At 41.4% G+C, this 72089-nt stretch overlaps 1 protein-coding gene across 1 annotated transcript; it reads left to right on the forward strand.

Annotated features, from left to right (window-relative positions):
* The first annotated feature begins 9235 nt into the window (after nt 1-9235).
* LOC147896774 (beta-glucuronosyltransferase GlcAT14B-like) lies at nt 9236-20352 on the forward strand. Its single transcript, XM_087381301.1, has 4 exons — nt 9236-10592; nt 18130-18205; nt 18369-18484; nt 19838-20352. Exons 1-4 carry the CDS (start codon nt 10010-10012, stop codon nt 20350-20352), a joined length of 1290 nt encoding a protein of 429 aa, XP_087237427.1. The 5' UTR covers nt 9236-10009.
* The last annotated feature ends 51737 nt before the right edge of the window (nt 20353-72089 follow it).

Raw genomic sequence — 72089 nt, forward strand, 5'->3', positions numbered from 1 at the left:
ATATCAAGAGAAATCTCTTTGTGACTTCATTGGATATTTGAGGCACCAATCACGAATACACACCACTATCAATTGTAGGATGGTAATGATAAAGGGAGATCCATGGTAATAAAAGGCCATCCACTGATATATAGTCACTGTTGTAGGTAAGCTAGTGGTGGATGTTGTTGATTGAAGCAACATTATCCTTGATGTTTTTGGGAGCCACAAGTGTCAGCAGAGAGGAAGCTCTATAACATAGCCATAAGTTTGTCATATAGCACATAATAAAGCTCAATAGCAAAACGTAGTTTTGCAAGTGTGCACCAAGAACCTTAGCTTTACTTGGTCTTGCATCACTTTGTTCACTCAACTCCAGTCGCAACGGCTTTGCAAGCTCGGATCCACTCAAACTTCCAACAGACGTCTCATGTTGCTTCTTCCATAGTTACATCTTCAACCGCCGATCTTTTTCCTTATCCATCGGCCACTATAATGGATGCGGTTTAGACCAATCCAATGGCTGATGCTCCTCAAGCCACTGCTCAAGAGGAAGTACCTTTTCAATCTAGGCACCCCTCAGCAATTGTGTAGCTGGGCACTCTATTACAATTGGTTCATAAGAAGGAGGATCAGGCAGACCAGGAAAACGAGTGTGCTTATTATAAAACTCATGCAGAAACTGATCTACTTCTTTCCACCAAGGAGGGCGAGGAGGCAAGGACATGCTAAAGGAGTGGGCACACAGCTCCAACCAAAAACATAGGGAATGCCTTGGCCACTTCCAAACCTGTACTTTCTTACCTGGCAAGCAACAAATTCCACAATGTCTTGAGCCAATTCTTCATACTTTGCATGCCAATCTTCTTTAGTAGGTGCTGACACGCAACCATCCCCTTTCCCTTGTTCGCATTAATACCCCCATCTGCAAAAGCGCTCAAACCCTTAGGACTAGAGACTGTCTGCACCTGAGGACCACTAACCCTGCATCAACCCTGCATCGGCACCCGCATTTGGTTGGTGTTGGTGCAGAACAACAGCCTGACATGTCGGCAGAGCCATTGCCTCCCATGAGCATGTGATCCGTCCACTCCACTCGCACATCTCCTTACAAAGCCTCAAGGATAGAATCCATCTGCTCCATGTTGACGCTGATTGGAACTTGCAAATATTCAGCCAACGGTAGTATGGCATTGCAACAACTCATCATGAATACCCACAATGTACTCCGCATGCAACTACTGTGTGACCCCTGAGTGAGCTCCATCTACATGCACTTGGGCTTCTAGGACTGCAACCCATTCCTCCAGTTGTTGCATCCTCGCATTCTGACTTCGCAGTACCTCATTCTCATAGTGTAGCTAAAAACTTCAGTCTCTATTGACATTACTCTCGCGAGGGATCGTCGATCCCTGTAGAACACTACGTTGCCAGACGAGCTAGGAGCTATGTACAAAACTGGAGCTGCACATGCGTTAATTGGCAGCTACAAAGACAATACAATCGAGGGTGTTAGAGAGACCACCCTAGGCTCACAAACTATAATGACCTCCTCTGAGCTGTAGTAACCCCCCGCAACACCTCTGTCACTACTACTACCATAGTGGATGTTGCCCCCATGGTTGTTGTTGTGCGTTGAGCTACACTAGCCATCTTTGAGTAAGAGAACTGCCAACCACAGGATTCCCTAATGAAGAACCTACCACACTCATCATTGTGCAGCTGCCACTGAACCAGCCACTCGCTCAAAAGTCATCGGTGGGGGAAGTGGAGGCACCACACTGAGCCGCGTCGACGATAGCCGACTGCTCAGCAAGCTCACAAGCACCCCTATTGATGCCATAACTGCATGGGAAGGAGTAAGGTGAGCAATAGGAGGAAGCGATGTCACCGCTGTACTCTCTACGTATCACGAGGACCTTGATGCCTCTACTTAGACTCTCGAGACTGGACGGGCCTTCATCCACGTCCTGCAAAGGACCTTCCGACTCCAGGGTAAAAAATAGTGCCGTATTCCTTTGAGGAATAGTAGAGTCAAGTTGTAAGGGAAACACGACTTCCAAAACCTACCCAATCTTTGAATTTTCAACTTACTTCTTCTCTATTGCCGTCGCCACCCTCTGTGCCTCTGCATAGATTCTCTCCTTCAAAATTCGTGCCCAAGGCACTGGTCTTTGCTCCACTACCGCGATCATCCCACAAGACCTGGGAGTAATCGTATAGGTCTTTGCTTACAAACGCATTGACTTCAGAATCCATCAATAGAGATCACGAACTTGAACATCCTTGCAAGCGCTTAGCTTATACTCACCTCGAGCTGGGTTGCCAAACTTTGCCACCATCTCCTTAGCCAAACACGATGGTTGCATCATCAGCTCCCCATCCATAGGCAAGAATAGCCGCTCATAGATCAATTGAGTTGTGAGCAATCGATTTTCATCCAAAAACTCTACAGCTGATCTGACTACAAATTGCTGACAAAGCACCAAAGTCGTCGGTTGAATGTTCACCTTCATCGAATCGATGCTAGTGAAGCTTCTAATCCTCAGCCTTTGTAAACGCGCATTGAACGACTGAGAATCGATATACACTAGTGGTATGAAGGGATGAAATTGTGCAAGTGCCATTACCATATCGATAAGAAGGAGTTGTGAGCAAAGAGAGCAAGGAAGGCGAAGGAAGCTAAAAGAACTGATAGTGTGACAAAGAAGACGAGGAATGCTATAGGTACACATAAAAAAGTGAAAAAAGATTCCATTTTTGATTGCCAATACCCCTCCTCCTTAACGATAGGGTGTTGCATGGCAGCTGGGACAAGACCTCAGAGAACACTTTTGTCAATGCATCTTACCACACTGCCACATGTCCTCTTGTGATTGCAATGTTGCCTCCACTTGGATCTATGTGTCATTAGATACTGGAAATGGGCACTAAAGACTCCTGTCATGATGATAAGGGTGCAGTCGAAAGCCATCAACTGGAAGTGGAAGAATGCGACCTTGCAAATTTGCAAGATAGAACGAAGTAGACCCGCACTCATGATATATCTAGAAAGGTCCTGACCATCACAACTTCAACTTCCTCGGCATTTGCCCTAAATGGCTGTTGAATAGCAACACCAATTGTCCACATTCGAATAGCTTTTTTTCCAAAGCCAAATCCACTCTCCGTTTTCGCCTTGCTTGGACCTCTAGGGTAAGATAGTAGCTTTCCATCCATATATCATCCAACTAATCTAGCACATCCAGACGGAACACCATAGACTCATATAGAAGAAGCCTATCCTCCACCACAATCCGCAAGCTTGGAACTACGTGCCCAATCACTTTGAGACATTAAAATAATGAACTTCTCCCTCATTTGCAAGTGGTTGCCAAGTTTATCCAGGAGCGACACCCCGTGGGTGAAAATTGTGAAATTTTTCATTGAATAAGGGTAGGGCCAAGGAGTTGGGATTTGGCCACAACCAAGGGCTAGTTGGGAGATCAATGTGTGTGTTTAGATTTACTATCCCATCAATAAATGAACCATATAATCGATTCAATCATAGAATAGCTAAACAACATTGACTATAAATAATTCAGATATGGAGAATAAATACTTTAAGAACTCAAATTAAGTTTAATTTCAAATGTATTGTTACAACCAAACCCCAGTAGGGTTACAAAAAAATGAGTGAATAGGTGTTGAATCCATTAGGTAGCCCAAGGTTAGGGTCCACTTAGCTGCCACCATCCAAATAAACCAAATGTTAGAATAGTATAGCTTAATTTGGGTAGACAGGTAATCCTTGTTTCCCTTGGCTTGTTATTGCTTTACCTAGGAATAAGAGCATCCCTCCAGATTCTAGCATATAAAAGCATAATGATTTCACAAAGAAAATCACTAATAAATAATGCATTAACTTAGTTTTAAAGGAAATGTACCAATAGACTAAAGTTGCATTTAAAGAAGGAGTAAATTAATTAAAGAAGAAATTAACTAAAGAATAAATTAATTAAAAAAGTTTTTGTGTAACTCTGTGTGTGTGTGTCTACGGTTTTTATTGATCAAAATTTGTGTATGTGTGTGTGCGTGTGCGTGCACGCACGTGTGCATGTGCACGTGCTTGTGCATGTATGCATGCAAGTGGGTGTGTGTGTGTATGTGTGTAACCAATGCATATTTCAAGGTGCTCCTAAAGTGAACCAACCAACTACAAAGCAAATTATCAAGTCACAAACTTATAACTAAAATGAATAAAGAAATCTAGGACTTTTGACTCATCTTAATCACTCAAAAGTGTGGCAATGGTCAGCATCCCGCAAGAGTCCACCAAATGTTCTCATTCAAGATGGCATCACCCCTCAATTCCTTGCACCATATCCACACAGAGTTCCAAATGCATAGCTTCTAGGCATCCATTAATCCGAAGATCAAATCCAGCCCCACTATGTGGAGGGGAAATTCTGCGAAAAGCTTATCATACCAGGTTAATCCTAGGCTAATACCATACAATCGATTTTCAGTTTAGTAATGGCTACTCTTTCCTTTGATTTCTAACTATTGGTTTCTTCTGCAAAAACACAAGATCCAACCTCTTGTGAATTTGGAGTACACAACTACTTATAAAAACACTTTTCACACTTATCATACTTATCCATTTTTACTGTATAGAAGTCACTTAGCATTCTATTAGGTGGGGAGTAAGTTCCACATGGTGGGCTTACTCCCCACCATGTGGTCTTACCCTCTGGGTTGGGGGTGGGCCACACACACACACACACACACAAAAAAACACACATTTTGATATGTAAAAACTCACACACACACTTACACAAAAGCTTTTTAAATTAATTTCTTCTTTAATTAATTTACTCCTCCTTTAAATGCAACTTTTGTCTATTGGTACATTTCCTTTAAAACTCTGTTAATGCATTATTTATTAGTGATTTCCATTGTAAAATCATTTTACTTTTATATGCTAGAATTTGGAGGGATGTTCTTATTCCTAGGTAAAGCAATAACAAGCTAGGGGAAACAAGGATTACCTGTCTACCCAAATTAAGCTATACTATTCTAACATATGGTTTATTTAGATGGTGGCAGGTAAGTGGACCCTAACCTTGAAGCTTGGACTACTTGATGGATTTGAAATTAAACTTAATTTGAGTTCTTAAAGTATTTAGTCTCCATATTTGAATTATCTATAGTTAATGTTGTTCAGCTATTCTATGACTGAATTGATTGTATGGTTCATTTATTAATGGGATTATTAAATCTACACACACACACACACACACACACACACACACACACACACACATACACACACACACACACATGCATGCATGCACGTGAATATGCACGCACACATAGAGGCTATTTTATGCTAGGCACAAACTTTAGTGATGTGATAAGTAGCAAAAAATGGAGCTACACTTTTGAAGGATCCATAAAAGATTTAACCTTTAAGTTAGTTGTTTTTAAACAAAAAAGATCATTTTCTTGAAGAGCTAAAGTATACATAGTATAAGGAATGTCTATGCCATATGCACTAGGTAAATTTTCCAAATTAAGCTGTTCACGTTTACTTTATATTAAAGCAAATTTCAAATGATTGCAATATGAATTGTCTTTTTGTCGTGTGACAAATTGCTCTTTGCTTAGGCCTCTAGGTAATGAATTATGAAATAATTTAATTATATTTAGTACGATGTATTGCAACAACCACATTCTTTGTAAAAGAGTTGTGTTAAAGGGATCCTTTTAAGAAAGCACGAGTGTAGAGAAAGAAAAATCTTGAAGCATGATGGGGTATTAAAGATAATTGTCACAAAAAAGTTCGTATGAATATATACTTTAAGTAATTGAGCTAGGGAGAATGACACATCAAAGCCATCATGATGGCTCTCCTCAAAGGCATGATGAGGGCTCTCCTCAAGGGTTGAGTGCTAATGTGGAAAAGCCAATAAGCAAAACAAGGGGGCAAGATACAAGTGAGAAGGGTATTGTGGATGTGTTTTGCTATGACTCAGGGAGTGACATGCAAGTTATGGTTGTGACCACTTTATTCTACACAATATTCTTGTGTAGAACGACTTCTACTGGAATGGAGCTTCATGTACAATGCAATGTTGTTGCAGCAACTTTGCAACTGTCATGTTAGTTTGCCATATGATTTATTGAATATCATGTACGTGCAATTCTTACTCGTGTCTAGGGATGGTGTTCTTAAAAAAGCTTAGAGAGTGGCTTCATCTTTAGAAATATGTCATGTAATAGATTGCTTCTACTTGTATTTCTTTAGCACTAAACTAAAAGTCATGTGACTTGACACCTCAGCTCCTTCTTTTTGTTTGCGGATGATGGGAAGAAATAGAAGTGCTCTTTGTGTTGGAAGTTTCTAGGTACAATAGGAATGTGAATAATATTGTACCAATAATTTCTTTTATGCAATCTTATAGGAGGGAGACGTTAGGTCCTTTCCAACCATACTTTTCGAATCAAAGCTTTCACAAATATTATTTCACTTATCCACATCCTCCTTCACAAAACTTAATATCTGTATATTGCATCCTAGCCCCCCATCTCTTTAGAACCCACCTCGCCCCTAAGTGTACTCAAAGGTGATTTGTTGGGTGACCATTGATGGATGTGTGATTTCCATCTTAAAGGCATGCTTTTGCATTGGGTAACCATGCTAGAAGTTAAAGTTGACCTGTGCATGTCATTTAAGGATATTGAAATGGGTAGGCCAAATGTCTCACTCGCTGCCCATGTGTGTTCTAGTGCCAATGGGAATGCTAATATGTGCACATGTGTGCCTTTTCTTGAAATGTAACTTGCAAAATGTATTTGGTATTGTTAGCTACTTGTTTGGACTTTGACGAAGCTTCTTTTTTTTAAGTTTGACCAAGCCTAGTGATGGTGATGGCATTCGTTATTTCAAAGTTTGATTGCTCTCAAACTCTTCAGATTCAAGCAATAGCACATCTATTAAATGTAATTTCACAAGGTTGCACAATTTAATTGCAACTCCACACCCAACCACCATAACAACATCCTCTTCACCAATTGCACTCATCAGAGGATGTCCTTTTTCTTCTTTTCCTTCTATTGTGCCTCACCTTTGCCCTTCCTTGTTTTTTGAACTTCTTGTTTTATTAGTAAAGTGCATGACACCATGAAGGTGGCTATGCCTAATGTTAGGGGACTAACTTTTGTAAATGTTACATTTGAGTTGGGATAGCAATAAACTAAGTGAGAAGGGACATTGCATATTCTTCTATGTTTAAGGAGTAGTACTTATGGGGTTGTTCCATAGCTACCTATAATAATAAGAGTGAGAAGGGACATTGCTTGTTCTTGTTGGTTTAAGGAGAAGCACTTATGGGGTTGTTTCATCGCAATGGCAACAACCTATGGTGGTGGCTATTGGGGTTGTCTTTCCAAAACATAACCTTATGGAAGGCACATGTTGATTATATTGTAGGGTTGCTAATCAACCTTTGCATCATGTGAATGCATGCTTTCTACATGCATCTAAAGGTGATGGCACTCCATGTTTGGTAGACTTGTCACAAAATTGATGATATCCATCATGAAAGCAATACCTTTCTTTTGGATGAAGAAGAGGGCCTCACATGAATGCATGCTTTCTACGTGCATCTAAGGATCTCAAAAAGGTGATGGCACTCCATGTTTGGTAGGCTTGTCACAAAATTGATGATATCCATCATGAAAGCAATACCTTTCTTTTGGATGAAGAAGAGGGCTTGCTACTTCCCATGTTGTAGCTTTAACTTGGGCTCAATACTGTAGGTCACACTTTAATGTGGGCTCAAGACTACTTGTCAAACTTTGAAATGTTACGATGTGGGTAGCTCCTTGTTCACCAAAAAAAAAAAGGCATGCACCTCTCTCATGCTTGTTTTTTTAAAATAAATAAATAAATATGCTAGATATTATTAAAAAGGGGTGGTTAGACCCAAAAGACCCAATACAAAATGATGGCCAAAGAAAAAGGGGCAGGGCCTTAGGCCTACGCTATGCTCGCCACAAAATCTGCTTTAGGAGAGTGAGATCCCAATATCTAGAAGATATTGGTTGACCAGAGAGTGGGAGAGTTCCACAGCTTTAGCGGTATCCAAAATGGCAGCTTTATTTAGCTTCATTCTGTGGAAGATCGCCAACTAATGTGCTATCTGGGAATGATATTGAGCACATCGGTCACTTATTCTAGAGATGCCCTGTGTTTCGTATCAACGAAAGCTGGAAGCTAACATTGCTAGGAGATGCTGTTGGTTCGACCTTCTAGGCCTACTGGTATTCGTGATAACCCAGGGTCCGGAAGTAGAGAGATTCTGGTCTCACACACTTGTTGTTGCATTAATACTACTTGAAACAAGCTCCTTGTTGTGTTAACACTACCTGAAGTAAGCTCGAGTCCTACTTATAAATCATGGATAAAATGGTGAAGTGAAACCGCCGTCTATTGTTCTTGACAAGGGTTACGGGGGCTAGGAGATTCTAGGGAAATTGTTGAGATTTGAAAATTTGATGGTTGAGAACTAAGAATTTCACAATAGAGAATAATTGAAAAAAGAAGGGGTTGCGAAGGTTTTCCAAATTGTACGTTAAAGCAATTCTCGAACTTTGACTCTTGATCTAATACAATTTTAGTTCTCACGAAAAAAAAGAAAGTAATGTAAAGCCGATTGTATGTTGAGAGAGAGAGAAAGTGATGTAGGGCTGAAAAAAGGCAGTTGTAAGAAAGGCTTTGGAAGAGTGCATAAATTTGTCACTGGTTTCTTGCCCCTGAAGCCGCTCACATTTGATTTTCTTGTCCTACATCAGCCGTGATATGCTGCCAACAATCACGAGCTGGTGACAAGCAACCGTCTACTTTTTTGCAGACAGGGTTTTTGTTGGCTTAAATAACAAGAAGACGAAGAAGAAGCTCAAAAAGAATCTAGACGTGTTGTGCAAAAAGAGAGAGAGAGAGAGACAGAGACACACACACAAAGACTTTCCAATTGTTTGGAGCTTCCAAAACCTGTTGGGTTGTCCAATGCTTGGTTTGCTCGGCCTCTGCAGTTGCCTCTCTTCTTTCTCAAGCAGCTTCTTTTCCATTATCTCTGCAGAAGAATTGGCTCTTGGGCACATCTGAACTCCAAAGACAAATCGTTTGGAGAGGTTGGCGATGAATGCCCAAAAGCCCAAGCAGCAAAGCAAGCAGCGAAAAAGGTTGCAAAAACACAAGCTCTAAAGAAGATGCAGCAGCGACTCCAATTCTACAGAGCTCTGCTGTTGCTCTGAGTTGCAATTGTGAAAATCTGCGGAGCTTACTGTCGTCTCCTGCACGCTCCTCATCACGGATCATCACACCGTCTTCGAGCTTGTCCTCGAGCTTCGCATTCGAGCTAGTCATTATCGCCTTCTTCCCAAGTACTTGTCCTCTGTTGCCACGTCTCTCTTGTCAACATTAGCCTCGCCTTTTCCACCCATTCTCCAGTCATTAATCCTTTACTCCAGCCACCGCTATTTCTCTTTGCAGTTCTGTCTACTCCCACGACACGTTAACACCTCCCCAGGTGCAGCTCTTCTCTCCCACATCCCCATTCCCTTTTGCATCCCTTCTCGTCCAGCCTCTTCCCGACTCACGCCTCCCCAGTTCCCTCCCTGACACCCCAGTTCCATCATCTTGCCCGTCGGGTCCTTTCTGACCCTTTCTCCTCGCTCGTAAGAACCCCCGTAGTACGATTTCCTTGCTTCCAGTGCACTCCCTTTTCCGCAGGTTTCCCCCTCCCTCCTTCACCTTCCCAACACCTCCCCCCACCCCGTAACCTCGTCTTCCTTCTCGTCCTCAATCCCTGATAGTTTCGGTTTCTCATGGTTCCTCACAGGGGTTCCGCAATGTCACAGCCCCTCTCCCCAGCGGTTCGAACGTCAGCATTCAGACCCAGCTTCATAGGATCTGCGAACACACGCTGGCAGCGCACTTGAGGCGTGCCTGACGTGAGGCCAGCGGATCATACAAGACCGAGATATGAGAAGGCTGCTGCAAGGCTTCATTGGACTGGCGACAATGGATAGGAAATGGTTGATCCCACTTATTGTGAGCTCACTCTTGTCGCTCATCCTCCTCCTTATCGTAACCATTACCCTTGGCGGTTCTTCTCAGAATGCCATTTCATCAGTTCTCTTCTTTCTTCCCTTTCGAGAATCCAATGATTTGTTTGTAGAATCCAAATTGATTTCGACGCCACCGTCAACTTTTCCCGCTCCTCCGAGGTTGGCCTACGTCATATCCGGATCTAAGGGCGATGGCATGAGAATGAGAAGAACTCTTCAAGCTTTGTATCATCCTAGAAACCAATATGTCTTGCATTTGGATCGAGAGTCTCCACCTAGGGAGAGAGTAGAGTTAACCAGGTATGTGAAGCTGGATCCGACGTTTGTGGGGGTAGGAAATGTGCATGTGATTACGAAGGCAAACCTTGTGACCTACAAGGGTCCTACGATGGTTGCCTGTACACTTCACGCAGCTGCGATCCTGTTGAAGAAGAGCAAGGACTGGGATTGGTTCATCAACTTAAGCAGTTCCGATTATCCACTCGTTACTCAAGATGGTCAGTCTCTCTCTCTCTCTCTCTCTCTCTCTTAAAGAATGAAAAAACAGACAATTAGATACATGCCGAGCCAAATTTTCACAGGGTCTTGAGCATGTGTTATGCGTTATCGCAAAGGAACTTTGTTGCTACTTACGGGGTATGTGTCTCCCTGAATTAATTTTGTGTTTTGATCTTTGGTGGATATTATGAGAGCCAATTCACTACTACATATCCAAATAATAATTATTCCTTCTCTTTCATTTAGTGCTTTTCAGGACTGGCGTTATGTGCCATATTTCGTCTCCTTCCCATCAATTCAAGAGAACTAAAGAGAAGAGAAAGGATTAAGTAGGTTAGTATATATTGAAAAGGCAGATCAGCATGCTGATTACGAACGGAATTTAACTCAAATCGGTTCTTTCTGACGCCTGTATGTCGTGTGCACGTGGTGGTCGTGCATGTATGCAATCCGTGTATAAATGAATATGAGAGAGAGAGAGAGAGAGCTTGTAGCTGTGCTTAAATTGGAGCCGGAACGATTGTGTTGCAAGCCTCTAACCTGCACAATTCCATTTTCTGACCAGCCTGGTCTTACATTATAGGGCTGTTCGTGAGGAATTAGTTTCTTGTCTGGGTGGATTTTACTCAAACGTAGAGGAAATGAATAGAGAACCGACCTCTTTTTTTTTTTGGGAACCTGGTTGTTTTATTATAATTTTTACTTCAGCTAAGAGAGTGACGTTTTCTTTGGGGGAAGGAGTATGACCAAGTTTTGGCTATAGGGGGAGTGGAGAGAAGGGAAACTAAGTGTTGCATCATACTAGAGAAATAAATTTTGAAATGTGCAATTATGCAGGTGGGTCGTAATGAGAATTTCTCTACCACGGAATGTCTCTCACAAGATCTAAACTTTAGGGGGCTACAGAAAGGACGATGAAAAGGATGGGGAAGAACTCCCATACGTGATTAGAATGGGATTAAAAGGGCAAATAAGGAAGTATGTGGAGACAAGATTTGGGAAGGAGGAAAGAGGCTTTGAATTGAGATAAACAGGCAGAAGAACCAAAGATTTTAGGAACCTGTCTTAAAGGTCAGGAGATGTTGCAACGTGAATTAGTATATAAATCTTTATTAGACAGCCCTTGTAGGTACGAATGCTGAACCTCTTATTAGTTTGTAGAAGCCCCTTCCTTTTTTGCCCTTTCTCTCTCCTTCCATCACCCAAACCTCCTCTCTTTCTCTCTCCCCCGCCCCCCCCCCTCTCTTCCGGTGCCCTGCCTTTCACCTTAGTGTCTCCTTTCCTCCCTTAGTGTCTCCTTAGCGATAATTCCAGTTTTTTGGAAGATTTTGTTTCTTGACTTGCTTGTTTATTTTTGCTTAGTCACCTTCTTCCTTTCTTCTTGTTTTCTTGTTTTCTTTCTCTTTTGTTTATTTTGACGTATTTTAGTAAGCATTGGGTTTGCCCAAGAGACTCCACGGGTCTTTAGAAACCCAGTATAGCTGCTTATGCTTGGGCACTGATGACGACATAAGTGTTGCTTTGCGTGCTAAGTATGTCTTTCTTTTGTTTTTCATAAAAGTTTTTGTTTACCTCTTTTTTCTTCTCTTTCATTTTCTCTTTTATTTTGTGTGTAGATTTTTGGTCTTTAGAACAACAAAAAATCTAAATTTGTATGATTAATCTTACAAAGGTATATCTCCTTCCCTCCCTTTATGATAACTTTTTGATTGTCACTATCTCCTGTTTTCTTTACTAGAAGCAGAACCCAAGTTGGGAATACTTCGCAAGACATTTCCCTACCTTGAGCCCTCTTTCAGGATAAGGATTTTGAGCTTTGGACACACTTATGCAGCAGAATTGGTAGACGATTGGTGTCAGAATTTCAAGTGCTAAAGCTTGCACCTGTGCACACTGGATAACGAAGACCAAGTCTCTCCAAACACACTCAAAATACCCTGAATATGAACCAACATATAACAATGATTTGCAGAAGATAGAACATCAATTAAGAACCTTGAAAAAAGACTCTGTATCGTCATCCACGTATGTGGGAAGGCAGAGTTCCAAACAGAACTCAGAAGTACAGGAAAGGGCTGGACAAAACTCGAGCAAAACTCAGAGATAGAGAGGGGCTGATACTGTTCAATATTCAATCCTGCATCCTATAGATCTACTTCCCCTAGTCCTCCTCATTGGGGGCTCACAGCTGGGGTCAGTGATCTCTAACAGTTGGTTCATAGAGTAGAGACACTCTTTGCTTTGATATTCTCAAAGCTTCCATAGTAAGAGGGGCATGATGTTCCATTGTGTTTTCGGTGTGGAGAAAATCCAGAAGCTAAAAGTGGGAGTTCTAGTTTGATCTTGGAGGAATCAAGAGATCCAATTGGCAGGAGGGATAAAGAGCATCATCGATTTGTTAGAAAATACCCAACAGAGGGTACACGCAACGGAAGACTTATAGTAATGCCCAGGAGCTCACACAGTGTGCGGTGTGGGTGTGGAATCACAAACTTCTTTACTTATGTGCATTCAATAGGTGTGCAGACTCATCAATAGACAATGAACCAAACCAGATAGAGAAACCACCAAATAATATATTTCCGTCCACAACTATGGACACAATACAAAAGAGACAGATCCAGAGTCCCACCAATGGTGTGGTCCTCTGATCTTACCACAAAGTCCTTCTCCTATCTGCTGGCTATCTCTAGACTCGAGCCCGCGTGCTCCACCTCGAGCGTAAGTAGACTTTCTGTCTAGAATGATCCTCTCCACCTTGCTGTCTGTAAACCAGCCTAGGTGGGCAGCCTCCTGCAAGCTAAGTCTGCAGCACAAGGTACTGCTTTCTCCTCCTGACTGTAGGCCCAAAGGTAGCCCTGCTGCTGCTCCGACCCAGCAGCCCTAGAAAGGGCCGACTGCTGGTCGGTTCAGCCCCCTGCCCCTGGCCGACCAAAACCGACCCCACAGCTCCCCATTTATGGGACTGTGGGCTGCCCTTTTGGGGCTCTCATTACAAGGGCCCTTGGCCCACCTTTCAAGGGCCGATGCCCTACTATATATACAGGGTCCAGCCCAGCCTCTGCTCCCCCGCCTTGCCACGTGGCCCTGCGCCACTGTTTGCCTCCATGTGAGGCCTGTTCCAGCCTGCTGTGCTGGCCTGCTGTCATTGCGCCTTGTCCAGGGCTTGCTGCAGGTCGAGATCCTGCCTGCAACCCTTGCCATCCGGGTCGCCTATTTCGTGACTGCATCCTGCCATGGTTGGAGCAATTTTAAACAGATGTACATTTTTGAATTAGATTCATTAAAAAACTTTGTCTATAGATGATGTGGCTGATTTTGGTAGTTGTCAGCATGGATTTCAATGGCATTTAGTATGCATATTTGGATTTTCATGAAGCAGCAATGCCATTTACCATTTTTGCCATGTAATCCTGCCGTTTCTAGAGGCTTTGAAGGTTCTAGATTAGAGGTTTTTAAAAAGGGGGTAGAAATTCATGTTGGGTCCAAAAGGAGCACATGTGCCAACTTTGAGTATGTGTCCATGGGGGCCACCCAGCTTGTAGCGGGAGATAGACTGACTCACTCTTTCTCCTGCTCAACACTGACTGAACTGCTAGAATGATGCACTCAATACACAAGTGATGCTGTGGATGTGAGTGAGAGAATCAGAGGGCTGAGTGATGCACTCAATACACAAGTGATGCCTCCGAAGAGGGAAAAGAATATATAAACAATGTCTGGCCCAGAGGGCTGAACGCAATTGTATGAAGGGAAGAATCCCTCATTGGCAGACTGCCACCGACCTCCTGTTCTGCACGTGGCTGCTGACATCATCGCTGATGTGGTGCCGCTATGCTGATGTCATCTGTTGCTGACTGGACTGTCTGCTGCTTGCGTGGCAGTCTGCGCTGATGTGGCTGCTAGCGTGGCAGCTGCTGCACTGGCTGTCCAGCATGTCCAGGGGCTTGTGGATGCCCGTGACATCCCCTTTTGTTGAAACTCGGACTAGGGTAGGGAAAAAGCGGAGGTCTGGATAATCTGTGAAAAAATCCTCTTCCACCCATGGTGCCTGGTGGGAGCCCCTGTGCTTGAACTTGATTGCATACAAGCGTTGTCGATTGCCTGTCCCTCTTTTGAACCGACGAAGTAAGATCTGCTTAGGTTCAACGACCTTGGCTTCATCAACGATTTCAGGCTGCTCCACAACTGAAACTGCTGTAATAGCCGGGACCACATACAGCTTGGGCCATGACACATGAAAAATTGGATGCATGGTCCATGTCGAAGGTACTTGCAACTTTTTGGCCACATCATTCATGACTTTGACTGTTGGAAAGGGGCCAAAGCTTGAATGAGAGAGCTCAGGCACTTCCTCCCCCTCCCAATCTGCTTAAGGAGTTTCTTCATGATCCGAAGATAGACACACTGCCCTTCCTTGTAACTCACGTCACGCCTGTGCTTGTTGGCCTGTGTTTGGTAGGTCTCTTGGGCTTTGGCAATGCTCATAGGTCTCTGTGATACGATCGGCTTTGTATACCTTCTCGGATGTCTTGGTGAGAAGGGACTTGAATTTCTTGCCAAAAGTTGCTTCATAGGGAGTTGGACCCATGCTGGAAAAATGGGTGTCCTTTAGGATCCCTTGAACTAGTGGTAAATACTGCTCCCAACGAGACTGAGCATCTGCAACATAGCAATTCAGAATGTTGAACGATAATTGCTTGTAGACTTTTGTCTCGCTCTTTGATTGCGGATGAAAGTTGCTAGAGAAACTAAGTTTGGTACGAAAGTTGTAGAACAGGGCTCTCCAAAAGTGACCAGTGAATTTGGAGTCCCTGTCGGATACAATGATACGGGGGATGCCACACATGGGATTCCACCATCTGAGAAAAAGACGACCTGTGTCCTGTGCGTCGTTGGTACCTTTGTATGGAATAAGAATGACAAATTTGCTAAACTTGTCCACAATGGTGAGGCACATGGTGTTCCCGGTACCAATAGCGGGTGGAAGGTCCGTAACAAAGTCCATGCTAATCTACTCAAAAGGCTGATCTGGAATCTCAAGGGGTTGGACTAATCCTGGTAGCTTTCCATTGGATACCTTCACCTACTGGCACACCTAGCAATGAGAGACATACTGATGAACATCACTGCGTAAATGTGGCCAGGAAAATTTGTGCTCAATCTTCTCGAGAGTGCCTGCAACCCCTCTGTGTCCGTCGGCTGGACAAGCGTGCATATCATACGGGATGGTAGCATGGTTTGGGGGCAATATTCAAAAGCATCCTTTGAAGAACAACCAGCCATCATGTAGAGCATAGTTGCCGGGTCATGCGTCCAGCATGGATTTGTATCAATGTGTTTGGAAATTTGGATCCGTTTGGGGTACTGGCTGCGCATCTCTGCTAGAGAAGACTCCTGCACTATGGAGATAGAGGTGACTATTCCTCGTCTGCTAACAGCATCTACCACAACATTCTCTGATCTTGGCTCTGCTGGTATCAACTTGTGTCCCTCAAATGCGACTGGGTGAGCGTTCTGCTTCGAAACTACTCCAATGGCATAATCACTGGCATCGGTTCGTACATTGAAGGGTTGATCCCATTGTGCCAATGCTAGGCACGGTGCTGTGGTGACTGCCTCCTTTAGCTAGGCGAAGATTGAAAGAGCTGCTGGAGTAAAGGTGATAGGCTGCTTCCTGGCTTTTACTCCCTGTAAAAAGTGGGTGATGGGAAGTGTAATTCTGGCCGAGTCCTTGATATGCTTCGTGTATGCTTGCAAACGCCCATTCGAACCTCCTGAGTTGTGGTAGGCACCTCCCACTCCACTATATTCTTCACCTTGGCTGGGTCCAAGTGAACAACTGTCAGAGTGACGATGTACCCCAAGTAATGTACTTCCTACAAGAAGAAACTGCTTTTCTTGGAGTTGATGTACAACTGGTTGTCCTTTAGAAGTTGAAGAACCTGCTGGACATGCCTCACATGCTGTGCTGGATCCTTTGAGAAAATCGAAATGTCATCTAAAAACACAAAGACACTCTTACCGATTAAAGGTTTGAAGATCTAGAGCATCATACGGTTGAAGGACGTGGGTGCCCTTGTGAGACCGAAAGGCATCATCACAAACTCATGGGCTTTCTCCGTGCGGAAGGCCATCTTTTTTTTATCTGGATCGAGGGTACCCACTCTTCATAACAATCTTTGATAACATCTTGGCTCCGTTCAGGCGCTCCAAGATGTAGTCGATCCTCATGATGGGGAACGTGCTCTTGACGATCAGCTTGTTCAGTCCACGGTAATCCATAGCCTAGCAGATGTACTTACTGCTCCTGCTACATCTCAGCAAGGAGGTAGTGCACGTGATAGGTAGCATGTGTCGGATGAAACATTTCTGCTAGAATTGTTTTGTGTCATTTTTTGGTCACTATGCTAAGTGCATACTACATTCCCTCTTCTATATAATGACAAGCAGAAAGACTTGGGAAAGGTGAAGGTTGTAGGCCTGAGTTGGGACTATACAAGCGTCAACTTGCGTAGTCCCTGCCTCTAAGTGCAGTAAGAATACACACCTAGCAAGGATAGTGCTAAACCCCTCTAATCCTAGCTGATTCTTCCCCTTCATTCAAGGACTCAACCCGGGACAATTGAGGCCCGAGGGCTGCACAAGTGAGGGCACTAATTTAAGTTGGGAGTTTGAGTGATGACTCAGCTTTCCTTCATAGAATCTAATAAAGGTTGTAGGTACAAGAAGAACATACTGCTTTTGCACTTTCAGGGCTAACTTTCAGAATACAGTACTTATGTATGTTGGATAGTGTCTTTTCCCAAGTGGCATACGGCAACTTGCCATTGCATATGAGATAATTTCGCTGAAGTGCTGCCTGGCACCTCTAAAATCTTAATAACTCCACCAAGATCTACCAATATATACATATGAAAGGCAATCCTGACTAATGCAGTGAAGCCCAACCAAAGAAAATGCTAATTGTAGTGGATAACCTTTGTTACAGCTTAGACATCTTAAAGCTGCAATGTAAATACTAGTTGCTAAAGTCTTCGGCATGCATGTATTGATTATTTTTATGATGTTAATTATTCTGCAACTGGGCATAGACCACAGTATCATGTAGTTTGCGTATCCCTTGCATGTTACTTCTTGGTTTTGAAGATATTACTTTTGGCTACCTCAGCCAGAAGATAGAGCTATATCTAGATCACTTAAAAAAGCATTTATTGAGAAATTCGATATCTTTGCAAAGTGAGCTTTCCCTGCTTTTTTCAGTGAGATGTATGAATATGTAATTCAGCCACTTGCTTTTCGTGCTATTGTAGGAAATAAGTGATTATAAAGTTTTGATATTTTTTGTCAGAAGCTTAGAACTTGACATGGCAAGATAATGAAGTGGCAAGTGCAAATGCCACTTTCTTTTTGATCAAATGTTTCATCATGATTTAAGTGTAGTATGATTACATTATATTGAATGTTGTTTGTGTGTCATCTGAGCACAATTTTCCTGGCGCCCATATTCACTGATGATGGAATTGTTTGTTCCAGACTTGCTTCATGTACTTTCGTATCTACCAAGGGATCTGAATTTTCTTGACCACACAAGTGCGCTTGGCTGGAAAGAGTAGGCACTTATATACCCTCTCTTAATGAATTTGGTAATTTCATCTTATCTTCAAACCGTGTCCTTATTTCATGTCATAGCTATGGTCTTAATACCATTTTAAAAAATGTTGAAATCTGTTTTAGTCTATCAAAAATTTCTAAATATTGGTGTACTGTGATAGGCATCAAAGAGCCAGGCCCATCATTATTGATCCAGGACTGTATATGTCCAAGAAGTCTGATATATTTTGGGCTACACAGAGGCGTCCAGTGCCATCTGCCTACAAGCTGTTCACAGGTACACTTGAAGATATGTAGGGACTAGTAAAAGTTTCTCAGAAGCATGTATTCGAATAGTTCTTTAAAGCAAATTCTTGTTTTTTAGCAAGGTCATACTTACTTCCATTTGTTGCTAGCATCTATTTTTGCATCTTGCCCTGAACAGAAATGTTGCATAATGATGGCTGGATACTTATTATCTGTATGAATTTGTAAAGTGCTGCTGAAAGATTGCAAGAACGCATTCTTTTCTTGGAAGTTTCACATCTTCCTGGATAATTTCTGTAACCGAGCTGCCTGTTTTTGGTTAGTTTTGGGCTTTCATTTCAAACCCCAACTCCCATCCCCTGCAATACTTGTGCTTGCAGAACACACAGCCTTTTTGAACAAGACAGTGCAAGAGTCCTTTCAATGTCCTGCAGGTTTGTACATGAGAATTCTAGTGTAATTTGAACTGTCTTATTGGATTACACTGTACTGTTATCCACATTGACCGACGTGTTTTTTTGGAGCTTTGACATGAGGCCTTCATGTTATTTCAAGTATCGGGTTTTGTGTCATGTCTTGTCGGCCAACAAATAACACTTTCTTCACATTATCAGATTTGTTAGGGCACTGGGTATTTAGGAAGGTGTTCTATGATGTGCTTCTGTTTGATTACCCATCTCTTTTTGTCACAGCTGCCATGTCCTTCACCTCTGAATTGCTAACAGAAAATCATACGGAGATCCTTTGTATCAATGGGTGTGGTATGTGTGAAAGTACTATACTGTACACTCGCTGTTGGGAATTGATGACATTAGTAGGGCTGGAGTTTGTGGTTTTTGACCCTGTGGGTGACTGTGATGAGGTCAGCGGTTTTCCTCTTAGAGGATGAATTTGGGCATGTGTTTCGATTCATCTAGATGATCACAAATCTTTATGATGAATTGTTCATTTTCACTTTATGGCTGCACCTGTTTAGCATGATTTCTTTTGGGGGATTTGTTGGGAGTTCTGTTGGTCATTGGGAACATGGATGATATTTTTTGAGGGATGTTAAGGGCTGTGGGAGTTATCATACGAAAACCTGTCCATCTAGCGCATTGCAATTACATGAACTGTCAGGATACCAGGTTATTGTTGCTAAGTTTAATCCAATACCAGGATTATTTCACAGATACTTTTATGCTTTCATGGAACAGCTGTGTTGAACTACAACACACTGTTGCTTGTCAGATTTATTTGTCAAGTTAGCAGAGTTAGGCGGATTATACAAGACTGCCTAGAATTTTTTTTCGCAACTATAGTGTATTGGTCCTATGGCGTCTTGTATATAGCTGCATTTGTTTGAGTTTGAATGGTGGCTGAGCTGAGATTTACTGGAATGCAGGATCTGCTTGGATTATTTTGACTCGATCTTTTGTGGAGTACTGCATATGGGGTTGGGACAATTTACCACGCATCATGCTTATGTATTATACAAACTTTGTGTCATCACCAGAGGGTTACTTTCATACCATCATTTGCAACACGAAGGAATTCAGCAACACTACAGTCAATCATGACATGCATTATCTTAAATGGGATAATCCTCCAAAACAACACCCGCTCTTTCTTACCCTCGATCACTTCACTGCTATGAACGATAGTGGTGCCCCTTTTGCAAGGAAGTTTGCTACGGATGATCCTGTTCTTGATAAGATCGATAATGAGCTACTTGGTCGAAAAAAAGATTTTTTTACACCTGGGGGATGGTGTAGTGGAACGGGTAAAGAGGAAACAGATCCATGTTCTGGTGTCGGTGATTCATCTGTCATCAAGCCAGGACCAGGTGCAAAGAGACTTGAGCAATTAGTTTTGAACTTATTATCGGAGAAAAATTTTCGTCCAAATCAATGCAAGTAGAGAAGGTAAAACGTCATGCGTGTTTATTTGGAATGGCCCATCTCTTTGCTTGTGTGTGTGTGTGAGAGAGAGAGAGAGAGAGAGAGACTTTTTTGTTCAGTGCAAAGCTCATGCACTTGTTTGCAGAGAGAGAGAGAGAGAGAGAGAGAGAGAGAGAGAGAGAGAGGTTTGTTCAGTGTAACACTCCATAAGATGTTTCACGCTTATTTGGTGTGTGTGTGTGTGTGTGTGGGGGGGGGGGGGTAGCGGAAAGCTTCATAAATTTCTAAACATGCTCATACACTTTAGAGAGTGCCAATGGAAGTGGAATCACCTAGTCAGCCTATACTTTTTTCTACGACAGACTCCTCTGTGGTATAGTAGAATGATAGTGTGAAATTGCAGTGAATTTTGTCATGCTGCCAAGTCTTCAAAATAAGTCAGAATGTTGTAGATGAGGCCTCGTTTTAAGAACTTTTCTGGATAGTGTCCTTGTTCGAACTTATCATATTTTAGTTGTCCATGAGCTGACTACTTTCTATATCTATAATTTAATCAATTTTCGTCCAAATTCTTCTAAGCAGCTTAAGATGAGAAGCCATGCAAGGGTTGCAAGTAATTCCTGTGTGTTAACATTTCATTCTTGTCTACCATAATAAGGTGTGATTGTAATTGGAACTTGCAACATACTCTCTCCATGGTTTGTCCAACTCCTCTACTAGCTCTTTGTAATATCTGTAAAATCCATTCCAGCATAGGGTACAATCACTTGCTTATGTTTGAGATTGCGAACTTGCATCACTTTTGTACCTATAATGTAGGATAATGTTACATTTGAACTTAAAAGTACAAATTCGAAGGACTCATTGAAATCTATCTTCCGGAAAGTGCTACGAGATAAAGGGATGGACAAATCAAGCAGCTAATTCAGAGATGTTGCTAAACCAATGAAAGTAGGAAAGACTTGGGGACAGATCAAGCAGCCAATCCAAAGAGGTTGCTAAATCAATGAAAGTAGGTAAGACTTGATAAGCATATAAATTGAGTGACACCTCAAAGCCTTTGCCATATAAGGAAAGAGTATAGCCTCCATTGCATGATAACTCAGGGGGGAGAGGGATTCATGAAGTTACAATTAAGTGGAGAGAGTTTGATGTCAAGGTTAGCTTATTTCAGAATAATGTTAATGATGATAGAAGGCCATTGCCTCCAAATCAACGCAAGAGCATGAGCAAGGTGTGTCAATTAACTAGGTAGTTCAATAGTTAGTAGAACTCACAACTCTGAACGCCTAGTAGCAAAACTATTGCAAGGAAAACTAACAAAGCTATTACAATGTGCATGGATAAGTATGTATTTGAGAGAACAATGTTAGTGATGATAGAAATGGCCGTTGCCTCCAAATCAATGCAAGAGCATGAACAAGGTGTCAATTAACTAGGTAGTTAAATAGTTAGTAAAACTCACAAGAAGAGGGAACAACCTCTAAGCGCCTAGTAGCAACTCTACTACAAGAAAAACACAACAAAGCTATTATAGTGTGCATGGATAAGTATGTATTTGAGGACATGTTAAAGTTTGTGTGCACGGTTTCTAACCTAGGTTCACCATCCCATTATCTTCATGTTCCTAAACAGCCATGCATGGATAGGGCCTTTCAATTTTGAGGTTGCGAAGAATCTATTATGCTTGGAAGATGTATATGTTAGCGAAAGCTTTGATACAATAGTTATCTTGCAAAAGATTACTTAAGTTTTAGAGTATACTAGCTCTCATGTAGGCAAGAGCTTCTAGAGGGGAGCTTGTGGTGCCAGTGCAAATATAAAATGTAACTTGAATAACCTTGTGATGAATGCTTTATTAAAATGTAACTTGAATAATCTTGTGATGAATGCTTTATTTGGTAGGAATGTAGAGCTTTTAAAAAATGAGATGGTGCATGCATGTACTAGAAAAGGCTTTGAATCATACCAAAGGCAAGTATGTTTTGTAATTGACCCCATCTAAATCTGTGCACCAATTCCTTTTGATATATTGGATAATTTTATTTCTGTCACGTAAAACCATAGCCTTATTCATGCTACTAATGGTAAGAGCGGGGGGTTGTGAAAACCAAAGGCAAGTAGTATGTCTCGTAATTTTTCATAAATAAAATCATGCACTAAATTCTTTTGATGTGTTAGATTAGTTGTAAATTCTTTTGATTAAGTGTCACAAGTGTGTGTATTAGCATCTCGTTGTGTCTAAAGAATGTCATGTTTTTTGCAAATTTAATGTTAAAATATTTGTGGGAGTGGATGAACTGTGTGATACTTTTGTATGCATCACGTAATCCGACAAATATATTACATGCTAACAAGGTTTACTATGAGTAGCTTCATTTGTGATGGATGCCTTAACAAATTTATCAAATTTAGCACGGATTGAATTTTTTTTTAAAATATGCATTGAAATTATGATGCTTAAATTTATGTTATAGTGTGAAGATGATGATATATTCAAACATGAAATGAAGATTTCCAACGATGCTAATAGATGGCTTTGTCACTTTTCGTTATTGATAGCATTGTCAAGTGTTGTCATATGTGTGTTGCACCTTCTTTTTCAAAATCTAAAGGAGAGTGAAAATCGTCCTATGATTTAAATTGCTTGTAGTGTTAAGCGAGTTATAGCAGATGAGAAAAAAAGCAAGTGCAAGTGGACACTTGATAATGTAGCTATTGTTTACATATGGATTTAGGGTAGGGACCACTAAGACTACTAATACCAAATGATAGTCACATGTGTTTCCTAATTGGTAAAAGAGAACTTAGGTGACGACTTGATCATATACTCCCAATGTGTGATAGCATAACCTAGCCAACTAGTTGAATATCTTAGATAGCTTTTGCTAGTAGGATTTTAAATAGCTGCCAAGCTATAATTATCATGAGCTTGAAATTCAATGCTAGATACAACACAAGTTGTCAGGTCAAAAATTTCGTTGCCTTGAAAAAGTAGGGATGCCTACTGGTTCTAAACACAATAGACATGTTATTTACATGATTTTATTAGCGTCTATTAGGTGCTATGCTTGTATGGTCAATGCTACTTACATTATTTCTAAACACAATAGACATGTTATTTACATGATTTAATTAGTTTCTCCTAGGTGCTATGCTTGTACAGGCAATGCTACTTAAATTAGGCAAGATTTGGGGTCTCAAAACGGCCTCCTAACTCTGAAGATAGTGGGAGAGAAGGAAGGAGTCTCACTTGCAGCTTTCTCACATACACAATGGGGGAATACACATAAAGGTGGAGGCTGAAAACAGTTTTCCTCTTCTTAGTTGTGTAAGCCAAAAGAACTCTAGTACAAAGAAATAGGAGAACCCTATATGTGGGTCTCAAACCAAACTCAGCTAACTAAGGTGGCATACTAACTGAGCCACAAACTAGAGTACATAAGGATAGCTGTCATCCAGCTATTATTCATGGGCAGTGTACCAACCGCATATGCAGCTAACAAGTCGGTGACATAAATGCACAACGGTCACCCTGGCATATCACGAGTGGAGGTCGATATCTCAACACTCCCCCTCGAGCTCAATCCCAATTCCTGTATACCAAGCAGGTCTCTGAGCTTACGCAGCTTCTATGCGCCCAATGCCTTCGTGAATATGTCAGCTACTTGATCCTCTGTGCTGACATAAACTAGATCAATAAGACCTAGTAAAACCTTCTCCCGCACATAGTGATAATGCACCCCAATGTGCTTTGTTCTAGCATGATAGACGGGGTTATTTGCCAACTGTATACTGCTCATGTTGTCACAATAAATGACAACTGGCCCATCTGTAGACTGATGCATATCATAAAGTAGCTTATGCAACCAAGCTACCTCACATGCAGCCATTGCTGCACCCCTGTACTCAGTCTTTGTGCTCGACAAGGCAACTGTAGGTTGTTTCTTGCTGCTCCAAGTGACTGCATCACTCCCAAAAGAGAACACATATCCACTGGTAGACTGTCTATCAGAAATACTACCAGCCCAATCAGCATCAGTGTATCCATGCAACTGTATTTGAACCCCAGCCTCATAAAATAGTCCATACTGCAATGTGGACTTCACATACCTGAGTATGCGTCTAGCTGCATCCAAATGCGGTTTCCTTGGAGCCTGCATAAACTGACTTACCAATCCAACAACATAGCTCAAATCTGGCCTGGTAATAGTCATATAAATCAAACTTCCTACTATGCGTCTGTCCATAGTAGAGTCTTCCAGAAGCTCAAAGGAACTGAAATAGGCTTACAGACTGTCATCCCATATTTGGACAGCATGTCCAATCCATACTGCCTCTGCAAGAGTTGTATCCCACTTGGTGATCTAATCACGTCAATGCCCAAGAAATAATGTACCTCTCCCAAATCCTTTATCTCAAACTTCTGCTTCAATAGCATTTTCACATGAAGGATATCTTCATCACTATCACATGTGATGATCAAATCATCAACATAAATGACAAGCAGCATAATACCTTTCTCTGTTTTTCTCACATAAAGTGAGAAATTTGCCTTGGAAATCTGAAAGCCAATAGTGACAAGATACTGTCCTATCTTGTCAGACCATGCTCTAGGTGCTTGCTTCAAGCCATACAAGGCTTTCTTCAACCTGCAAACAAACTCAGGATGAATAGCATTAACATAACCAGGTGGCTGCTCCATAAAGACCTCTTCTTGCAAATCACCATGCAAGAAGGCATTATTTACATCCATCTAATGTAAAGACCATCCCTTTGATGCAGCCATAGCAACGACTGCTCTTACGGTTGCCATCCTTGCAACTGGACTGAATGTTTCTTCATAATCAATGCCATATTTCTGTGCATACCCCTTGACAACTAATCTTGCCTTGTATTTGTTCACAGAACCATTTGCATTGTGCTTCACCTTATAAACCCACTTACAGCCAATTGCGTTCTTGTCTTTAGGCAAAGGCACCAATTCCCATGTAGCATTTCCTTCTAAGGCATCCATTTCTTCATCCATGGCTTTCTCCCATTTTTCTTTTCCCATGGATTGCTCAAAAGAAGTGGGTTCTGGTTCTTGGATCACTTTGACCATATAGGCATAGTGAATGGCTATAAATCCATCGTATTTCAGCCTATTTACAGGATACTTAACTCAAAACATTCCTGGTCTTCCTTACTCTAGGTGTAACAACAAAAGGAATACCCAACTCATCGTCAATGAGCTACTAGATTCACCATCCACATAAGAGTGACCTGCATTCACATCAAACATGGGCTGATCTACCTTCTCTTTTCCTTTTCGTGATACCGGCATACCACTATTTGCATTGCTTTGAGGAGATTCTCTTGATCTCAATCTGCCTGTCCATGGCGAAGTATGTGAACCACTGCTAGAGGACACTGCAGGTCCACTAATATTTTGTGATTGCTGCTGTGAATTCTGTGCAGCATTACCATTTTGTGCATCTTCATCATCAATCACATTTACTGGTTTATATCAGCTGCTCATCTCATAAAAAACAACATCTTTGCTCACTATAAACTTATGAGTAGAAGGGTTATAGCATCTATACCCTTTCTGTTGCAGAGAATAACCAATAAAGATGCACTTCTCAGCTTCTGGATCCAACTTGGACCTCAACTCATTTGGCACATGAACATAGGCAATGCAACAAAAAATTTTCAAATGAGAAATATCTGGTTTCCTACCAGTATACATCTCCTCTGGCGTCATGCCATGTATTACTGCAGTGGGAGTCCTGTTCATTATGTAAACTGCTGTAGCAACTGCTTCAGCCCAATAATAATCTGGTAGGTCTTTTTCATTTAGCATGGCCCGAGATACCTCTCCAATATGCCTGTTTTTCCTTTCTACAAGTCCATTTTGCTGTGGGGTATGACTGCATGAATATTGCTGCTTTATGCCATGGTCCTGCAGGAACCTTGCAAACTCATTTGAGAGGTACTCTCCCCCTCCATCTGACCTTAGGCATTTTATTTGCAGGCATGTTTCTTTTTCAACCATAGCTTTAAAAGCTTTGAAATGCCCAAACGCTTCACTTTCCTTTTTCATAAAATGCACCCAAACTTTTCTGCTGTAGTCATCAATAAAAGTGACAAAATAATGACAGCCTCCAATAGATGCAGCTTTAGTACACACATCAGAGTGGATTAATTCCAATGGCTTCTTACTCTCTTGAACATGTCTAGGAAATGGTTTCCTTGCCTGTTTTCCAAATTGACAGGCTTCACATACCTTATGCATTTCTGAAACCTTGAATTTAGGCAATCCTGCAACAATATTTTGGGCTTGCATTGATTTAAGTCGCTGTACATTAACATGACCAATGCGTTTATGCCAGATATCAATATCTGCAACTACACCGGTCCCATGTGCAAACATTGCTGCACTCAATTCAGGCATGTCCACATCCAACGTAAACATCTTGCCCTTCTTCTTTCCTTTTGCTATCAAGTGACCGTTATTTTTCATATCCTCAACAAAGCATCCATGAGGATTAAATCTGACCTACAAGCCCTGCTCAACCATTTGACCAATAGAAACCAGGTTCTTGGTGATATTCGGGACATGAAATACATCAGACAGGTATTTCTTTTTCCCATCCTGCATAGACAAAGGAATTTTACCAATCTGCACAATAGGATATGCAGTATCATCACCAGTCTCCACAAATCCTGGTCTTTCCATTTTCCTTGCATGCTGCATCCATTCTGCATGACCTTTCATGTGGTTTGATGCACTTGAGTAAACATACCACACATCATTGCTTTATTCTGTAGTTGTCACAGAATTGGTCATGTGCTGCACCATAAACAAATGCTCATTTTTGTCATCACCCTGTCTACTAGAGGATGCATAATTGCCTTGCTGCAATTTTCCATTCATAATGTCATTCTGCTTTTTGTAGCAGTCTTTAGCCATATGACCCATTTTACCACAATAGTAGCATTCAACATTGCTGTTTGCATTTTGGCCTCTCTGCCATCCACCACGACCTCTTTGGCTCCCCCTGCCTCTAGAGTTACCACGTCCTTCTTCATAGGACTGGTTTTCTTGAGTTTGCTACATATTCTGATTTCTACCACGGCCTCCAGATCGACCTTCTCTACCTCTACCTCTACCTCTTCCTGCATTTGAGTAGAAGACAATTTCTTTCGAAGTTCCTCCTGAAGAAGATGCACCACCATTTCTCTGCTCTTCAGAAATTAGAAGAGCAAACAACTCCTCAAAATCAGGAAATTTTTCACTGACGGCAATGGATGTCCGGAATTGTGCCGGAATTGTGCATAATCCTTTCCTAGACCATTCAAGGTCACAGAAACTAGATCATCATCTTCCACGGGCGACCCAATGGAAGCAAGTGCATCTGCAATTTTCATCACCTTCATGTGGTAGTCGTTGATGCTCATATTTTCTCTCTGCACATTGTGCAACTCCTGCTTGAGTTGCATTTTCCTGGCTTGCGTATTTGTGTTGTACATTTTTGCCAAAGTATCCCATGCCTCCTTTGGCGTACTTGCATCTTGAATATGCACAATCATAGAATCCGAAATACTGATAGACAGCCAGTACATAACTATTCTGGCTCTCTCATGCCATCCTTTAAATGCCTGCATTTCCTGTTGATTGGGAACATTAGGAAGAACTGGTTCTTCTTCTTTTCCTGTAATGAACTCCCAATAGCCTTTTCCCATAAGAAAATTCGTCATTCTAAACTTCCATGCTTGGAAGTTGTTCTTGTCAAGCTTTTCAGTGACAATCTGTGAAAGAGAATCAGAAGCCATTACAAAACACTGCAAAATATTCTGTCACTGCAAAAAAAACACAGCTTCTGCCTCAAAAACAGGCCCCGAAATGGCCTCGAATCAGAAAAATAAAGTCACCAAGGGCTTCACCCTTGCCCGCAGCATATATTGCCGTCTTGCCACACCATGAAGGGCGTCTCAATCTGAGATAATGCACTCTTGCACTTTCCGGCTGTGCTACCTACAGAGATTTGCTCCCAAACTCGAAAAAGGAAAGCAACACTGGTTCTCTTACCAGGACACCGCGAAATTGGTTTGCTTTCTTGAGCTCCTTACCACGAACCAGGCTCTGATACCATGTGAAGATAGTGGGATAGAAAGAAGGAGTCTCACTTGCATGTTTCTCACATACACAATGGGGGAATACACACAAAGGTGGAGGCTGAAAATAGTTTTCCTCTTCTTAGTTGTGTAAGCCAAAAGAACTCTAGTACAAAGAAATAGGAGAACCCTATATGTGGGTCTCAAACCAAACTCAGCTAACTAAGGTGGCATACTAACTGAGCCACAAACTAGAGTACATAAGGATAGCTGTCATCCAACTATTATTCATGGGTGGTGTACCAACCGCATCTGTAGGTAACAAGTCGGTGACATAAATGCACAACGGTCACCTTGGCATATCACGAGTGGAGCTCGATATCTCAACACTAACGAGGTTCTAAAAGTTCACAAAAAGTACATCGGCATTGTGGAGGGAAAATTTGTGTGGTCATGGACAACCTTTAGTTAGAATCACCAAAATTTGTATGACTTTATATTTTTAGCATTGTCTGATCAAGAGCTTTCTAGTGATGTGTGTGTGTGTGTGTTTGTCTTTGGGATACACCCAGCTACAACAGTTTGATTTGTTTCTTGTTTGGCTTTGATACTGGGTGCTCTGGACTGTATGGAAGGCTAGAAATCATTGAGTCTTTGGTGATCTCACGTTTTTTATTTTTAGTTTCTTTAGGTGCTCTCTGTAGCAATCCTTCTATGATTGCTTACAGACAAAGTGCATAGATCATGATGTATGTCTGTCTTATATTGAGGTTTTCTCTTGATGTATTTCTCATCAGCCTATTCTGGGATGATGATCTTGTAATATAAAGCAACTCACTTTTCACCCAAAAAAAGGTGTGTGTGTGTGAATACAAATACACATACATACATACATGTGTATGTATGTATTTATGTATATATGTACATATATACATATGCAAATGTTCATTCAAAACACCTTCTTCTGCCTTCTTCCTTAATGGCCAAACTAGCCATACGTTTGTTGGTGCCGTAGGCTTAAGGGGATGGTCTAACGATTAGGAGAAGGACTTGACAAGATTGTCTTTATTTGATTTCAAGTGTGGAGTCCTTATTGGTATTCCTCATTGTGAAGATAGTGGGAGAGAAGGAAGGAGTCTCACTTGCGGCTTTCTCACATACACAATGGGGGAATACACACAAAGGTGGAGGCTGAAAACAGTTTTCCTTTTCTTAGTTGTGAAAGCCAAAAGAACTCTAGTACAAAGAAATAGGAGAACCCTATATGTGGGTCTCAAACCAAACTCAGCTAACTAAGGTGGCATACTAACTGAGCCACGAACTAGAGTACATAAGGATAGCTGTCATCCAGCTATTATTCATGGGCGGTGTACCAACCGCATCTATAGCTAACAAGTCGGTGACATAAATGCACAACAGTCACCCTGGCATATCACGAGTGGAGCTCGATATCTCAACACTCCCCCTCAAGCTCAATCCCAATTCCTGCACACCAAGCAGGTCTCTGAACTTGCGCAATTTCTCTGTGCCCAATGCCTTCATGAATATGTTAGCTACCTGAGCCTCTGTGCTGACATAAACTAGATCAATAAGACCTAGTAAAACCTTCTCCTGCACGTAGTGATAATGCATCTCAATGTGCTTTGTTCTAGCATGATAGACTGGGTTATTTGCCAAGTGTATACTGCTCATGTTGTCACAATAAATGACAACTGGCCCATCTGTAGACTAATGCATATTATAAAGTAGCTTATGCAACCAAGCTACCTCACATGCAGCCATTGTTGCACCCCTGTACTCAGCCTCTGTGCTTGACAGGGCAACTGTAGGCTATTTCTTACTGCTCCAAGTGACTGCAGCACTCCCAAAAGAGAACACATATCCACTGGTAGATCGTCTATCAGAAATACTACCAGCCCAATCAGCATCCATACAACTGTATTTGAACCCCAGCCTCATAAAATAGTCCATACTGCAATGTGGACTTCACATACCTGAGTATGCGTCTAGCTGCATCCAAATGCGGTTTCCTTGGAGCCTGCATAAACTGACTTACCAATCCAATAGCATAGCTCAAATCTGGCCTAGTAATAGTCATATAAATCAAACTTCCTACTATGCGTCTGTACATAGTAGGGTCTTCCAGAAGCTCATTTGCATTTGCGCTCAGCTTCACATTCTGCTCTAAAGGAACTGAAATAGGCTTATAGCCTGTCATCCCATATTTGGATAGCAAGTCCAATCCATACTGCCTCTGCAAGAGCCGTATCCCACTTGGTGATCTAATCACCTCAATGCCCAAGAAATAATGTAGCTCTCCCAAATCCTTCATCTCAAACTTCTGCTTCAATAGCATTTTCACATGAAGGATATCTTCATCACTATCAGCTGTGATGATCAAATCATCAACATAAATAACAAGCAACATAATACCTTGCTATGTTTTTCTCACATAAAGTGAGAAATTTGCCTTGGAAATCTGAAAGCCAATAGTGACAAGATACTGTCCTATCTTGTCAGCCATGCTCTAGGTGCTTGCTTCAAGGCATACCACGCTTTCTTCAACTTGCAAACAAACTCAGGATGAACAGCATGAACATAACATGGTGGCTGCTCCATAAAGACCTCTTCTTGCAAATCACCATGCATGAAGGCATTCTTTACATCCATCTGATGTAAAGACCATCCCTTTGATGTAGCCATAGCAATGACTGCTCTTACGGTTGCCATCCTTGCAACCGGACTGAATGTTTCTTCATAATCAATGCCATATTTCTGTGCATACCCCTTGACAACTAATCTTGCCTTGTATTTGTTCACAGAACCATCTGCATTGTGCTTCACCTTATAAACCCACTTACAGCCAATTGCATTCTTGTCTTTAGGCAAAGGCACCAATTCCCATGTAGCATTTTCTTCCAAGGCATTCATTTCTCCATCCATGGCTTTCTCCCATTTTTCTTTTCCCATGGCTTGCTCAAAAGAAGTGGGTTCTGGTTCCTGTATCACTTTGACCATATAGGCATAGTGAATGGCTGTAAATCATCATATTTCAGCCTATCCATAGGATACCTAGCTCTAGTAGACCTGTACAAAGTGGGCTCACTTCCAAGTGCTCTCAAAACATCCCTGGTCTTCCTTACTCATGGTGTAACAATAGAAGGAATAACCAACTCACCATCAATGCTCTGTGTTGAGCCACTGGATTCACCATCCACATAAGAGTGACCTGCATTCACATCAAACATGGGCTGATCTACCTTCTCTTTTCCTTTTTGTGATACCTGCATACCACTATCTGCATTGCTTTGAGGAGATTCTCCTGATCTCAATCTGCCTTTCCATGGCGAAGTATGTGAATCACTGCTAGAGGACACTACAGGTCCACTAATATTTTGTGATTGCTGTGGTGAATTCTGAGCAGCATTACCATTTTGTGCATCTACATCATCAATCACATTTACTGATTTATACCAGCTGCTCATCTCATAAAAAACAACATCTCTACTCACTGTAAACTTACGAGTAGAAGGGTTATAGCATCTATACCCTTTCTACTGCAGAGAATAACCAATAAAGATGCACTTCTTAGCTTTTGGATCCAACTTGGACCTCAACTCATCTGGCACATGAACATAGGCAATGTAACAAAAAATTTTCAAATGAGAAATATCTGGTTTCCTACCAGTATACATCTCCTCTGGCGTCATGCCATGTATTGTTGCAGTGGGAGTCCTGTTCATTATGTAAACTACTGTAGCAACTGCTTCAGCCCAATAATAATCTGGTAGGTCTTTTTCATTTAGCATGGCCCGAGATACCTCTCCAATATGCCTGTTTTTCCTTTCTGCAAGTCCATTTTGCTGTGGGGTATGACTGCATGAATATTGCTGCTTTATGCCATGCTCTTGTAGGAACCTTGCAAACACATTTGAGAGGTACTCTCCCCCTCCATCTGACCTTAGGCATTTTATTTGTAGGCCTGTTTCTTTTTCAACCATAGCTTTAAAAGCTTTGAAATGCCCAAAGACTTCACTTTTCTTTTTCATAAAATACACCCAAACTTTTCCGCTATAGTCATCAATAAAAGTGACAAAATAATGACAGCCTCGAATAGATGCAGCTTTAGTAGTCCACACATCAGAGTGGATTAATTCCAATGGCTTCTTACTCTCTTGAACATGCCTAGGAAATGGTTTCCTTGCCTGTTTTCCAAATTGACAGGCTTCACATACCTTATGCATTTTTGCAACCTTGAATTTAGGCAATCCTGCAACAATATTTTGGGCCTGCATTGATTTAAGTCGGTGTACATTAGCATGACCAATGTGTTTATGCCAGATATCAATATCTGCAACTACACCGGTCCCATGTGCAAACATTGCTGCACTCAATTCAGGCATGTCCACATCCAATGTAAACATCCTGCCCTTCTTCTTTCCTTTTGCTATCCAGCGACCGTTATTTTTCATATCCTCAATGAAGCATCCATGAGGATTAAATCTGACCTACAAGCCCTGCTCAACCATTTGACCAATAGAAATGAGGTTCTTGGTGATATTCGGGACATGAAATACATCAAACATGTATTTCTTTTTCCCATCCTGCATAGACAAGGGAATTTTACCAATCTGCACAGTAGGATGTGCAGTATCATCACCAGTCTCCACAAATCCTCGTCTTTCCATTTTCACTGCATCTTGCATCCATTCTGCATGACCTATCATGTGGTTTAATGCACCTGAGTCAACATACCACACATCATTAGTTTCTTCTGCACTTGTCACAAAATTGGTCATGTGCTGCACCATAAACAAATGCTCATTTCTGTCATCACCCTGTCTACTAGAGGATGCATAATTGCCTTGCTGCAATTTTCCATTCATAATGTCATTCTGCTTTTTGTAGCAGACTTTAGCCATATGACCCATTTTACCACAATAGTAGCATTCAACATTGCTGTTTGCATTTTGGCCTCTCTGCCATCCACCACGACCTCTTTGGCTCCCCCTGCCTCTAGAGTTACCACACCCTCCTCCAAAGGACTGGTTTTCTTGAGTTTGCCGCATATTTTGATTCTACCACGGCCTCCAGATCGACCTCCTCTACCTCTGCCTCTACCTCTTCCAGCATTTGAATAGAAGACAGTTTCTTTTAAAGTTCCTCCTGAAGAAGATGCACCACCATTTCTCTGCTCTTCAGAAATTAGAAGAGCAAACAACTCCTCAAAATCAGGAAATTTTTCACGGATGGAAATGGATGTCCGGAACTGTGCATAATCCTTTCTTAGACCATTCAAGGTCACATAAACTAGATCATCATCTTCCATTGGCAACCCAATGGAAGCAAGTGCATCTACAATTTTCTTCACCTTCATGTGGTAGTCATTGATGCTCATATTTTCTCTCTGCACATTGTGCAACTCCTACTTGAGCTGCATTTTCCTGATTGAGTATTTGTGTTGTACATTTTTACGAAAGTATTCCCTGCCTCCTTTGGCGTACTTGCATCGTGAATATGCACAATCATAGAATCTGAAATACTGATAGACAGCTAGTACATAACTTTTTTGGCTCTCTTATGCCATCCTTTAAATGCCTGCATTTCTTGTTGATTGGGAACATTAGGAAGAACTGGTTCTTCTTCATTTCCTATAATGAACTCCCAATAGCCTTTTCCCATAAGGAAATTCGTCATTGTAAACTTCCATGCTTGGAAGTTGTTCTTGTCAAGCTTTTTAGTGACAATCTGTGAAAGAGAATCGGACGCCATTACAGAACACTGCAAAATATTTTGTCACTGCAAAAAACACAGCTTCTGCCTCACACGGGCAAATCTGCAAAACTGACGAAAGTGGTATTTGACCACATAGTCACTTCCTAGTGACGATTTTGCATCAACAGGCAATAAGGATGATTCTGTAACTCCCAGTATCTCTACGCACATGCATATGATGCAATTTCTATGGCAACTTTTCACCGACTTGCAGAGCAGTGGTCGCACAACAAAAACAAGGCCTTTTTCTTAGTGCTTGCGGAGAACTTCCGCCTCCAAAACGGGCCCCGAAATGGCCTCGAATCAGAAAGATAAAGTCACCAAGGGCTTTGCCCTTGCCCACAGCATATATTGCCCTCTTGCCACACTGCGAAGGGCATCTCAATCTGAGACAATGCACTCTTGCACTTTCTGACTGTGCTACATGCAAAGATTTGCTCCCAAACTCGAAAAAGGAAAGCAACACTGATCCTCTTACCAGGACACCGTGAACTTGGTTTGCTTTCTTGAGCTTCTTACCACGATACCATATGAAGATAGTGGGAGAGAAGGAAGGAGTCTCACTTGTGGCTTTCTCACATACACAATGGGGGAATACACACAAAGGTGGAGGCTGAAAACAGTTTTCCTCTTCTTAGTTGTGAAAGCCAAAAGAACTCGAGTACAAAGAAATATGAGAACCCTATATGTGGGTCTCAAACCAAACTCAGCTAACTAAGGTGGCATACTAACTGAGCCACGAACTAGAGTACATAAGGATAGCTTTCATCCAGCTATTATTCATGGGCGGTGTACCAACTGCATCTGCAGCTAACAAGTCGGTGACATAAATGCACAATGGTCACCCTGGCATATCATGAGTGGAGCTCGATATCTCAACACTCATCTCTGTCAGGTTGCATGGAAACGATCTTCTTTGATGGATTCTCTCTAGGTTCGGGCTTTGCGACTTCATTGGAGTTGGCCAGCTACTCCATCACTTCAAATTTATTTCTTCTTATAGCGAGTCCTCACATGGAAGCTTTCTAGGAAAAACCGCACTACTAAATGGAGAGATATATCTCCACTCTATGTTTTTTGCCATGGAAATAGCGAATCACACTTTCACCTTTTGCGCATGAAACAAAGTTCTAGCTCTATGGAGGCAGGTTCAATGATGGCTTGCCAATGCACAGATTGTGATGACCTTTAGATGGAAGATAGTTCTGCTAGGAGATAAAGGTCAACTCAATGATGTTCAATATGGAATCTAGAATCCGCTTGGAGCGATTACACTCTACCAAATTGGAAGATTGGGAACGACGTAATTTTTTTCCATGTTAGAACAATGGATGAATGTTCAAGACATCATAGCATTAGTTTTGCATGTATTGGAATATTATGGGACTCAACACTTGAAATTTTAGATAGCCTCCAAGGTGCTACAAGTTGTTTAGCTTGATAAGCTATAATCTATTCCTTTTTTGTTTTTACGATTTCCTTTTGTTGCAAAACTAAATAAATAAATAAATGATGTTTCACTATTGTATTCTACTCTTGTAATTATTTGGTAACGACAACTAGGAAAAGGGTAATATTATCATAACACTAGACACACATGATTTGGAGACATTTGCAAGAAAGAGAGTTAACCTATGTAACCTTTCCATGATACTGTGTGGAGAGGATCTAATGTAAGGCCACAATTCTATTCTCTTCTTATGCTACCCCTATGGAAAAGAGCTGCTTTGGTGAGGATACATAGGTAGTTGCAACAATGAAGGAGTTTCATACAAGTATGGGTGGACACATGAGCTTCTTCCACATCAACATCATCACTAGGGTGGCAAGACTATTTCCATGTCAATCATCTAGATAGGCTGAGGTTGATTGCATTTCTTTTGACTTCTAGATGTGAAAGCTGAGTCACCTCTCCACTTGTGCTCCTATCTTTGTAGAAGCTTGGATGTTCTTGGCTAACCTTCCAAGATCATGTCAAATGCCCTTAATGGGTTTCACCTTCTGTTCAACAAAAAGTAATCAAAAAATTACAAATAAATCAAGATGAAACAAAGTAATCATTTATAAATCTCAAATGTTGAGGAATTTGAAGAAAATTTGTGAAAAGCACACACAAACACACACACACACACACACACACACACACACACCCACCCACCTATTAATCTTTCTTAACATACACACTCACACACTAGCACCGTTTATATTTTTCAAAAACTGATATATTGGTTTGTTTGATGCAGCTCACCTAGATTACATCGTATTGATAATGGTCTATATGCAAACTTCGATGTAATGGGCAATTTTTCCAATGACCTTGAATTTATTGGTACCTTCTAAGCTTTGGAAGATGTAACAGTTTATCGTGGCTATGTGGTATCAATCCACCCCCCCTTTTTTCTATAATCCTCAATTTATGGTTGCCAAATTGTAGTCACACATACCCCGGTGCATGCCTAGATGATATGGCATCAGTACTTTGTGGCACTGATTATGTTATCTTATTGATGTAACTATTGATTAATGCAAATTTTTAAGTTATCTTATATGGATCCTATGATTTTTTGAGTCCTCTAAACTTCATTTTAGTAATGTGTGTAAACTTTCCACATTATACCTAACCTTATTGGCAATGTTAAACGTGGTTAGTTTAGAAAATGCCTACGTAGTGATATTTTGGATAAGGGAGGAATAAGTAGCATACCTACTTTAAGAGGTGCCTTTAGTCTACTCGATGGCATCCTGCCTATTTAATAATCCCCCTACCTAGCCCCCACTACCTAAGCTTCCTGTTGCTACCACTGGTCGTCTCCCTCTACCTTCTAGCTATGGCATCTACTCAGGTTCGCTCCTAATCCCCTTATCCCACTGCTATCATCCCCCTAGCACTTTCCAAGCTGTTGCCCTTGCTCTAGAACTTGCACCACAGTTTGGTGTTTGTGTATCCCTCCCCCTCTATACTTCCTCTTCAAGTTATGCCCACCACACCTTTTGGCTCTCTCCCGTGACTACTTGCTTGGTGCGCCCTTCTCCGTAGTCTTATGTGTTCTAGGCGTAGATCACTAACCTTAGGTGCTTATTAGCCATTCGTTGCCACCTTGATCTCCCAGCTCGATGACATGCTAGGCACCGCTCGGCATGTCGTGCCTTTTCCATTACATGTCTAGTCGTTGTTGCAGACCCTTTACTTTATTGTTATATGCCTCGGAGGGAACTTTGCATTTGCTTCTGCTCCCTCAATCTCTCGCTGGATGCGACCTCTCTGAGCTCTCTTGTGCTATTTCCTGTGACCATTTTCTTCCCTCAGGCCTACATGTCATGCTTGGCTTCATTCCATGCTTGAGTCTTGAAAGCTCTTCTTGCAACCTTCTGCTTTTCCTACTTACTCTATTGAGAACCAGTAGTGCTACATGTGCACCCCATAGCATGATAATACTGCCCTTTGATAATCAACTGTGCTTAGCAAGACCTCTCATACTCATTACAGTGGTCAGCCTTTATAAGTCTCAACTACATACCTCCTCAAGTCTTGTAAACCTTTTGGTTGACTTTAAAATTTTGTAATTCATTGATAAAAGTTTTCCTTTTTGATTTTGTGTTTATTTTGCTTATTCTTTTTGACCTCTCTATGTTTTTATACTCACTTGTCCCCTTTAATCATACTCTAGGTTTGGACTAACCTTGTACTAACCTTTTGGTTTACTTAAGATTTAGTAATTCATTTCATTTATGATTTTTTGTTAATTATTTTTTACCTCTCTATGTTTTTATACTCACTTGTCCCCTTTAGTCATATTCTAGTTTTGGACTAACCTTGTACTAACCTTGTAGTTTATTTGTTTCTTCCCCCCCCACCCCTTTTTTTTGTGTGAAAACTCTTTAACCCCCCTTTTTTTTCTCTTTTAATGATGCATTACTTCATTTATCATATAGCCTTGATTCCTGATAATTTGAATTAATGTTTAAAAAAAAAAGTAGTCTTATAACCGTTTGCTTATATGATTATTTACAGAAAATGTTGGAATCGAACAACCCTTTGTGTAAAAAGACCATTAGACTGCCAACATCTCGTTACAAATCAGGCCATGAATTGCAAAGTGTAAGGAGAAATTTTGATTGAGCAAAGGAAAAAAAAGAAGCAAGAAGGTTTAGATATCACTATGGTTTCCTTGCCGAGAATGCTTCTCACCATCAACTTGCAAAATGCATCAATGTTTCCCATCGTCTACTTCAAATTCTTCCCCTAGTTTATCGTTCACTATTGCCATCGATTGAGCCTTCCCCTGCTCCCTACCCAAGCTTGCCTCAGAAAAGAGAATCTCTAGTGCCACATCTTGATATGCCTCTAAACCTCCATCACTGAGATGAGTTGAGGGATGAATAGAGTTGCCATGCCTATTGCACACTACTTCAAAAAATTGGTGAAATGGCTATTACCATCCCCACATTTATGCTTTATCTGTAGCTCAAATCACATTGTAGGGTGATTGAAAGAGTAGACTGGGCAGCCCATCAAAAAAGGATGCTCCATTAGTTTCCATTAGCAGCATCTGAATTGTAAAGTCTAAGGAGAAATTTTTACTAAGCAAAGGAAAAAGAAGAAGCAAGAAGGTTTAGAGATCACCATGGTTTCTTGCTGGGACTACCTCTCACCATCAACTTGCAAAATGCATCAGTATTTCCCATTGTCTGTTTCAAATTCTTCCCCTAGTTTATTGTCACTACCAAGTGCTCAATAATACACTCCTTGCACTCTCATGAAACATGGTGTTTAGGACTTCATCAGCCCTTGTAGTATAGGAACAAACTCCACCATTGCCATCGATTGAGCCTTTCCCTGCTCCCTACCCAAGCGTTTGCCTCAGAAGAGAAAATCTCTAGTGCCACATCTTGAAATGCCTCTGAACCTCCATCATAGAGATAAGGTGAGGGATGAATAAAGTTGCCGTGCCTAGCGCACACAACTTCAAAAAAAGTGGTGAAATAGCTTTTACAATCTCCACATTTATGCATGAGTTGTAGCTCAGATCATGTTACAGGGTGACTGGGAGAAAGACAAAATAATTTGGCTTTGTCAACATCTCTTTGGCTAGGACATGGGTGCAGTTGAGCAAATGATTGTATTTTTCCTTGGAGAAGGGATGATTGTCATTTCCTTTTTTATAGTATCTGCTCCACCATCTAGCACAAAATTGATGTCCCCTAGTCCTTCTGCTTAACACTGGTTGAATACTTCCTTGGCAAGTTGCGGTGCTAGTCATCTTGAAACCTCTCAAGGCTTGCACCATGTGGTTAAGCTAGGGTTGCTTCCAAAGGATTTCTGGAAATTCTAAACCCTCATGGCATTACTAATCATGTAGTGAAAGAAGTGGAGGCTCTTCTCTCGGTTCCCTGCATCAATCCTCCACTCTCACTGCTCAGGGTCCCACAACATATACTTTATGGGGACACCTCCATAGAGTCAAATCTTCCATGAACCCAAGAAATTGTGATTTGAGTTACGGTCTAAATACCAACCTAAAGCCCAAAAAAACTACTCCACATGATCCAAATTCTTGACTGGCTCAAAAGCAACGTCTAGACAATGTGCCCCTAGAGTGAACATTAAAAACCAAGGCATCACCATTCGAACCACATCACAGTCCTATGACCTAAAGTTGAATACTTGACCTCGTAAAAGCCCCAAGCCAAGTAGAGCCATGGTGAGACCTATCCTTTATAACAACTCAATCCAAGGGTATGGCTACATCAATATTCTCAATTATTCTCTCACTTACTCTGAGGTGACTTAATAACTGGCACTTGCAATCATTTAAAAGGTTTTTTGAAAATCTTCCAAGAATCGATACAGGAAACATGACCTCTCTCCCATCGAGACTATCCATGTAACGAGATGTACCAAGAGGTGTGCCATGATCATCAAGTGCGTTGGACTTTATGAAGTTATTCTTGGAGGTGCCTCAAGCTTTCAGGATGACAACCATACGAGGGGAGAAAGGAGCCCTAAGTTGAGCTGAAGTAAAAATCCACCTGGTACTATCCATCCAATCCCCATGGGAAGGTGAGCATGATTGTATGCAACATCTTTCCAAGGTTCCTGTCCTAGAAAAAATCCCTTGACCATAACCTTGCAAAGCAAGACCTTGCATTGGAAGTTTGGATCAATGATATTGAAGCCCCATTTCTATGCAGGAGAATTAAGGTCTTCTAAGCCACATTGGCTCACCATATAGCCCACTCCACAAGAAGTTTCTTAATAGGTCTTTTGAGCTCAGTGACGCATTCCCTAGAGTGGCACCAACAATAGAAAACAAACCACAACCACCTGGAAGTGAGGTCAAGTTTGGCCCAACTACAAAAGAGGAGTTTCTTCTAAGTAGCAAAATACTGTAAAAGAGAGATACCCACACCAACCTGGAAGCCCAAGTATTTGATAGAGACACCAATCTAGAGTGTCCTCCTCCTAATTCGTAAGCCATTGGATTTATTTCAATCGATATATGTATCTATTTGTCGAACAAAATAATCCTTGAAGGCACATGGTAGCAAGAACAGATTGGAAAAGAAATGGAAGAACTAAAAAGCAATGAAAGGAAATGGAAAGTACAAAGCAATGATAACCAAAATATACTCACATGATAGAAAAGCTTGATGTAGACCACTCTGATGTGACACTAGACAAGTACAAATTACAACACTATAGAGTGTGACACTAGACTCTACAAAGCCAAAGTGTATATGGGATAACTCCCAATATGACACTTGGCATGTCTAGGACTCACTAGACTATAAAAACACACTTAGAACACTCACTTTGACTTCATGTTCCAACACCCCCCCATAAAGGAAATGTGAGGGACTACTATAATGGAACCAAAAAGAGAACATGACAATGATCTGTTCCAACACCCCCCCATAAAGGACTACTATAATGGAACCAAAAATAGAACAATGATGAAGTCTACTGCTCTGTGCACCCCAAGTGTCTTGAAGGCTCAAATCAAGCATGGCTATTTGACCAACACATTGGTCTAGGGAATGCACCAACATCCCGCAACTCGGCTAGGCTTGATAAAGAGACCCATCAAAGCTGATAGAAAGGCTTCCACAATACATCCCTCCGTTAGCTTCATAGTAGGACATGGTAGGAAGACACACACCACTCATAAAGGAAATAAAACATCATTTGAGGAGGACTATCCAAGGCTAAGAACCTTTATTGACTCAATGACTCAAGGAGATTATTACATCATTTTTCAGGGACTACCTAGGGCAAAGTACCCAAGTACATCAAGCTCATTTTCTTGATGCTTTTGAGAACTTTAGAAGGAGTGACTTTGTTCGTGGAGAGTCTTTGTACCAAAGCCGATATGGGACTACCATCGAGAAGAGATACATGATAGCAATAAATTCTTGGAAAGATGCAGGTTTGAGCCCATTGATGGGCAACACTTTTGTGAAGCTTGTAGGATCGCCCTTGATGAGGGAAGAAAAGGAAACTTGCCACAGATTGAGTGGATGGAAAAGTTTCAATGGGTCATTTGTCATGTATGCATATTTAACGATGACTCGAAGTACATTCTAGAATCAGAAAGGCTGAATTCTACTTCATTTAGGTTGAAAAAAAGCTCTTCTCTTTCTGAGATTCTGATAAAGGTGAGAGCGTTATGGGTGGGCTATGGAAAGCCATAAACAGTGAAGGGCAGGAGACCTACATCTGAGTACTTGGCAAAGAGGATCGGTTCTATAGATGCTTGAAAGGTGTTGTAAGCAATACGCAAGGCATACCAAGTAATAAGGTTGAGGCAAAGGATCTGAACACCGTTGTTGCAAAAGATACAGGGATGTTACTTGCATTGTCTTCTGCAAGGACTCAGTGTTTCAGAGCATGGTGGATGTTTGCCAAGCATATGAAATAGGAAAGATATCCTTTGAGGCACCAAAGCACACTGCAACTTAAAGGAAAGAAATAATGAAACCGATGTCTATTGTTTGGTGGAGAACATTAAGGTTTGTTCCAGATGCAATAATAGAAGAAGTGTTAGATATCAATGCTCCACTTTCTTGTAACTATGTGGGAACCAGCTAACTCTACTTGTAAGCCCCCCATATGAGGAGAAGGCATTTGAGTAGCTCAGTTATTCGGTAGGTCCTAGTTTGGACACCAGATGGGGGCCATGTGTGGCCTGATGGCTAGAAGGCTTCAGATACAGTTGGCACACCGCCAACTAGGCTACATGCAAGTGCGGGAAGGCATCCCTTGACTGACCACACTGAGGGTAGATGGAGCATTTCCCGGGGCAGCCCACTCTCGGGTTGCGGGGCCCGTTTGGAGCCTCAGATGATCCTAGATGGTTGTGGACCGAATGGCGATCGTAGGTTAGTTGCTTTGTTTTGTGCACTGGTTCTATCGTATGGTCAGTGGCCTATTTTGGGACCAAAACCCCCAGTCGACCGTTTTGGGCGGACTGGGTCGACCACCTGATTGAGCCTAACCGACTACGATTGGTGGCTATATAAGAGCAAGCCCGTGAAGCCCATTTCATCACTGGCTACAGCAACCCTGATTCCTTAGCATCCAGCCTCCGTCTTCTACTGTTTCTGGCACACCATCGAAGCTTCTTTCATAGGAGTGCACGCTTGGGAGGTAGGGCCATCTATTGTATCAGTTCTACAGTAATCAAATTTTTGATTCTCCATACTATCTTGTTTTCTCTCTTGCGTATGAGATCCTATTATCGGTTGAGCACAGACGTTGTATTATTTTCTTACATGGTATCAGAGCCTGGACTCTAGCAAGAAGATTTGGTAGTGTGTTTCTATTTGCGAGCAGATTGTGAGAGATGGCCCAGCCCGCAAGACTGCGAATCCCACCGTTCGGCGAAAGCAAAAAGTTGGACAGCTCTAACTATCCTCTCTAGAAGTTCAAGATGAAGACCATCCTAAGCGCATATGAGCTTTGGGACACTACTACTGGGGTGGATGTGAGGCCAGTTCCAAGACCGGATCCAGCCAATGCAGGACAACAAATAGTACCAACCATGGATGAGATTCTCGCGTGGACAAGGAGAAATGCAGATGCGATGTGTTCTATTGTCTGCAGTGTTAGTGATTCCGTCATGGTGTTAATTCAACATGTCACCACAGCAAAGGAGGCATGGATGGTCTTGAAAAATCAGTACGAGACCACGAATCAAACACGGATTCAGAATTTGGAGACTCAACTCGCAAACAAAAAATTGTCTGAGTCTGAAGCGGCACAGAAGTTCATCACCAGGGTGAAGAATCTACGTGATCAGATGACTGCGATTGGCATCACCATCACCAGCGAGAATCTAGCACCAAGGTGCATATGGATTCTCCCACCAAAGTACGACGGTCTTGTTATGGCGGTGAATACGCAAAACAGAAATCCACCCCTCAACTTTGAGGATTTCAGTGCGATGCTTCTGGAGGAGGAGATGCGTCAAAAGATGAGGGTTAGAGAAGATTCAGCTTTCTGGACCGGATCAAAGAAAGGTAAGGGTAAGGACTCTGGTAACCCATCTTCTTTTGATGATAAAAAGAGAAAGAAGAAGATCAAGTGCTTCTATTGCAACAGCCGCAAGAAGATTACAGATGAGAAGAACGGAGTAAAGAAAGAGTCTAGCAACAGCGCGCAGGCAGTACCAATAGAGCTGTTCATCGCAATTGAGGAGATTTGCATGGAGGCAATTCATGTACCTGCGGATGAACTGTGGATCATTGATAGTGGTGAATCACGCCACATGACCAGTCGGAAGGATTGGTATACCTCTCTATAGCCGGTAGGGAATGACATCATGGTAGCAATCGGCAATGATGCCAATTGTCTAGCAAAAGGAAAAGGTACGATTGCTCTCAAGTCAGCAGATGGAGTTGTAAAACAGTTGTCCGATGTTCTTTATGTGCCAGGTATCAAGAGGAACTTGTTGTCCTGTTTTGTGATCATGGATCGGGACCTCAGTTCAATTTGATAAGAATGGTGCACAGATCCTGGATCTTCTCGGGTAGTCCACTCTCGGGTTGGGGGGCCCGTTTGGAGCCTCAGATGATCCCGGATGGTTGTGGGCCGAACGGCGACCATAGGTCAGTTCTTTGTTTTGCGCACCGGTTCTATCGTATGGTCGGTGGCCTATTTTGGGATCGATTCCTAGTCGGCTGTTTTGGGCGGACTGGGTCGGCCACCCAATTGAGCCTAACTGACTACGACTGGTGGCTATATAAGAGCAAGCCCATGAAGCCCATTTCATCACTGGCTACAACAACCTTGATTCCTTAGCATCTAGCCTCCATCTTCTACTATTTTTGGCATGCCATCGAAGCTTCTTTCACAGGAGCGCATGGTTGGGAGGCAGCGCCATCTATTGTATCAGTTCTATAGTAATCAAATTTTTGATTCTCCATACTATCTTGTTTTCTCTCTTGCGTACGAGATCCTGTTATCTGTTGAGCACAAACGTATTATTTTCTTACAAGTATGCAAGAAGATCCTAAGCGGTGACTGCTTCTTTGGAAAGAAGAGCAAGCATAGCAACTTGGATGAAGTGGTCACCCGAATGATTCAAAGTGAGGCTGCTCTCTTGGCACTATTGTTTTTATTGAAATCTGATGATGAGTTAGCTAGCAAGTCAATTAATGTGGATAAGAAGAAAGCACTTAGCCTAGGTCAACTCCTTGATAAGACATGGGCTAGAAAGTGGTTGGCGTCAATGGATGCAGATGCCACACCAACAAGGATCTAAGAGCTAAAATGCCAAAGATTGTTGAGATAGAATATATGGACATCAAGAAAAAGGCCTTGCAGTCCACTGCCCAAGGTAGAGCAATTGGTGGTTTAGATGATGGTTCTTCATTCACCTTCTCCTATGATATCTTGGTATCAGAGAATGATACAAATTTTGCACACATCAATGGCATTGATACAGAGCATTTCATAACAATGAGCGGTCATGCTTGGGAGAAGCCATGTGTATTTTTCATAGATGAATTGCAAGACCTTGCAGTGTCACGGATAGTTGAACTTGTGCGGTTTATCATAGAAGGTCCTATGGCAGATAAGAAAAGATCAACGTTGGTCCTGTTTGTGACAGAATCACAAAGGGATGCCTTGTATGCGAGTTTGACATCTGCATTTGGGTATTTACTTTCAAAAGTATACCATGGTATAGTCCTACACAATCATATGACTATCTTGGAAGGCATTGCCATTAAAGTCTTGCAGCCTTTCTTGATGTGCTTCTTATCCAAGGGTGGTGGCAATATAATCAAAATTCCTTTAAGGACTCTCGAGCTTCATTACTCTGAGGACAATAAGGTTAAACTTGATGCAGCAATGGTGGATTACAGAAAGCCGATGGATCCTGATGTGATACTAGAGATAACAAAGAATTTACTGAATGATGGGTGGGAAGTAGCATTGTATCGAATCGGTTTTGCTGCTGAGAAATTGCTATGCCAAGGTAGAAATGTAAATGTCATTGATACCCCCCATCAGATTGAGTTCTTTGACACATATTACAGTTGCACTACCTTCTTTGAAGAGGAAAATGTCAAAGAAGAGGGTAGTGAGGAAAATGTCGGTAGTGAGTCTGAGGGTGATGATTTTAGCTTAGGTGATGATGAGGATGAAAGCTCTGCATCTGATGACTTACGCCAAGAAGAAATCCACACAAAGAATAAGGGTGATCAATTGTCAACTAGAGTCAAGGACGTTCCACTCATCATACGGGAAGGCTCGTGGTAGCAAGAAGTAGTAGTACAGCACGTCATAGGAAAAGGTAAGGCTAAAGAGGTGGAAGCACTTCCCTTGAATTTAAAAGTGAGGAAGGCACCTTTGATCTTGGGTGAAGGACATGCAAGTGGATCAAGCAAGGAAGCCTTACCCAAAGAAGGTATGGATGAGGCAAAGCATGACCAGGAGGAGTTACCAAGAGGCATAGATGGTTCTTCAACCATGACCTTATAGACTTAAGAGCAGCCTACTAGTTAGGAACCTAGTAGCCAAGACCCTACTCACCAAGAACTTGGACATGAGACTTTAGAGCAGCCTACTAGTCAGGTGCTTGGAACTGAAGAGCAAACTACTGAGGACCTTGCTACTGAGACTCCAGTCTTAGAGAAGCCTATTAGTTAGGACCATGGTAGTCAAGGGTGCATTGAGGACATTGGTACTGTCTTAGAGCAGCCTATTAGTCAGGACCCTGGTAGTCAAGGGCCTGACATTAAGGACATTGGTATTGAGGAGCATGATGGTTGACGGCTTTGTAATCACAAGTTTTGAACTTCTATGTAAAGCGAATATCTAATAAAAAGTTAACTACTTTTTTAATTTCTTCACTCTCATTATTGTGTATAAAGATTGTTTATGAGGTCCATTTTATACTTAATGGTGTATTTTAAACTTTATGTCAATGTATTTTTATAGTTAAGGGTGTTTTTTAATACCAAGTGAGGTGTATATGTACACCACTTACACATAAAAGGATCTATGTACACTACATTTATAAGGGGTTTATGTACACCACCTTTCTAAAAGAAATGGTCATAAAGGTGTGTGCACACCACTTATACATAAAGGTGTTTATTTACACCACCTTTCTGAGAGAATTGGTCATCTGTTGATGTTCTTAGGTGATAGTAGCTCAATTCATAAGAATTTATGTTTAGGGTTTATGTAGACCACCTCTGTAAGAGATTTGGTTATGCATTGATGTTCTTAGTACTTAATCACCAAATATTTTGTTTGGAGTTGTCAAATCTAGTCAAAAAACAACATTACTAGTATATTCAAAAAATTTGGACTGTTTTTTAGTCCATTTCTCAAATTGGACTTTACACAAGTCCAAAAATTTTGAATAGTGTGTTCCAACAAGTTTTTCTTCTTTGTGGGCCACTGCCATTGTTCATGGTAATGTGTTCCCTCTAAAGTCTAGTTGCTCACTCATTTTTGCCATAAGATTTGGCAGCCGATAACGAGTTGGCATCCTTGGCTCAAAAAATTCCACTAAAGGATGGTTCTCTCTCAAAGTGCTGCACATGTGGTTTTGTAGGAAGGATTACTCCACGTGGTTCCTAATACAAATGATGTTGGAGGGCCCTTCATCTCCTCAAGCAACATTAGGGGAGAAATGGGGTCTCAAAAGGGCCTCCAATTAGTGTTTCCTAATTTCAAGGGATTATAGTGGGATTTGAGGTGTACCAATGAGAGTGCTCCTTTGTGTGAGGCAATGGTATGTTGACAACCAAAACCCTTGTCCAACATATGGCAACAAAGAAACATTCCTAGAAATTGAATGCAAGGTAGAAAAATAAAATTAATGAAATGCAATTTAAATATCATACGTCATACTACTGCAGACTACCTCGTACACTTCAAGTAAAAGAAATTACAAGTTGTTATATTCCTTAATGGCTTTTAGTGGAAACTTGATTGACCTTACAAAAGTGAGTATAATAAGATGTCAGGTTGATCATCAAGAAACTTATAATGGTGGTTGATGTTAATAGAAGAAACCCTTCACAACATAGGAGCTTCCTGTGATTATGATGCCCCAACAATCCTTTTTAGCCTTTTAGATCTTGTCTTTAGCTTTGATACACTTCAAAATATAGAAGACTGCACCTGCTTCATTGTCTACCTTTGCATTCGTCCCCCATGCAAAGAGCATTGACTAAGTGCATGATGATTCCCTCCATACATAGGCTCATCTACAAGCTCCTCATCACTATTCAAATCATGTGCATCAAGAACAAGGATGTCATATTCCTTGGAAACATGCTTTCTATTGGTGCACCTTCTCCAAGACGCTTGAATACAAGCATTGCATTAACAAGACAAACTTTTCATTCCATTTCCCTACTACCCCCTTGTGTAGCTCCTCTTACACAATGCATGGATTGTGTCTTTTGTGGTCCTATTGCATAGATTTATCAACATCTCCTACCTTAAATTCGCAAAACACTTTTTCTATATTCCTTTCTATAGATGCATAGTTGGCTTGAGCCCCTGAGATAAATTGGTCCTCAAGAAATCCACAATGCACATTATAAGATGGCTCCATTTTTCTTTATTTGTGTGTATCAATGCTCCCTTCACAATAACCCTAGCTCCATCATGCTTGCCCTTGCTATCCCAGATGCAAAGAAATTCCATATCATTTGCAAACCTACCAGCTGTTCAAATCTAGAAACAAAATAGAAAGGCCTTCTACCTTTGAATTAAGTGGCTACTACATTTGACCAAACACAATGCCTGGTGAGATCCAACCCTGATATATTGACCACCTCGGATGTAGCATAAGAATATGCTAGACAAAGAGGGTGTTGTTCACCTTGACCTATCAAACAATTATGATACAACATAAAACAAGGCTAGACATAGAGGGTGTTGTGCACCTTGTCATCTAAGTAAAAAAGTGAAATGTTTCTTCACCTCAGTTTTGCTTATATGGAAATATGTTATGTGCACAAATTATAATCTAGCTAGAGCACCAATGCATGGATTAAATCTTGTTTTTCTCCTTGAAAGAGTAGTTTTATATGAAGCTCACCACTCAAACTACCACATCTTAGGATATCTCAACATGCAATCTTTGAACTATTTAGCTTGCCACCTACAAATGTAATTGTTCTTGATGACTTTTTTTAGGTGAGTCTTCATTAACCATATAAGATCGTTGCAATGTAGCTCATTACCTACAAGATCTTTCCTTGCTTCTTTTTTCCTTGCACCATGGTGCTTGACTCCACATTCTCAAAAATATTTCACCATCACTTTATTGGTATCAAAACCCATCTCATAGGCAAGGAGGGAGCATGATTATGACAATGTAGGTCAATGGGCGAATCTTACCCCATATAGAGTTATAAATATTAGCCCTGCTACCACTTTTAGGGCGAATTTATCAAAGTTGAGGCTCTAAAAATTAGCCTACATTTAATTTTGGGCTAATTTATCAAATTTAAAGCTCTAAATATTAGCCCACCCAACTTGGGAAAGCCTCCAAAGTAGCCCTTGGGCTAAAATTCTCCCCTAATTTTTTCCCTTCTCACAAGAGCATCAAAACATTTTTGCACTCATCCAAAAGACGTCGATGATGGTGGAATATGACTCCAATAAGTTTGGGGCACAACATAGAATCCCAAAGAGTAGAAACACATGTGAGCATGTTGAAAATCTATGCATCCACACTTACCTTCACTATTCTTATTCAATTTTGTTTGCATTATTCATTCATATTATTCCCGATGTTTTGAGGCCTTGACAGTGCATCCCAAAATCTTATGCAGAGGGAGGCAGAGGTCAGGGTGAACACCTTGCAGGAGTCAAAAAACAAAGAGCAGGCAGAAGTATTATTGAAGGAAGATACAAAAAAGAGGAGATTCAAGCTATTTGGCTAATAAGGACAAAGGGCTACAAGAGCCACTTGATGTCCTCAAGATTCAACAAAACCAAGTTGAAAAGCCAAATATTAACAAAAAAATGATCAAGGTAAAAACTACACTAAAGAGACCCAAAAACCCAAAGGAATGAAAGAAAAATTTATTTCCAATACCTGAACAACAAAAAGACTTAGAGCAGGCACCGAAAAAGAAAGGACACATACAAGATGAGCTACAGATGCTAGGGAATGATATAGTGCAAGAAATGCTAATACAACCAACTCAGTGGATGGATGAAATTTTGCAAGAACAATTAGAAAAACCTGCATCTGCACAAGAAGGAAACCAAGCCCTTGAAATGGATTCAGAGGATGAACCCCTAGAGCAGACATATATCTCATATGATAGGGCAAGGAAGTCATTGGATTATTTGGAGAAGTTTCACAAAAAGGAGGAACATAGAATTGTTAAAATGCAGTCAATATATGATGAATGGAGTTTTTTGAAGAAGGAGAATGATATTTTGGGGCATCAGGTTGAAGTCTAAAAGAAGATTTACAGTTTAAAGTTCAAGAGATGAAAATCATGTCAGAAGAGTATAATGAGCAGAAGATCAATATATAATGCAAGTGGAAAGTTCAGGCTTAACAAATTCATCAATGGAAGAAGATCCATCTTTGGAAACCAAGGAAGGGGAATTCTCTTCACCACCATTAAGTTTGCCCTTTAAAACTTTATTGTCACCAAAATTTAGTAATGAAATTGTTTTTGCCTAATGTATATTGCATGTTAAGAGAATAAAAAAACTCAAGAGAATTTGTTGATTGAGGATAGGAAGGCTACAGAATTACTGACCACGAGATTTCATAGTGCTAAATCAATTGAATCTCACACTAAGGGTTTTGAAAAAACTACTTTGCCATATAAAATAATTCATACTCTAGACACTCTTATTGATACTGTTAGATATGCTCAATGCCCCACCAACCTGGTAACCACCAATGGTCCAAGGTGCTCAAGTTGTAAGGCCCCCATATGAGGAGAAGACATGTGTGAGCCCGAGACATAGGATGGATCCTAACTTCCATGTCAGATGAGGTCTATCAATGAGATTGTTGATGGTAGAAAGGTGATTGTGTGGGAGCCCCTTATTCTTGCTGGGGCCTAGGGGACAACTAGCCCCCAGTTGGGGTGTCCCAGGGGGGCCAGCGTCCCCCTGGTGGGGTTCAAGGCTAGGAGCCCCCAAGGCGACGGTATAAGAAATATTCCTTGAATATTCCATGGATGACTAGTCGGTTCCACCGACTAGGTCGACTGGTCGGCTCCATCGACTATGTTGATCTGACTACTGCCCTCATAGCTATAAAGAGTCAACCTCCCGAGTACATTGTATCAGATCAGTTCAGATCAGATCAGATCTTCCAGCTAGTAGCTCTTCACCTAGTATCTGTCTAGATTGCCATCTAAGATCCACTGTGGAAGCACATGGGTGGACGAAGCCATCATCTGTACTACATCAGTATTGAAGGAAAAGTTTGTTCCTCTCTAGTTTGCTGTGTACCCTCTATTCTTTATTCAGTTTTTGTTTCACTGCGCCATGTAATTTAACAGATACAAAAACTGAACAAACTAATGAACCTATGATTGTTGATGACAGACACACGGAGACAGTACATAAACCTATCACTCATCTGGTGTCATATTCTAAAAGTCATGAAGAGGAGCAAAATATTGCATGCAACCAGCTTGTAGGATCCTCCGGTTGTTGAATCTACTCCAACTGAACCAATCCTCTGAACTTTGCTTTAAAGCTGACTTGTTTTAAAAACATAATTCTATGTGACGTTTTGGAACTTTGGCACAGTTTTGTATTGAACTTAAACTCGAAACTATGGTAGAGTTGTGTTTGGAGGTAGTGGGAATCTTGGTATTGTACCAAGTTCTTCTCTCTATTTTCTAGCATAGTCCTGGACTTGTGAGATGTGGCACCAAAAACTGGGTCTACTACTAGTCAGAGGATAAGGATCGATAGCATTTGATTAAGCTCTTATGAGATCAGGTCAAAATTTTTGTTCCAAAATTTTCTAGCCAGCGGGATGTGCCAGGTGTTAACATAGTTAAAATGTCTATAATCTGGATACGAATAAAATATATATGATCCAAAAAGGTATAGGCAAAAAGGTCATAACTTTTGGGATCAGCCATAGATGAAAAATGAGTAATCCACACAAGGTGAAAAGAGAGAGCATTAAAAAAATCCAAAATTAAGATGTATTAGGGATGAATGTGTTCCAAAAGTTAATGAAATCCAAATGACTATCTTATCATATTCATATGTTTATTGGATTGTCTCTGATTATCTTTTTCGTGAGTTTTCAAGTTATGATGAGAGAGAGAAAGTGTTTCGTATTGTATATGAGTTCAAAATGCTTCTGATTGAGATGAGAGATCCACGTAGAAATGTTAACTCCTCACCTTGCAACTTGTTTAACCTAAACTAAATGCAGAGTACTCAACTCCGTTAACAAAGCCCACCATGTGAAACTTACCCCTCCACCAAAGAGATTAATATCAAAATGTAATCTAGGGAATGTGTCAATTTTCAAAAAGTAAAGGATATTCTTAGTAATCAAGTTAGGATTGAATCCATTTTATTAAACAGACCAATTAGTCTAACCAAATTGATATAAGCCCATGAAAAGTGTGAAGAATTAAAAATAAGGAGTAGTACCTATGAAATACAAACTTTATAAGAGACATTTTTGAGTCTATTACTATAGTAGCAAGGATAAAAGAGAAATTAGGACAAGCTAGTTTATATTTTTCCCAAATTATATGACAAGGGGAAATGCAACAATAGCTCATGTGCCTAGACCAAATAAAAAAATCAGAGATCGAGGAACAATAGGACTATGGGAAACCCTAGTGAGGGGCTGGCCAAGACCAAAAAATTGGATCTTTCCGTGGAAGTAGAAGAAGAAAATCATGTGTACATTGCAAGCAACTCACTAAAGAGGAAGAAAAATAACTAAAAGCATTGCTAATGGAATACAGGGATTGCATGGCCTAGTCCTATAAGGACATGATTCAAGGGATCTCCCCTAAAGTTGTGATACACACCATACGAATTAGGGAAGGATCCAAGGGATCCTCTGAAGTTGTAGGTAAACACCATACCAATTAGGGACGGATCCAAGCCTAAGGTATGTGGATCCTATAGGACAAATTCAATGTATGGCACCCATGTTTATGAAGAACTGGAAATATAATTAGATGTTGGTTTTATTTATGAGACTGAGCACACCAACTGGCTGTCACCAATTGTGATTGTTGTACCAAAGAAAATAAGAATCTCATAATATGTGTAAATCTCAAGAACATTAATGCAGCAACAATCAGAGATCATTGCCCCCTACTATAGATAGAGACAGTTTTGGAATGAGTAGCGAGGTCAGAAGCAAACAGCTTCTTAGATGGGTTCAACGGGTACAACTAAGTACGAATTGCACCTCAAGATCAGGCAAAGACATTCTTTGCCACAAATTGGGGAATTTTCTCATACAGAGTCATGCCATTTGTCTTATGCAATGCCCCATCTACTTTTCAAAGGGTCACGTACACGCCTTCAAGGAAATTCTCAACAAATTCCTACAAATATTCCTTGATGACTTGTGCATGCAGTCAAGCAAAGAGGATCACTTGAAATGCCTTGAATATGTACTAAAGAAATGTAATGAGTATGGAATCTTTAAATCTTAGTTCCTAGTCTCACATGGAGTAAGTCTTGGGACTCATAGTCTCTCGACATGGATTGCTACTGGCATAGACAAATCAAGATCATCATGGAGCTTCCCCCCACACAAAATGCTAAGGGTCTCGAAGTATTCATGGACCATGCCAGATACTATAGATGGTTCTTAATTAGATATGCCATGATTATAAGACCCCTTTATAAGGTACCGGTGCATTTCATATAGATGGAAGAATGCAAACAAGCATTCAAAACCCTCAAGTGGAGATTGATCATAGCTCCCCTACTACTGATGGCTTCGAATTGGGACATTGAATTCCATGTGCATATAGATGGTTCCAAATATGCAATAGGGAGTGTGTTATGTCAACCTGGCAAATACAACAAGGACTATCCAATCTATTTGCAAGTAGGGAGTGAATGATGCAAAGCTCAATTACACTACCAAAGAGAAGCCCTAGAAATGGTCTACAATGTGAAGAAATTTCAAAATTATTTATTGGCCATTGAAATTTTATTTTACATAGATCATCAACCCATGTTATATCCCCGAGGGGTTCACAAGGGGAAACTTATGATATCACGTGAGTGTACAATGGGGGAGTTTTTTGAGATGAGGCATAAGCTTATACATTAGGGGTGGGGGCCCTTTTTAATTTGTCTCAATCTTAAATTTAAGTTAGGGGGGCCTTGACATCTTTGGGAAGGAAGAGAGAGGGGTATAGGGAAATACAAGTTTTTACCCCTAAACATAAAAAGTACACACACATACACATTTGGCTAGTGACAATCGGTCATATACCAATTGCCCATGAACTATAGCTAGTTTTAAGTCATGGTAGGGAAACAAATGAATACTACCCTGGTGAATATTTGAAGATCGTCTAATCTATATCATCTAAATTTTCTTATTTTGTAATTCAAATAATTGAGAAAGAACGTAGATTTAAGGAAGGGGGGGACAATGCACTTTTGGCGATATCATTATAAGCCTAAATAGGGGTGTTTTATTATGTTACATGGAACATATATAGGGGGTTTTCTTGAAGTTCATGCATGTAGGTGATGTCCCCCTTGTACTAAGAGTGAATCCCTGGGGTTGTATCTTGTGAATTGACCATGTATTACACCGGTTGAATCACCGGATGGATTCTACTACTACAAGATTTCAATTTCAAGATAGTGGTAAGGAAAGGAGCTCAGAACTACATTACACATCATATGTCATGATTGGTGATAGGAAAAGAGCCAGAAGGAATAGAAGATGACCTACCAAATGCTGCTTTGTTCCAAATTGATGCTATTCCCGAATGGTGTGCAGACATCAATGGGTATTTAATGAGACAAGAAGACCACCTCCTGAACTAAGACTAGTGGAGGCAAGGAAATTGATTCTAATAGTTCCCCCTATCAACTCATTGCAAGTTAGCTATACAAGTTGGGCAATGATAATATTCTTAGAAGATTTGTTATGCTACATGAAATCACAATCATAAGATGTCTTCATGAAGCCATAGCAGGAGGACACTTTGCAGGGGAAGCAATAACAAGAAAGATCCTCTTAGTAGGATATTCATTAGGAAAAATCAGAGCTCATTTTGGGACCTTTTAGCTCAAAAAGGAAAATAGCCCTCTACCAATCAAACGAGCACCAATGTAATGTTGGAAAAAATAAAAAAAGGGAGAAAAAAAGAAAGACCGCCGAGTTTGCATTTAATGAGGGTACCTGAGCTACTTTATTATATCTGACAAGGTGCAGAGTTTGGTGTTTTTTACCTCTCTACTGCATCCAAAGCAGGCCAAAACCCTCGAAATGGCATTGGAAACACTGAAAACCGACGACCGAAGACCCAGAAAAGGCAAAAAAGGCTCGAAAAAAAAAGTGTACAACAAAATGCGATTTGACAAGTTGGGGTTCAGAGGTCAAAAACACCAAATTTTTCCAATTTTATTTTTGATATTATCCATTTTTTAAGCCAGAAAAATAGAAATATAGCAATTTCTCTCACGGCCCCAAAATGAGCTCTCATTTTTCCTAATGGGTGGCCAATCCTTTGGGTAGATGCCGATGACTATGTCGAATGATGTGATGTATGCCAAGGAACAATCAAACCCTAGCACAAGTATTTCAACCCCCTGACAATAGTTACTGCTCAAGAACCATTTGAAAAATGTGGAATTGATTTTGTAGGACCCATACATCTAGCCGTCGTAAAAGGAACACAACCATGCTACATCATTGTGGCTATGGACTCCTCACAAAATGGCTAAAACTAAAGCAATAAGAAAGGAAGATTCCATAATCATAGCAAAGTTCATGTATGAAATTGCGATTACATGATTTGGATGCCCCATTGAAATTGTGTCAGATAGAGTCACACATTTTCTCAATGAGTCCCATTCTTGCTGTTGCAACCTTTGCAAGCATGGTGAGTACAAGACCACGCAATGCTATGACCTCCATGCCCTCCTCCACCACCACTCTCTGTTGAGATATCGAGCTCCACTCGTGATATGCCAGGGTGACCGTTGTGCATTTATGTCACCAACTTGTTAGCTGTAGATTCGGTTGGTACACCGCCCATGAATAATAGCCAGATGACAACTATCTTTATGTACTCTAGTTAGTGGCAAAGTTAGTATGCCACCTAGGTTAGCTGAGTTTGGTTTGATACCCACATATAGGGTTCACTTATTCCTTTTGTACTTAGAGAGAGTTCTTTTGGCTTTCACAACTAAGAAGAGGAATACTATTTTCAGCCTCCACCTTTGTGTGTATTCCCCCATTGTGTATGTGAGAAAGCTGCAAGTGAGACTCCTTACTTCTCTCCTACTCTCTTCACATGGTATCAGAGCTAGGTTCGCGGTAAGGAGCTCAAGAAAGCAAACCAATTTCATGGTGTCTTGGTAAGAGGATCAGTGTTGCTTTCCTTTTTCAAGTTTGGGAGCAAATCTCTGCATGTAGCACAGCCAAAAAGTGCAAGAGTGCACTATCTCAGATTGGGATGCCCTTCATAGTGTGGCAGTGATTAGAGGCCATTTTGGGGCCCGTTTTGGTGGCAGAAGTTTTCCGCAGGCACTCAAAAAAGTGCCCTATTTTTTGCTGTGCGACCACTGTTCTGCAGGTCAGTGAAAAGTTGTCTCAGAAATTACATCGTATGCCTATGCATAGAGATATTGGGAGTGATAGAATCATTCTTATTGCCTATTGATGCAAAATCATCACTAGGAAGTGACTGTGTGGTCAAATACCACTTTCATCAGTTTTGCAGATTTGTCCTTGTGAGGTAGAAGTTGTGTTTTTTGCAGTGACAGAATATTTTTGCAGTGTTCTATAATGGCGTCTGATGCTCTTTCATAGATAGTGACTGAAAAGCTTGACAAGAACAACTTCCAAGCATGGAAGTTTAGAATGACAAATTTCCTTAAGGGAAAAGGCTATTGGGAGTTCATTACTGGAGCTGAAGAACCAATTATTCCTAATGTTCCCAATCAATAGGAGTTGCAGGCATTTAAAGGCTGGCATGAGAGAGCCATAAAAGTTATGTACTGGCTATCTATCAGTTTTTCAGATTCTATGATTGTGCATATTCAGGATGCAAGCACGCCGAAGGAGGCATGGGATACTTTAACAAAAATGTATAGCACAAATACACAAGCCAGGAAAATGTAGCTCAAGCAGGAGTAGCATAATATGCAGAGAGAAAATATGAGCATCAATGACTACCACATGAAGGTGAACAAGATTGCAGATGCACTTGCTTCTATTGGGTCGCTAGTGGAAGATGATGATTTAGTTTTTTTGACCTTGAATGGTCTAGGAAAGGATTATACATAATTCCATACATCCATTGCTATCCGTGAGAATTTTCCCGATTTGAGGAGTTGATTGCTCTTCTAATTTTTGAAGAGCAGAGAAATGGTGGTGCATCTTCTTTAGGAGGAACTTCAAAAGAAACTATTCGAGGATGGCATGACTGACTCTGACACTAGCTGTGATGACGGTAGATCTAGAGCATGAGATAAGTGCTCAAAAAAGGGCAAATCCAAGTCCACTGCCAAAACATCAAATGAAGATCGCCTAGAGGCCATGACCATGAAGTTGAAAGAAGACATGATGCAGGCCATGGAACAAAAACTTCACTTGTATCAGCCGCCAACTTAGACATATCCACGGTGAGAAAATATCTGGTGTCCACACTGCATGGCCAATCATATAGCAAATGAGTGCTCGGTCCTAAGAGCTAATATCACTACACAAGCAAATCCACCGCCAAGGTTGTGGTGCCATATCTGTATTGTCAGCGACCATGATGAAAATAGTTGCATCTTCAACATGCGCAACAACCTGCCTCGACCTCAACAATACCAAGTGGCACCCATGCCAGTGTATAGGGAACCAGCACTTGCACAAGCGCCCCTAGCTCTGAGGATAAATCTTGTTCCCATTCAGATACAAGTCCCACAACTACTCAGGAATCCGAACCCTCGACCATATCCAAGAGCACCAAATCTAGCTCCTGAGGCAGTTCCACTAACATCAATTACAAGCCGAGGAAGTAGACTTGTCATTTGAGTATGAAACAGAGTACCCAGTGTACTATGTAGAAGGTGCAGAGGGTCTAATACTAGTTTATGCAAATCAAGTACATCCCAACACATAACGAGCACCAATAAAGTGCTACGGTTGTGGCAAAAATCATCGGATCATAGAGTGCCCTCATCATGGTAGCCCTACTACTTTCCAACCACTCTGTAGAGATTGTGGCATAGGACATGCCTATATGGATTGTCCCATGAAAAATAAAGTCCCACAACAAACAGAGGTTAAGCTTGATGTCCCAATCAGCATCATTGGGGTGGACCATCAAAGTCTGGGTCCGGCAAGTGTAATATCACAACCTGTAAATGTAATTACACGCCAACAAAAAAAGGCCACCAAGGACCCTAACATTCCATCCAACCAAATCGACTTCTTGAAAAGAAAGCACAAGTGCCTCCACCTCCACCAAGCAATGAGTAGCCGAGCTCATCCACATCAACTCCCGAGCCTCAAATAAAAGAAGCTCCATACCCAAATGCAAAGATGGAGAAGGCTCATTTTCAGGCACTTCGACAATGGGTACAAAAGGAACAAGCTCAATTGGAGGCTGAGAAAGAGGCTCAATGTGAGGCTGAGAAACAAGCTCAAGACCCATTTTATGACTTCGCCCCATAGAGTATTGATATTGTACTCGGGCCTCTGTTCCAACAACACACTCCACAACATAATGTACCGCCATGTCAACTTGAAAAAGCTACATTCTCTAGCATCCTGAGGTGCCCTATGTCAATTCCCATCGGAATCCTCCTACCAAATTGTCCCAATCTCTGGGAGAGTTTCAAAGGATGGATTGAACTCGCAAATCCTCCTCCACCTATGAACGACATCGAAGATATTCCTATGCGGATGGGTGAGAGAGATGGAATATGCAACATTATTGTGCCTTTGATCCACAAGGCATATAATGAAGTCCAAGCCATAGTGGATGGTGGAGTAGGTGTAAAGGTCCTATCAAAGGAGCTCTACGAAGAATGGGGTCTCCCACCAATGCAAAAGGCTAATATCAACATACGCCTTGCCGATGATTCACGGGCTAAACCCTTGGGAATAGTGAATGGCTTGTCCACAAAGGTCGTAGGAGTCCACTTTTCCCTTCAATTCACAATCTTGGATCTTCCCAAAAAATCCTATCAAATCTTACTAGGACATCCTTGGTTACGGGAAGCATTAGTCCTCCATGATTGGGGAACTGATAGACTGACAATCCAGAATCACGACACTGCAGTCAGGGTGAATGTGGGAATAGGAGCTATAAAACCAATTGTGCCTAGAGCATTGGATGACACATCTTCCATGATAATCTCAAGCAAATCAGCTCCCTTGCAACATCATGCCATAGCGGGTGATTCACAAAGCAATGTCAATAACTGGATAGAAACATTGGCAACCATCGACAACTACCATTCATTAGACCCCATCTTCTCACAGATAAATGCTAAGGTGCTACAAGTATATCCTCCACTCACACACCTCCACTCACACATGAAGAACCAATCAATCTAGAGGTGCCATTATTTATGGCTGACCTGGAGTGGAATAATGAACCTGAAGAAGGTACCCATACCAATGATGACTTAGATTTTCATTGGGACCTTGAAACAGAGACCGAGAATGTTGAAATTGAAGATCAAATCTTTGATAATGAATTAGCCATTCTGCATGCCCTAATGGCAGTCGAGCTCCCAAAAGTTGAACCTCCAAAGTTGAATAACTGTAGAAGATGCCGCAAGAAAGTTGAAGGAGGAAATCATAGAAAATCCAAGGCTGAACACTTCAATGAATTCAAACGAGTCCAAACAAGGATTGTCAAATTGTACCTTGCAAAGCCAGCTCTCTCAAAATCAGAACCACCACCTCTTGAATGGTCCCTTGAGAGATTGGAAGGAGTATGCGCAGCAAATGCACCCTTACTTGTGGAAACACCTTACTAGTGAAAAAGTTACCCCACAGTTCCCAACATAAGAAGTTTTGGAACTATAAGCCACATGTGCAAATGAAGCTTGATCAAGTGACTTCAGAAAAAGAAAGTCAAGAAGAGCCTAACAAATTGGTAAAATGCAACTATGCCACCCAATGCACATGGCACATGTCAGGCTAGCTCAACACCATCAGAGGCCGATCGTTGAGAAGTGCCAAAATACTTCAATAATTACACAAGTGGTAGTGTGCCAATAGCAATGCCAAGACCATTAAGAGAATCTGAAGTTCAAGAAATTGATAGCATTGGAGAAACTCCAATCTATGAGGAACTAGCAAAAACATGCACAATAAACCTTGCCCTTGAAGGGAAGGAAGAAAATCTAGTTTTCATTGGGAAACAGCTTTGACAAGAAGATGAAACCAAACTCAAAGCACTCCTAATGGAATACCGTGGCTACCTAGCATGGTCATACAAAGAGATGAAAGGAATTTCACCAGACATGGTAGTACACATAATACCTATAAGGGAAGGTGCCCACCCTAAGGTATGTGGACCTTATCGCACAAATCCTAAGTATGGCACCATGGTTTATGATGACGAGCTGGAAAAACTCCTAGATGCTAGATTCATCTATGAGATAGAGCACATTGATTGGGTTTCACCCATTGTCATTGTGCCTAAACACAATAAGAAGATCAAAATATGTGTAAACTTAAAAAATGTGAATGCCGCCACAATTAGGGATCACTATCCCCTACCGTTAATAGAAACAGTGTTGGAAAAGGTGGCAGGCTCCAAAATATATCGCTTCTTGGATGGCTTTAGTGGCTATAACCAAGTGCAAATTGCTCCTAAAAACCAATAAAAAATGGCATTTGCTACAAAATGGGGTATTTTTACATATAGAGTCATGCCATTTGGCTTTTGTAATGCCCTGGCCACATTCCAGCAGTGAGTCATGTTCAAGTTTTTACAGGTGTTCTTAGATAATTTGTGCATCCATTCAAACAAAAAAGACCACTTGAAATGTCTTGAAGCAGTAATAATCAAATGCAGGGAGTATGGCATCTCCCTAAATCCAACAAAATGCCAATTCATGGTCACCCACGGAGTTGTTTTGGGACACATTGTCTCTCAACATGGGATTGCAACTGACATGGACAAAATCAAAATCATCATGGAATTGCCTCCTGCTACAAATTCCAAAGGTGTATAGGTCTTTATGGGACATGCCGGCTGTTATAGAAGATTTATATTGCGGTATGCCATGATAGCTAGACCACTTTACAAATTATTAGTGGAACTCTTATGGATCGAAGATTGCGACCAAGCCTTTGAGCTTTCAAAGTGGCGCCTAGTCACAACACCCAACCTTAGATCTCCCAATTGGGATATTGATTTTCATGTTCATAAAGATGGATCCAAGTATGCAATTGGGAGTGTGCTTTGCCAACTTGGTGAACATAAGAAAGACTACCCATTCTACTTCGCCAGTCAACAACTCAATGATGCAGAGATCAACTATACCACCACAGGAAGAGAAGCCCTAGCAATGGTGTATAGTGTAAAGAAATTTCGGCACTATCTATTGGCAAATGATTTTGTCTTCTACACCGACCATCAAGCATTTCTTTATCTTGTGAACCGCCCGTGTACAATAGGAAGAATAACCAGATGGCTCCTCTTGCTTCAAGAATTCAACTTCAAAATAGTGGTTTGCCGCAAAGGTGCCCAACACTACATTGCCGATCACATGTCTCATGTCAAGTTAGGAGAAGAAGCCACTAGAGTAGAAGATGACTTACCAAATTCCACACTATTTTAAATCGATGTTGTTCCAAAGTGGTGTGGAGATATCATTGGATACTTAATGACAGGAAGACCACCCCCTAAAATGAAAGCACTAGACACCAAAAAACTAATTCTAAATGCTGCACCCTATCAACTCATTGCAGGAAAACTGTACAAGATGGGCAAGGACCAGGTATTTAGAAGATGTGTAATGCCTCATGAGATCATGCCAAGTCCATGAAGGCATTGCAAAAGGACACTTCCAAGGGGAAGCCACAACAAGAAAAGTTCTCCTCGCAGGCTACTGGTGGCCAATACAGTGAGCAAATGCCTATGACTATGTAAAAGGCTATGATGTATGCCAATGGACTACTAAACCACAACACAAAGACTTCAATCCCCTAACAATAGTTGCTGCACAAAAACCATTTGAAAAATGGGGGATTGACTATGTGGGTCCCATCCATCTAGCAGCAAAAGGAACACAAGCATGCTACATCATTGTGGCCATTGATTACTTCACAAAATGGGCTGAAGCTAAAGCAGTTAGATAGGTAGATGCCAGAAGCACAACAAGATTCTTTTATGAAAATGTGATCACCCAATTCGGATGCCCCATTAAAACTGTGTCGGATAGTGGCACACATTTTGTCAATGTGGTAATCCAAGAACTCTTGTTTGGCTTTATGGTAATCCATAGAAAAAGCACACCCTACTACCCCCAAGGGAATGGACAGCAGGCCGAATCCACCAACAAAATAATATGCATTATCCTCACCAAGGTAGTAGAACCACAGCATTTTGATTGGGAAGAGAAACTGAATGTAGCCTTACGGGCATAGAGAACCACACTCAAGGTCAGTACAGGGAACACACCTTTTCAATCGGTGTGTGGTCCCACTAGAATTTGTAATACAAGCCTATGCATCAGAGTACAGGAATGCATGGGAGACCATGAATCCTTGAAAGAAAGGCTCTATAAGTTGAAGAAGCATACAGAGACAAGACTAGTCACCTACCATGCCATGACAACAGAAAAACGCAGAAGAAAGGCATGGTTTGATAGAAATCTTAAAGCTAAAGACATCAAGGAAGGCGACTTGGTCCTGTTATACAATGCCAAAGTACACAAGGGGAAACTGAAGTATCTAGGTCAAAGACCCTACCACGAGTAAGAAAGATGAATCCCATCAGAGTGTACCGCTAGAAACATTGGATGGAGTCCAATTCAACACAACAATAAACGGGAGCCACCTGAAGTGCTACTACTTCAACACACAAGCCATCCCCAACAAAAACGAAGATTTGGGAAACCAAGTCTTCCTTAGTTAGGATTAGATTGTATCACGAGCACTCACTTGCACATGTACATATTCGCACATATAGGTAGCATCAATCGATTTTAACCTAGGGCTCAAAAGTGATGCCTGAGTTCTAGCTGCTCTATGAAAATCCCAGCAACAAAAAAAGCATATAGTTAGTCCCTACCTAGCTACTAGGTCACGTGCACTCACACGCTTTCGCTTAGACACATAGATGATTGCATGAATAATTGTGCCACACACTTTCATTTCACACTCCAAAAGCATGTATAAAAATAAGATCTCTCACACACACACACAGAAAGGTCATACTTGCATGCCAACCAACCTAATGATCAATGGTACACCACATGCACATGGATGTAGATTCAGAAAAGATGCCGCCACTAAAGAGGATGCGCAGAAAGAGCCCACTACCTCAACCATGAGACCCCCTCTAGAGTTTGTAGCTATCTACATCCTCTCAACCACGGTGACCTTAGGCATTTGTGGTCTAGAGCGATAGCTCCAAAGAGGATTCAATGCATGACCAAGAAGAACAAATGCCACCCTAGTCACCACCGGCCTACACAGCCATTGACGGGGCCCACCAGTCACTAGAACTTGTCTGGCCACCCACATCGACTTATGCTCTTTCCCAAGAAGCAATATCTTACTTAGAGCAAAGGGGTCTAGGTAGTTTGCATGAAAGCCTAAAATCCTTGGAGGACAGTCCTACAGTGACCACATACATCAGGGACTTTCTCCATTTTTACCACTCCAGCAATGCAAAGGTTGGCAAGTACAGTACAATCACTGTACATTAGAGCCCACTAAACATTATCCTCGATAGTACAGTCATTCAAAGGGCTTTCTCACTGCCAAAACATGGTGCCAAATACCCTACACGGCCTACCGATGCAAATTTCCTTGAAGTACAGTCTCTCCTCACCAAGGGCACACTGTTCCATAGGGACGGCATATTGCTTCACACAATCCTTAACCATCGCCTCAAGAAAGTAGCACAATTCCTATCCACAATCCTGGGGGTTAAGTGAGGCAAGAATCGATCCCTTCCACTCCACACATTTGTTTTGCTGAGTAGGAAGCTAACTAGGTCCAGTACTTAGTCATATTCTTTACAAAGAAACTAGATGGTTCATCAGGCCAAAAATGTAAAATTCCACACTTATTGGCTATAATCATAAAATAAGAACTACAAGAAAGAGAAATGACTCTGCCCTAGTCACCAAAACCAATTGAGGAGTTGGACATACCCTTTTCACCAGTATGGGAGCCATCACCAACTTCTCCTACTATCACATTGATAAGTGCAGATGCCTTAAAGAAATACCTATTCTAGAGGTCAGGATTGAGGAATTGCCCCACGAGATGGTACAGCTCGGTGCATAACTACAACCAATATATCACCAACAATAGCAGTAACCAGAGCTTGAGGCAAGATTGGCACCAGAACCTGAGGAAAAATCGGCACTAGAGCCTGAGGCTAAATCATCACTAGAACCACCCATCGATGCCATGCCAATCGATGAGCCACAAGGGGAGCTAGTGCTAGATCAACAGTATGAGTATTGTACACAAGGGATTGAAATACCATTGGAACAACCTCCCCCAAGTACTACATAATCATCGGGATGGCTACATGGGCACCACTTGTATCAGCAGTATCGCCAGACCTCATCACTATCTGTCATTCTCCAACATCAAGCTAGCCAAATGATCCAAATGTCAGAACTATTCACTAGCTTGGCCAAGGAAGAATATGCAAGAGAATTAGACAGACAGACTGCAACAGAAATTGAAGACCAATTCCAGGCAATCGCCATAGAGGTCAAGGCACTTCGGGATAGATGAGAAGGAGACAAAAGAAGTGCGCATGAACCAAGCTCTCCAAGCTCAAGAGAAGGCAGTGAGGGATGTGACCTCCAACCTCCACCAAAGTCAAACACATCTAATAGCAGTAGTACAAGCAACGGCAATCCTGTAGACCTACTATAACTCCTTGACATCCGCACATGCTCAACAGACGGAGTAGTGGCACAAGCTCGACTCACTCTAATTCACAAATAAGAAGAGCTCCAAGATTGCAAAGACAAGCTTGAAGACATGAAACAATCTTTGGAAGTACGTGCCTTCAGCATTGACGAGCTTACAAGGAAATGCAGAATCTTAAAGGACCAACCTGCTACCACTTAAGAGGCCAGCACTTCACAAACAAGTCTTGGACCAATGGTCCAATGCCACTGAAGATATTCCTCAACAGGCAAAGGTCACCTTGCGAATGAGAGCTGAGCTTAAGGAGGCATATACAACCATCTATCTGCAATACAAAGAAAAAATGAATGAGATGCACTCCCAAAAGATAATCATCTCCAAGCTTGAACTCCAATTGCTAATGCACAACATGAGGCATTGGAAGACAACACCAATGAAGCCCCACTACAATGCGTGTACCAAGAGCTTGTGGCTGCTCTACAAGTGGAAGATCACCTCAACGCACGCGTGCTTATCCAATGGAAGCAACTCCCAAATCAGGATCATATCTACTCATCCAACAATCAAATGGGAACGTTCCATAGGGACCAAAACCCTACGCATAATTTGCCAAGACTTGTCCAAAGATGAGAAAAATATCTTTTGCCTGTCTACACATGCTGGGTTTATAGCACTCAGGACAGATGCTTTCATTGCATATGTATGCCTCATGGGTAGTCCTCCCCTCAGGGTTATTGTAGGTTTGTTGCCATTGCTACAAAGGCCATCACTATTATTTGCAAGGCACGACATAACCGACATCCCACCCATGAAGCTGATGATCCCATCGCACGAGCAAAAAGAAGTGTCGGAAGATGACAGGGCCTATCTCACATCCAACTTCCCATATCTAACCACTCTTTCTGCCAACCTCATAACCTCACTTACCCTTGCTGCTACCACCCTCTTAACCTTCCTTGAGCTCCATCCTAATATCTATTCCTTCCATTGTCTCTTTGCTCATGCCTCTCACCATTTTCAACTAACCCAACAGTCACAAACTTATGAGCCCCTCACACCTAGCTTCTTCCCCTCCCTTGCTGATCCTACCCTTGAGGATTACCAAGCTGCTCAAACCATTTGCCCAGTTCTTCCACCCCTCCCCTCTGCTCCCCCTTCCGCAACTAACACTCTTCCATATTTCTCCCCCATGTCCCCAGATTCTCTCCTTGCCTCATCATCACCTCCAACACTACTTGTGCTTCCATCATCAGAAAATGACAAAGTATTTGATTTTCAATATTAAGATCCGGATAATCCAATTTGTACTCCCATGCCAAGTTCCAATGATGGGTATGATTTTGATGAAATACCACTTCCTAGTAACCCCATCAAGGAATTTTTGAGCAAATATCCTAATATGAAAACTCAAGGTAGATGGCAACTTTCCTACCAACTTTCGTCAGTGTCAAATTAGTGAAGGTTGGATTAGCAAGTTGGATCCACAACCTGATTGGTGTTGTCCCAAGCTCTTTGATGTAATCTTCTTGAAGGAGTACCTATGTGCACCTCCATGTCTCAGAACCCATCCCAAGTTCTATGCAGTTCCACGACGTAAAAAATGGGAAGCCAACATACACACTTTGGATGAAGATTGAACCATTAAGTGGCCAATGATTGAACCATACTCTGGTGTATAATGGAATATCCAAGGCATAATGATCTGAGCACTTCAGCAACATGAGCAAATAATGCGTGAAAACATTGATTGCTTCCTTCGCCTAAGTGCTATATTCTATAAAACATTGGAATTCATTTTGGAGGTCTCATGTTACCTCGATACCCATTTGCCTCCACTCAGTTTCAATCCCAATGAATGGGTCGATGCTCCGATTACAAGCTGACTCTATCAAAGAGTGATCTTAGAAGCACGCCACATATCTCTGTTCGAACAAATGGTGGATACAGGCTACCTAGAAATTGAGAAAAAATTGTATGTTGCCAAGGCTTTATAGTTGATTGACTAGCATGACACAAGTTCCACAACCACTGGACTAAAGGCATGGCAATCCAAGTACGTGCTCACAATAAGCCATAACCCAAGGATGGGTAATAAAATGAATCCGAGAGTATGTTGTCTCTGTGCCAACATGGACTTAGGTAGAACAGAATGTGTGTGTAGAGTAGCGGCGGCAAAGCTTCGCTTGTACTTGCATAAGGCTAGAAATAATCCCTCCTAGAAATCCAATTTGCATGTTCTACATGCAAGTTCTACATACGATTCCTACATGCGAGTTCTACATGTGAGTTCTACATACGAGTTCTACATGCAACTCCTACATGAGAGTTCTACATGCAAGTTCTACATGCAACTCCTACATGCAACTCCTACATGTGCATTCTACATGCAAGTTCTACATGCCACTCCTATATGCAACTCTACATCTCAGTCTCATAGAATTTGGCTTTAGAGGTCTACAATCATGGTAACCAAGCTCAGGCACTTTGGATGGGAGTTGAGACAGAAGAGTCTAGGATTGGAATCCTGAACGTGTATGCCCCAGTGTGTAGACAGCACCGCCCAGCCTTTTGGAGGAGGCTGTTAGAGTGTCTTCCAGATGTTGACTCCTGGATTGTTGGAGGGGACTTCAATAACTTGGAGTTTAGGGAAGACAAGCAAGGCGGCGCCTTATTCTTAGAGATGCCAGTAGCAGAGCATAGTACACCTGGGAGCAGTTCATTTTCATGATCAGTGGCAGAGACTTGTGGAGAGAGCCCGAGTTCAGCAGGACTCCTAGCAGCCTTCTCTTCTCCTTTGGACAGAGGAGACACGATGGATTGCTTGAGAGATTAGACCGTTTCTATGTTGGGGACTAGGCATTACATAGAGGCAGTTCTATCGAGATTCTGGCAGGTGCCACGATCTTTGACCACTCTCCAGTGGTACTTCACTTGGATCAGCCCCGTCAAGGTCTTTCCTAGAAGGGGGTCCACATTCCAGAGGACCTCTTGTAGGACGAGGAGATTCAGCAGGTTATGGCAAAGATCTAGGAGCACTCAGAGATGGTATCGAATGAGGGCTAGGCTACGTGGGTGGCTGATGCGATTCAGAGGAGTAGTGTGGAGCTATAGGCTCACGCCCCTAGGCAGAGGATAGCCAACTCACTATACAAAAGTTCCTTGTTTTTTCTTAGGGGGAGTCTTATCCCAATAACATCTACCTAAGCTCTCAAAAACAAGCTCATTGCTTTAGCCATGATAAGTAAAGAAAGGGTGCAAGAGGGCATCTTGTCACACTGATCGCAAAATTGGAAACTTGCCCCCCTTTACTAAGCATCTGGCTGTCTGCTAATTTGTACAATGAGGAGACCCCTCTAAACATGCATTCGAGAATCCAAACCATAGAAGGGTACCCTCCAAATAACCCCAATCTACTCGTCATAAAGCTTTTCAAAGTCCAGGAGTAGAATGGCAAGTCTTTGGCCAATGTGCATAGCCCACTAAGAAGTTTCCCAAAAGGAGAATATGTTATCAAATATACTTGGCCATGCACAAAGCCCATTTGCATATCATGGAAAAGGTCTGGAAGAAGGGGCTACAAATAAAAACTGATGGATTTGGCCAAAATCTGATAGCAACTTCCCAAGAGAGTGATGGGCCTCCATTGTGGGGGATAAAATTTCTGCAACCTCCCTTAGGGATGAGATGAATGCTACCTTGTGCAAGTGACTCAGGCATAGTACCAGAGTTCCATATGCCCTGCAGGGCTGAAATCAAGTGATCCCCAATCATATCCCAAAAAGAAATAAAGAAGGAAGGTGACAACCCATATGAATCTGGGCACTTGCCGTTGTGTAGGGTCAGAAGTGTAGTCCCAAATTTCTGATTGGTAAAAGGAACATCAAGTATAGTTGTCATGTTTGGTTTTATCAATATAGGAACATGCTGCCACACCCTATGTCTGGTATCATCTCTAGCTAGTGTGTCAGGATTTGCTAACAAGAGGGAGCATAAAAATCTGTAGCTATGTGCAAAACAACATCAAGATTTGTTTGCAAAACATTGTTCGAGTCAATAAGTTGAGAAATACTTTTTCTAACATGTCTAGGGCCAACCATAGAGAAAAAATCCTTATTTACTCTCCCTCCCATCTGTATCTAGAAGGACTCATGTGCATGAAAGGCATACTCTGCTCTTTGAACTAGCAAACTATACTGATGAGCCCTTGCTGCTGCTGTAGAAAGGCACTCATGAATCCAAGCATTAGTAGGTAGTTTTTGCTCTTCCCTCTGTAGGGCTGCTAGTTGCTGTCTAAGCCTACCTCTCGTCTAATAATATCAGCTCTTCTAGTGCTAGCAATAGTGTCATAAAAATCACTAATACCAGAGAGGGCTCCTACCATATGAGAAGGAGATGCTACTCCACCCTGCATGAGAGACACCCAAATTTATAAAATCTCCTCTATAGGACAATCCTCTACACATAGGGCATCTAGAATGTTGATACTGGTAGATCAATGTGTCGAATGAGGACCAGACACGGTCATGACTACTGGGAAGTGTTCCAACATGGTGACACCTGGTGCAGTGCATATTGAACCTCCTCTGTCCAGTGCCCAATCATCCACATAAAATCTGTCTATCCTTTCATGAATGGGCATGTGAAACCTCATGAGTACAAAAGACAATATGGCAAAAATTACCCAAGCTCTAGGGTCTTTAGGGTCTATGGCATATCTCCTTAGCATGTTGCATTAATTTCCTCTCATCACTGTCATTATCTAGAACCACCATTCGTGGTCATTTTTTTGTTAACCTTTGGGTTGGTGATCTTAGATCTTGTACTTAGACTCAAGATTGGCAATTTGGGGAGGGCTGACAAGGTTGTGGTTTGGGCCATTTGGTGTGGTGTCGCTTTGTCTATGGAGTTGTAGGCCTTTTTCCCATCTTATCGAGCTATCTTTAGCCTGGAATTTCACACATGAATGAGGTTTTAGCCTGACAGTGCCATGTGCCAATAGTGCCATGTGGTAAGAGTGCCATATGCCAACAATTTACCTTACCGAGTTCATTGCCATTTATCTAGATGATTTTTTTGTCTATTCCTTAGATATAGATCATCTTGGATACCTAGATAAAGTTTTTTTGAAGTGCCAACAAGCGGGTATCTCCTTGAATCGAGCTAAGAGTGTACTACTCAACCATGTTATTTCTAACGATGGCATTTGAACCGAACCATGTAAAATTAAAGCCATACAACAGATGCCTTGGCCTTAGAATCTAATGCAATTGTGTTCTTTAGTGGGGTTTATCAGCTTCTATCGAAGATTCATCAACAAAGACTTTGCCAGGATTGCAACGCCTTTGTATGAGTTGACAAACAAAGATCTTAAGTTTGAATGGAATGCTGAGTTAACTATAGTGTTTAATGATTTGAAAAACCAAGCAATGGCTACTCCAATTCTTAGACAACCAAAGTAGGATGTTATCTTCCATGTACATGCGGATGCTTTTGGCTATGATTTAGGCATTATTCTGGGCCCTGGCTCAACCAAATGGTCTGTTGGACTATCCCATATACTATGCTAGCCAATAAATTATAACACTACCAAGCAAGAAGATTTGGGAATGACATTTAGTGTGCAAAAGCTAAGGCACTATTTACTCACAATAATCCTTTTATGCTCTATGTGGATCATCAAGCCCTACTTTGCCTTATCAATAAGATTATCATTCAAGGACGGCTTGTTTGTTGGATTCTTTTGCTGCAAGAATTCAACTTCAAAATCATTCATAAGCCGAGCACGAGCCATGTAGGAGCAGACTGTTTGTCCAAGTCACTAGCACCCAAGGATACACAAGGAATAACCAATAGATTATTGTGAGAATGAATATTATCAGTTTGACATATTACTTATCTAAGGGCACATTTTCTAAATCTATACCTCAAGAAAAACATAGGCAACTAGCCTTAAAGTCTTGGAAATACACTTTAATCGGTGGGCAACTATATTGTCAATGTGCAGATGGAATTCTTTGTTGTTGGGTTTTGCCACACGAGCAAGCTATAGTGTTGTAGGAAGCTCACTTGGGTCCATCAAGAGGACATTTCCAAGGGGAGTTAACTACTAGAAAAGTTTTACAAGTAGGTTTGTGGTGGGAAACATTATTTAAGGATGCTCAGACTAAAGCAATGTGATGTTTGTCAATGAATTGGATGGCTATTACCTAATCAATCTATGCCCTTGCAACCCAAGAGGCCATGGAGGGACTTTTAGCACTGGGGTTTGGACTTTGTTGGTCCTTTTAAACAAGCCAAGTTTACGCAGAGTAAATATATCATTGTTGCCATTGACTATGCTACTAAGTGGGAAGAAGCTAAGGCACTTCAAGACAACTCAGCTCAAAGTACTGCTAAGTTCATCTTTGAAAATATCATATGCAGGTATGGATGCCCTTGCAACTTGTCAGTGATCAAGGAACACATTTCCTTAATGTTGTAATGCAATTACTCAAAAAGGAATTCAAAACCATGCATACAGCCTCGACTACTTACTATGCCCGTGGCAATGGTGAAGCCAAGCCAACTAATAAGGCATAAAAACTAATCCTCACTAAGACAGTACAATCCGCTAAGGGTGAGTGGGATACAAAGCTGCACTTTACTTTATGGGCTTATAGAACTGCTCACAAGGTAACTAGCACTCTTACACCCTTTTGTATGGTCTTTGGATTAGAGGAAGTTGTTTCTTTATAATTCATTGTTTCGAGTCTTTGAATTGCTACCGAGCATCATTTAGATGAGTCAGGAGCAGTCAAGGGGTGATTGCATCAGCTAAGCCACCTAGATGAGTTACTTCTCTGAGCTACCTAGTCATAGTTAATATACAGTGCAGAAGGAAGCCCTGGCGTGATAGACATATTGTGCCTAAGCATTTGAAAAATGGTATGCTCGCGTTGCTCTATAATGCTAAGTTGGGGACTATTAAAACCAATTTTAGGTTGGGTTGGAATGGACCCTACTGACTAGTGGAGGTTTTTGACAATGGGACAGTTCAACTCAAAGATTTAGAAGGCAATGTGCTCTCCAAATTGTACAATGGAAGCAAAGTAAAGCC

The sequence above is a fragment of the Dipteris shenzhenensis genome, chromosome 11 (assembly GCF_047967505.1).
Source record: "Dipteris shenzhenensis isolate YYH24624 ecotype China chromosome 11, Dip_SZ_1.0, whole genome shotgun sequence".
NCBI lineage: Eukaryota > Viridiplantae > Streptophyta > Polypodiopsida > Gleicheniales > Dipteridaceae > Dipteris > Dipteris shenzhenensis.

Coding starts and splice junctions, on each gene's coding strand:
- LOC147896774 (XM_087381301.1), top strand. CDS start 10,010: ATGAGAAGGCTGCTGCAAGGCTTCATTGGACTGGCGACAATGGATAGG. Junction 18,206..18,368: donor AGTGCGCTTGGCTGGAAAGA/GTAGGCACTTAT, acceptor GTACTGTGATAG/GCATCAAAGAGCCAGGCCCA. Junction 18,485..19,837: donor TGCCTACAAGCTGTTCACAG/GTACACTTGAAG, acceptor ACTGGAATGCAG/GATCTGCTTGGATTATTTTG.